This window comes from Pyrgilauda ruficollis, unplaced genomic scaffold (genome assembly GCF_017590135.1).
Source record: "Pyrgilauda ruficollis isolate IOZ18807 unplaced genomic scaffold, ASM1759013v1 scaffold3, whole genome shotgun sequence".
Taxonomy (NCBI): domain Eukaryota; kingdom Metazoa; phylum Chordata; class Aves; order Passeriformes; family Passeridae; genus Pyrgilauda; species Pyrgilauda ruficollis.
In genome coordinates, this window is record NW_024524377.1 from 3,507,045 (window position 1) to 3,579,133 (window position 72,089).

The following is a 72,089-nucleotide window of genomic DNA, read 5'->3' on the forward strand; positions in this document are numbered from 1 at the left end:
GTTACCACATGAAATAGCCTAGGTCACTGTAGCTTCAGGGGTGTGTTTCGTTACCCCATGAGTAAACCTCATTTGGTGTAACAATTACATAAATAAAAGCAGCAGTAGTCTAGCGAGGTGCAATTCTGTGATTTCACCATCATGGCCTTGAAATACTTGTGCCCTGATAGGTTATTGATGTGGCAAACCCGCCTGGCTTTAGCATGTGTTAATGTTTCTCACCCTTCAGCCATCCCCAGCCCTATACCCACATATTTCTTCTTTTCCTGTCAGAGCCTTCAGCAAGGCACCCCTGGGAAAGCAGCGCTCTGCCATCTCATCTGGTGTGAGAGCCCCCAGAAGAGACATACACTGAGCACATGGCTCAGTGTCCTCTGCATCTCCTCATAAAAGGCGAGGGGAGAAAAGCCAAAGAGCCATTGCAGGATTCCAATAAGCATTGCAGAAGACAAGTAGCCCAGGAGGATATTTGAGGGTGTTCCTGTGCCCTTGCCAGAGGACAGTCAGAGCTGGGTGGAGACACCAGCAAAAACCAGATTCCCCAGCTTCCTTTCCATATATTTCACCTCAAAATATCCAACCACTTTTCCCTCTGACTCAGTTGCTAACAGCAATGCCAGCTGTAGGTGCCCATGGTTTGAGTGGTCATTAGCATTTTAAATAGCATTTCATTTAGCCATGCAAATGAGGAAAGTTTCTGGTATTCCAGCACTGCCAGGCCCCTGGGCCCAGCTGTAATCTAGAAATGCAGCAGAAAAGCCTCTTTTTTGTGCTCCTCAAGGCCTCAGGTCAGGCTGGGGATGGGTAAACATGTGCATCACTTCTTGCTTCATGTGAGCAGACTCACTTCTCTGCAGCAGAGGAGTGATTTCCCTGGCAGTGGAGATGGCCAGCTGATCCTGGGCTGGGAGAGGCTTAAGAGTGGCTGAAGAACCACACATAAACATGACAGAGCTTCACCAGGAACTTTCCATCAAAGCAGAAGTGATGTTTCCCCCAGCATCATTATGACAGCGCTATTTGGGCTGGTACAGATCAGCATCTGTCACTGTTTCCATTAGAATCTCCTATTTCCCCAGGTTCTCAGCTCAGCCATAAAAAACATATAAGATAGAGGCAGAAAGCTGACATACAAGGTCTCGGGCTGAGAGTGATCACTGTTGTCTTTTCTTCCCCCACTTTTAATCTGAAGAAGGAAATAAGGTATTTTTGCAGAGACACACCTGGCCCACCGCATTTCCACCCAGCCGTGGATTTATTTCTAGTAAAAAATAAGTGATAGGACAAGTGGAATGGCCTTAAGCTGAAGGAGGGCAGGTTTAGATTAGTTATTAGGAAGAAATTCTTTACTATGAGGGTGATGAGGCACTGGAACAGGTTCCTGAAATTGTTCAAGGCCAGGCTGGAAAGTGTCCCTGCCCATGGCAAGGGGTTTGGAACTGAATGATCTTTAAGATCCCTTCCAGCCCAGACCATTCTTTGATTTTATGATTTAGCAATAGTGATGGTCACCTTTCAACATTCAAGCTGTGAATATTGCTGCTGTTCCACATTTCATCTTAATCACTGCATTAGGGGTGATCAGGAAGGACACGTGGTAGTGGGTTTGGGCTCTGGTTTGGAGCCTACTGCTGCAGAACAGGCCCCAGTGAAGATTAAGGGCTTTGGAGTTGCTAATCTTTGCCAGATGATTAAATGAAAAATTGCAATTTGTAGAAATAACAGCTGGATATTGTAAAAACAGAACCCTGTGAGGAACCAGACGTGTAGGAAACCCTTTGGGATCAGGAGCAGAGGGAAAAGCAAGCCCAGGATTGGTTTCCCTCATGAGACACAAAGCACAAAATTCCATCCCACACGTTCCATGTCTGTGCTCCATGTTTTGGCTGCTTTAGGCAAACTTGCACCCTGTAATGTTGCTGCTGCAGAGTGAAAGCCCCATCCCTGCATTAGTTACACTGGGATCCATCACCTGGACCCTGGCACTGTGGGATCAGTGATGAAGCAAGAGCAGCATTTTGCCAGGAGGAAGGGCCAGCAGCAGTTTGTCACTGGGGACATGGGCAGGACAACAGTGTCCTTTCTTGTTCCCATTTTAAGAATCTCTTCATTCTGTTCACACAGTTTGTAGAAAGAGATGCAGCTGAAAAAGTTTTTCTTTTGTACATTAGGACCATTGCATAAGGCAGTTCTAAATAGAACAGACCCTAAAAACGCCTTGTTCTACTCAAGATTTAAAGGACCTAAAAAGTCAGATGATCATTTCTGTCCTGTTGAAACACAGATCTTGCTTCTGACCTCTGGATCATACACTCCAGTTCTGCATTTCCAACAGGACTTCTCTGCCAGAGAGAGCAGGAAGAACACGCCTGGGAAATGTGTGTCTGCACTGAGTTGGAAACTTTACTGAGACCTGTTTGTTTGACTCTGAAATCTTAAGGCCATTCTGTCACTACCAGAAGGAGGTTTTGCTTTCTGATTGCAGACTCAGCTTGGCCTTGTCACGGATCTTAAACTGAGCTGTGCTGTGTGGCTGGGAGTGCTGAGCACTGCTGGAAGGCTGGGCCTTGCTAAGCACAGGCAGCTGTGCAGCTGAAACCAGCACACCAAAACAGGGCCATGTTCACTGTGTCAAACTAAGGGTTTGGATCAAATGCAAAAAGCATTGCATGTTCACGTGCAAACTAGGCTTGGATCAAATGGAAAAAGCAACACCAGAAAAGACAAATGTACAATAAATGGTTGAGGAGACAATTACACCAACAGAACAGGATTTTAAGCCTAAACAAGCTGGAAGGTGGGAGAAAAAGGAAGGGACTGGAAATTTGTGCTGTTCTGTTTCACTCTGTCTTTTAGCAGAGGGGCCACTTTGGGCTGCAGGGTTTCCACTTTCCCCAGTCAGGTAATCATCTAATAAATGTGCAAGCATGGGGCACCTGCCTGCCCTTGCACATCACAGCCATCAGCCTGTCCAGAGGTTTTTCCATTTGTCCCCGTGGATGGCTCCTATTGACATTTTTGCATCTTCCATAAGCTATTTTGAGTAAAATCATTGAGCTTTCATAGGGCAGTAGAAATTACTCATTACAGTGGCCCAGGTGACTGATTCAGACCCTATGGGTATAAAAATAAATATCAGTGGCTCCTTCTGTGTCTTGGCTGTTTTATTCCCCCCCTGACACTGCTCTCCCTTTCTGTTCTGGAGCAGGTGTTCTGTGACACCAGCCGGGTCGTACAAGCCGCGGACGTGCTGGACTGGGAAGACAAGGATGCTGCAGAGACACTGGTTGACAACGTGGTCCATTCCAGGATCATCAACCCCCTACGCCTCTTTGTCAAACCATCTCCAGTGCTGAAACACGGCCAGGTGTCCTACTCGGACAGCATAGAAAACTTTTGGGATTGGTTGTCCAACATCACGGAGGTTCAGGAATCTCTGGCACGAACTAAACGCAGACCTATAGTAAAAACTGGGAAATTCAAGAAAATGTTTGGGTGGGGTGACTTCCACTCCAACATCAAAACTGTAAAGCTGAACCTCCTGATCACGGGGAAAATCGTCGATCACGGCAACGGAACCTTCAGCGTTTATTTCCGGCACAACTCCACAGGCCTGGGGAATGTTTCTGTCAGCCTGGTGCCACCTTCCAAAGTGGTGGAGTTTGAACCATCCCCACAGTCCACGCTGGAGACCAAGGAGTCCAAGTCCTTCAACTGCCGCATCGAGTACGAGAAAACAGACCGCGCTAAAAAAACTGCCTTGTGCAACTTTGACCCTTCCAAGATCTGCTACCAAGAGCAGACCCAAAGCCATGTCTCCTGGTTGTGCTCCAAACCCTTCAAAGTCATCTGCATTTACATCGCTTTCTACAGCGTAGATTACAAACTGGTGCAGAAGGTCTGTCCCGACTACAACTACCACAGCGAGACGCCGTACCTGTCCTCCGGCTGACCCGGCCTGGGGCTGCAAAATCACACAAAAACGAGCATTCCCATTAACCTTTTGGAGAAGAATATGTTTTCCTATCAGGTTTAAAAGTCTCTAAAAACTGTAGCTGTGTTCGTGCTGTATCGTAACTAATCCAGCTGTTTATGTAACAATCGTTTTCGTTTGAGGCTGTTGCATTTTAGCTCTCTCATCATTCCTAAGGGAACTGCCAGGCAGGCACGTGACGAGAATCAGACAAAATTTTGTCTGTAATGAACACTGATCTTAAAAATCACTTTTTTGAACAACTCCGTGGCAGAGAGGTTGTCTTGAATTGGACATCACTTAGCAGGTCCTATTTCTCATTGGGACTTTAGGTGACAATAGAAAGAACAAATGATGAAGCAGCCTCAAAGCTGCTCATACTCAAACTTCAAATAAACAGCTCTCCCACTGATTCATAAAGAATGTTACACAGAGGGCTCAAGTAGTCAAGTCCAAATATGAAGAGGAAGTGCTAATTCTTTGATAAAAAAGGAAATAAATCTGCATTTTTATGAGTTGTAGTAGCTGTAGGTGTTCATTGAAGTGAAGAGTAAGTAGTTCTTCCTTCAGACTTCCTACCCATGGATGTGCAATGATGTAATTAGACCTCAATGAGCTTTGGTTTATTAGACCCCACAGGTGTGCATGTGTGGTATACATTCCTTCCTCCCATGCCCACCACTGGGTTAGATTCCTCTCTCACACATTCACACAAGCACACACACCCCAGGATTAGTTTTTCAGCAACAAAGAATCTATAAATACCTGGGGAAAAGATAATCTCTGTTTAAGTCAACCTGGTCTAGTGGAAGGTGCCCCTGCCCATGGCAGGGGGATTGGAACTGGATGATCTTTAAGATTTGTTCCAATCCAAACCATTCTGTGATTCTCTGAACTGTAGCAGGGGCTGGCTTCCAGGAAAAGGAAGCAATTATTTTGCTATTCAGCCCCTGAGCATTAAAGTGCAGCAAGGAAAACACATCACAGCACAAGGATGATACCAGAACAAGCAGCTTTCTCCTTCTTGGCACCATTTGTTCCCTTAGCACTGCACACCTTAAGTCAAAGTATCAGCCATGACAAAGAGAGAACAACAAAAATCTATGCACCTTCACCTCATAAAGCAGGTTTGAAACTTTTATATAACTACTCAGCACTACTCCCCTAGTGCAGAACCAGCTCCTGCACTGCAGCTGCAGCAAGGGAGGCTCCAGCTGTGGTTGTGCCTCACCAGGTGTGGTTCCACTGCACTCAGGAGTGGTTGGCTCTGGCCACGCAGGTTCCAGCATCTCCCCCTGTGCTTTCTCTGGGTATTGATCTGCTGCTGCCAATTTGCTCTCCTGCTCCTTGGTGACAGCTCGATGTCACAGGTCCTGTGGAAGGAGCTGGCTGAGGAAGTGCTGATTGCCTCCAGTCAGACTCGCACACAGGGTTCAAGAAGTTACACACAGCTTAAATAAAGCACTATTGAAATACTGTTTGGTGATGTGCACACAGGCAAGTGACTATGGCAGCTCAGAAGGACTCACTCATGAGGTTAATTCTGATTTCCTTGGTAAAGACTCACACAAAAAATTACTCTGTTAAAAATATACGAGTAACTGGGTGATTTGTTTTTCTCTTTAGGTGACAAATTTAAATGTGTGGTTTAGTTTGATCAATAATCTAAATGTTTTCCTTCATCTTATTTCATACAGAGTCTCTCCTGGTCTATAATGATGTTTTTTAATTTGCCTATTCCTGTCAATTCCTACAAGTTGGTCTACTTTGTGTTCTGTATAGCGTGTCCTCGCCCCAGCTGTACATGAGCTTGGATTTATTGCTACGAGTTCAGTGGTTGGTGCTTTTGTAACTTAGCTGTAAGCCATGATTTTATTGCCATGTATTTTTACTCAGCACTGTAGGCAATTAAAAGAAAACCCTACATGCTATTTATTGTAGAGTATGTGGAAACCATGTATGTATATACACTTAAATATGTGTACATATACAGAACATATGTGTACATGTATTTGTATGTAAATAAAGAGAGTTTATTAAATCTGGCACTTGCTTGTGGCCCATTTGATGTTTGGTTTTAAATGTTGCATGTATGAAGACACAAAGGAAAAACAGGGCACAGAAACATCTCACTGCACATTTTTGCCCAGCTGGAATTTGTTTTTCTAGGAGATATTTAAATGTGTGCTATAGTGAACAATGTACAAGCCTAGGCAGAGTAGGTTCAGCAGCATTTCTTGAAATTTGAGAAATGAAGCACATGTTTTGACAATCCTGAACTGTAATAAGTGCACTAGGTACATGAAAAGTGAAGAGGAAAGTTTAAATTGGACAACATTCCCAAGCAGGAACGTGCTGGGAAAGAGGGCAGCTCGCTGCTGATTCAGCCCTTGCTCCGTCCCTCATCAAAAGGGGAGCTGGATTCTCCTCCTCCCTGGCTCTGGCACTTCCCAGGCTGAGGTTTCCAGGCCTCAGGAAGACAAAGCATGGGAGAAACTCACCCCAGTGTCCTCCCATGCAGCCCTGGCACAGGGAAGCAGCCTGGCAGCTGGAGCAGGAGCACAGGGAGGGAGCTGTGGTACCAAACTCCATCACACCCAACTAGTCCCCACCACTCTTCTTCCAGCCACAATACTTTATTATTCAGCTTAAAAGCAGGTGGTTGCAGTTTTTCTTTCTTGATTTTTTGATCCTTTTTTTGATTTTGAAAACATAAAAAAAAGAGCAGTTACATTCTTATTGCAGTCAAAATCTGCTTAAGAAGAAATTATTTACACCCAGCAGGGTAAGCAAAATACAACGCAATGATGACAGGCTTGATTAGGTCAGATGTCATGCTGCCCATGTAAACAAAACTAAATGTGATTTCATTTCACACAGAACAGGCTGTGCATTTTCCTGAGTAGCAGGTGACTGTTTCAGACAAGTTTCAAATTGTTGCTACTATAGCTCTTATTCAAAGGATTTTGAAACAACAACTTGAATGATTAAATATGATTTTTAAAAAGAGTCTTGAGTGGGCAATCACAATTTATGATTGCAGCAACTTTATACAGCCTTTCTTTAATCCAAATCTCCACAGGACAGTTTTGTACATGTTTTTATCAGTAAAAATATCAGAGAATCATGGAATATCCTGAGGTGGAAGGGTTCCACAGGGATCATTGAGTCCAGCTCCTGGCCCTGCACAGGACACCCCAAAAATCCCACCTTGTGCCTGAAGCACTTCCTGAACTCTGGCAGGTTTGGGGCTGTGACCACTTCCCTGGGGAGTTCATAGTAAACATATAAACTTCTTGCTAAATACCTTACCCAGTGGGGATAACATTAAAAATTTCCAATAAAAAGCTCATTCCTGTCAAACATATAAAGCCTCAGCTTTTTTCTTTAGCCAGCACTCTGTGCAGAGCTGCAGGAACCATGCACATCCACGGTTTTTTAATCATTCCAACTTAAAGAAGAGAGTAACAACTCGGGGCTTTTCTTGCCTTCCCCCTGAAGAATTTTGTCCTCTGGACCTCCAGATTTCTGATTTCCCTGCAGCCCTCACCAGCGGCCACATCCTGCTGCGAGTTCTTCGGCATCACCATCAGCTCCTGGTGCCGCGGGGACCACGAGGCAGTGCCAGCCCCTCACAAGGGGCCAGCAGGGCAGAGAGCTGAGCACTGCGTGCCATGGCCTGCCTGGGGTTGCACATTTGCTTTTTAGGGTGAATTTACAAATGAGCAAACCCCTGGATGATCCTGATGCGACTGGAAAAACTCTCACAGCAACCAAGCGAGGGTGTTCCGTGCAGATCGGCATCCTGTGCTGCTTTTCTTTTTAAATTGTAATTCAAGGACATTAGAATTTGCTATTTGTTTTATGCTCTGTTGACCAGCATAATCTGGATAATGTTTTATTTATAGTATAATAATGATTTGTCATTAGCACCGTCTCTATTCAAATTTGCACAGTTGAAAAGACAATAACAAGCTGCTCTACACTAAGTAGCTCAATGAAACACACATCAATCTAGTAGATTTTTAGCTGTAGGGTGTCTAGTGTGGAAAAACAGACTTTGCCATTCCCACCTCTCCCTCGTGAGCACCTCCTGCACGTGTCCATCAGGAGCAGCATCCTTTGTTTTGGAGCTAACAAATCAAGTGGGTTTACAGAAGAGGAGCTGAATTATCATGAAATACTCTACTTGGTGTCAAACCATGCCTCCCCTGAGAGTTGTTGAGCTTGGGGCTGCAAAACCTGTTCAGATCTGCAGCCAGGAGTGATGGGAACTGAGCAGAGTCCACAGGACACGGCCAAGGCTTCTGCCACCAGCTCCATGGCACAGCTCTGCAGCCCCAAATACTGGGGGCTGTCAGCCAGAAGCAAGGCCAGAGCTGTTGGTACCCTCAAGCAAGAACCCAGCCATCCTGAATTTTGAAAGGGAAACAAAAAAAAAAAGACAAAAAAATGCTATTTCCAAAGATGTAATTCAGTCTCCAACTCAAATCCAGCACCAGCTGCAGCCCAATTAAAAAGCAATCACAGTCATGGGAAAACAGTTTAGCTGGAGAAGAAAAAATCCTACCTGCATAAACAGTGGTGAGACTCTAAAATAGACTCCAAAAGAAATATCAGCACCTTCCTATTCAACAGGAATTGAACAGCCAGCCAGGTCAGTCTCTTGCACTGCTCTCTGCTTTTGTCCTCAAGCCAGAACAGAGGGGAGAAAACTCCGCTGCTTCAGGGACTTTTTAAATGTATTTTCTTCATTTTATGGAAAATGCACTGAGATCAGCTCAGCTGGTCAGAGCAGGTGCTGATCACACCAAGGCCATGGGTTGGACCCCACCATGGGCCATGCACTCAGGAGCTGGACTCAGAGATCCTCCTGGCTCGCTTCCCACTCGGAATGTGCTGTGGCTCCTCAGCCAGACACGGGGAGCTGAGCAGTACTGAGGGCCCAGAGGTGATGAACATTCCCCTGTGCACGTCAAGGGCTCAACTGCCTTTCCCAGCTCCCAGCAAAGGAGTGAAGTGGAAGCTCAGAGCTGGTACATGGGAACACCAGGGTCTCTTCTGGCTTGTCCAGAGGCCAGACTTGGAACTGCCACCCAGAGCTGGGCCATGGGAGCAGGGCAGGGGCACCACAGGATGCAGCCTGATGGCACTGCTGCCTCAGGTTTCAGCTTTTATATTTTTCAGATTCTGTGCTGCTTTAGTGTGTGGGTCTGAGCTTCATATTAGAGGATGGTGAGCTCTCTGCACAGAGCAGGGAGACAAAGCAATTCCTTCTCCAGCTGGGGACCAAAGACAAATGATCCAGGTATCAGCCCCAAGAGCACAAACACCGTGGACTGAAGAGAGAAAAACAAGAAGGATGGGACTTCATGGGCTAAAGCTATAACTGGACACTTAACTCCAATATGCAAATGGAGCAAAACTTTATGAAAGTGACAGACCCTGTGACTGATGGCCCATTTTGTGACCATTTGGGTTCATCTTGGGTGCAGCCCTGGCTGGGCTCTTGTGCTGCCCCAGGTGGATCCATTGAGGCCTCCTATTAAAGCCCTGCTTTATTCTCTAGCTCTGCCTAGTCTCTGTTCTAGGGCAGCCTTCACAAGGGACCAGCAGGAGTCGAGCACAGCCACGACAGAGGAGCCCCTGTGCAACAGCTGCCCCTGGAACACCTTCCCAGACAGCCCAGTGCTCCCCTTGCCTCTCATGTAACCATCCTTGGAAAACAAGGCAGTTTTTTTGGCAGCCTGATCCCCGACCAGCATTCAGTCCTCACCCTGCTCACTTGCCCTTGGCAGCCCTACATTTCAGCCCCCTCGGATGCAAATCCCATTTCCTTGTTCTCTTGCCTCATTCCCAGACAGTGCGTGGCTCTTTCATCATTACAAGCCAATTAAGCCTCGGCTACCTTATCTTAACAGCTCCAAATAAGCTGGTGATCTTCCTGAAAGGTGATACATTATAATTGGTTCCAAATTGGCAGGAAAGAGAATAGTGAAACATGAGACTTGGAGGTTATTTGAATTAGCCCTGAAGTTAAAAATGGCCAAAAACTCCATCCCCACCTAAAGCTATCAAGGTGTTTGCTTTGAACTTCTAGTCAGTGTTGCTTCCCAGAAAACAAGACTTGGCATCTTTTGTGCTGGAGATCCTGCCTGGAGCAACCTGGTCTAAGGAAGGTGTCCCTGCCCATGGCAGGGGTGGAACAAGAGGGTCTTGAAGGTTCCTTCCAAGCTAAAGCATTCCATGATTGACCTGATAAACACCTAAACAGCCACGAGAGAAACATCCCAGTTATGAGGTTTTAGATGGATGGAAAGCACTTACACTCCTGCCCACGTCTCAAAAACCCCTGATGAAATGGAACTCACACTGAGCTGTTCTAGAGAATGACAAAAAAAAAGCAACAAAAACCTCAGTTCAGGTTTTCGAAACACATCAAGTTCATTTAACTTGGACAGGAGAACACGTTCTGGCTTAGCAGGAAACTGCTCTGAGAGGAGCTGTCAGTCCCTTCTAAGCCAGCAGTAGTCCTTAAAAGAAGAGGTGGTGGAAGAGTGTCTGAAGCAGGTGATGCTGAGCACTGCTAACCTGGGAGCACAGAATATTTAACACAGATTTCCGAGCAGGTAAACTAAAGGATTAAAAACTATTTCAAGTTGCCATATTGAAGATGATAAGCAAGCCTATTTATTAAATAGTATTTAGAGCTACTTAATTCCAATCCACTTCTCATGTCAGATATATTTAACTGAGGCGTTTCTGACTTCAATCGGGGAAGATTTGGATTAGCCAAAGCACCCGGGGAAAACAACACAAGCCTGCTTGAAGGCAATGCCACACAGGAAGATTGATCTGCCCCGAGGAATAACCTCTCTCTTCCACTTCCAGCACTTGGTTTTAAAGTAAAAACACTACAAATACCAGACCTACAGTCTTTTGTCACAGCCGAGCACAACCTGACTGCTCCAAGCAAAAACAGCAGCACAGATGAATGGTGTGCAAGGCTCCCACATCCTCCAGGTCAGCCAGGCTCAGCAGTGTCCAGACATTAGGAGATACTTCTATCTGGCAAAAAGAGGGGAGAGAGAAATCTATCTTGATTCACCACCCCAGTTATCTTTAAAACAAGCACAGCCCCTTATTTAAAATATGAGTATTGAATTGTGTTGCCAGAAGCAGATTAATTGCAGCTTCCAGGAAAAAACTCTGAGCTTATTTCACACTGACTTTATTCCCTCTTGAATTAAGTTCCTTATGCTACACCAACTCATTTGAATTTTTTGAATTGGTTTTGCATAGTATCATTTACTGATGTACTATCTTTAATTACATAACACACACACACTCTCCAACTGCATTATTAATGAAAGTGTTTTTAATTAAATGGCTCTCAGCATAATATTCAGTCATTAATTTCACATGCTCAGGATGTGGAGAGATTCTATTCTGATGGTCTGGGGAAGCTCTGTACTTCAGATGAGGGATACTTGCAAAGTGATAGTTTTTGAGAGAAGTTGGGATCATTATGAGCACAGAATTACCTCCTCAGCAGCTGCTGTGCAGTTCTGCTCTGCTGGGCATTAGCTGTGCTTCAGCTCAAGTGCTCCTTTTGCTCTGCCACACTTCACCACGGGTAATTTGAAAATGCCTCTCCCTGGACTCACGGAGATTCGGGGTGAATAATCTCCGGGTTATCCTTTAGGAACAATTTACACTTAGACAATGGCACTAAGGCTGCACCCACTGCAATGAAATCTTCACACCCTCCTCCCTAATTATGGTCACCCACCTGCCTCCACTCTGAACCTCTCAGTGCTCTCAGAAGTGACAAAGAACGTTCACACTCCTGGGACAGGAATTTTTTTTGCCCATGGAGACACAGACTCACTGGCTCATCATGCAGTCACTGCTGCGAGCATCCTTCACACTCACCTGCTGCAAAAGTCACCAATTATGGCCAAGAGGCACAAGAGCAGCATTTTAACTCATTTTTTTCTGCAAACTAGCACAAATTTACTATTTCTTCACACAGACGTGGCAGGAGGATCTCTTTTCCAGTCCAGCTTGGAAAAAAGGGTCACCAAGGCAGTCCTGTACAACTTTTCCCTTCCTCAAAGTCTGCAGGAAGGATTATTTTTCACCTCAGTTTATGCCTTCTATTGATTGATGAAAAAGAAATTCCATTTAAAATAAAATTAATTCCTAGGAGAGCATTTTCCAGGAAGACTTTGGAGGTCTTGGAATTAATTTTTTTTCTTTTTCTAGGAGAGCTCAAAGCGACTTGAGAGCAAAAAGACTGCACACAATAGTTAGTACCTGTTTAATCTGTGATTTACGTGGTAAATTCTGTCCATCCTCCACAAAGGCAACTGCATATAAAACTGGATTTGGATAGGACTCTTCCTGGGACTCACCATTTAATTAGCCTCTAGTCTAGATAACCCTGGACTTTTGTTTTTGACTAATAAAGTCCTTCTCTTTAAAAAATCCTCTAATTTCTTACACTTAAAGGCCTTTATCCCAGTGCTATTGCACACGGGGAGGGGAGTGGCTCTTGCCCATCCCATTGTCCCAGAGCAGAACACCCTGGGTCACATCCCACTCACCAGCCCCCTCTGCCTCAGCCCCATCTCCTGGCCCTTCCAGCCCTGCTCCTTCAAAAGAAAAATGAAAAAAAAAAAAAAACCACAAAAAACTTTACTCGGTCAAAAAGATACTAAACATGGACCTCCAGCACATTTACAGTGGATTTTTGAGAAATTACTAATATTTTTGTATGACAAGATTAATGATAATATATGCCCACATTCCCAGCACTTCATGTCTACATAAAACATTGTGCCATAATGAAGATAATTGAAAGCATGACTTCCATCAATATTTAATTAGCATTTGGTGCTAACTCATTATTTCGGTGCAATTAATTTGACATCTTGCTGTATGGCCTGCACAGATTTCCTCCTAGAGGGTTGTTTTATTGGTGGGGCATAAGTAACATAAGACACGTGCACCTTCCCCGGGGATTCAAGGGGACTGTGAAATAAGGAGAATATGACTGACATTTTAATCTACTGCAGGATACAAAAGCACATTAAAGCTCACAGTGCACACGTGCATTTGGCTCAGGTATTTCTGCAGTAAGGGCAATATTCTGCTAAACCAACATTTTCAGAAAACAAGCTGTGCCATCATCACACCAGGCTCTTCCATGTGTCTTTGGTCAAATCCCTTTTCCAGGCTGCAGGACACACGTGATGTCAGCACACAGCTCTGGGAGCAAGGACCAAAGAAAGATTCTCTTCCCTTCCAAATTATTTCTGCAGCTCTTCCCAAGAGCAGTGAGAGGAGCCCTGCCCACCCACTCAGGAAATGTCACTGAGCCCAGCACTCACAGCACAGCCAGAATCTCTCCCTCACTGTCGCTGCCCTTCACCCACTCCCAGCAGCTGACAGCCAGGAGAGGGAGACAAAATTAATTAATTAATTAAGGTGCAAATGGGAAAGAACACTTGGCCTACCATGTGAGAGGGACACCAAGTCCTTCCAGCCCAAATCCACTGGAAATAAAAGCACTCTGCTTATCCATTATTTGGTGAATCTTCTGTTGATGATGTGAAAGAAAACAACCACAGCATAAACAAAGTGCAAGTGCCCTGTGGTTCCTCTGGCTGCTCAGCTGCTCCCCCTGCCCTGGGGAGGGCACTGGGGTGGGCACTGATCCTTCATTCACCCCCAGCCTCACTATCTAAGCCAAACTTGCTGAATAAAGAGCTTTTCACAACCCCACACATGAGGATGGCTGTGGGCAGGTGAGCAGTGGCCAGCCTTTGCCTCCCTCCAGGGCAGCATTTCCCTGCCTGCTGGTTAACCCCTGGCCAGCTGCAGGAAGAGAAGCCAATTCTCACCAAGTTTAGCCCTACAAGAAGCAGGGAAAGATTACAGAACTATGGCAGCACTATTGATGGTTCTGTGGTGAGAATCTCTACATACAGCTAGATAAAGCTTATTTTTATTCCTGATGCTGTCCCAGTGGCATTGAACATTGCTGAGCCAGCCCAAGGTTCCATTCTTGCTTCGAAAGAATGAAGAAAAATACTCACACCAGGAAAAACGTCTTTCCATCTTTGTAATTCATGCAAAAACACAAACCAGGTTTATTGCTAAACGCAATCTCAGCGCAACAGCACCTTCCCCTACGTATTTTTATCCAGGGGAATCAGGAACAAATGTTTAGTTTGCTCTCTGCAAACAAGCAACAAGATTGTGGATTCTTTTGACAGCACTGACAAAGTAAATACAACAACTGTTCATAGTATGACTATGACCAAGAGTGTAACTCTGAGTATTTATTACATAAAATTGGCCCAACTTCAAAATGCTTAGTTTTATACCACATGGAGCACCCTCAACAGCTGATTATTTTTTAAAAAAACCCAAACCTGGTCTTTTAAACCTTTGTCCTCTAAAGTGATAAAATACCTGCACTTTTTACCTCTGCTTCTAACTGCCCAGAATATTCCAATACCTTATTGGAAAACTGCAGCCTCCTGCTGTGTGTGTACCTTGGTTACCAAATCAACACATTCTGAACACCTACATTATTTTTTTTCAGGATAATTCTTCCATAAAGCCTGTTTTTATACTCTGCTTAAGTACTTTAATTATGATTTGTACAGAATATTCAGAGGTGAATCTAACTGGGGCACACTGCCCCAGTAAACACCACATATTTAACTGGGTGGCAAAACAACTAGAATGAAGTATTTATTGATTTTAAAAGTAGCTGAAACTGCCAACACTCCATTTCTTTGATGAAGTGTATCTAAAGAAAAAGGACCTCTAGAGCTACCCAAAGAGATGCTGATTTCAGACATACAGGCCCTGCCACTCTTGCGGGCTCCCAGAGCTGGGGCAGGTTTTGGGTTTGTTTTAATGAGTCAAATGTTGGATAGCTGCAGAGCAGCATGGAAAGCCAGAGCTCCTGTGCAGACAAAAAAACACTGAGTTTCAAAATCTCACGGTACTGATTTCAAACACAAAATTCACATGATTATTTATTTGGATAAATCCCTCCATGTGTGCATGTCAAGGGTAAAACAAAATTAATGACAACATAAAGGAGGCATATAGAGACTCTAAAAATAAAATAAAATAAAATAAACCAAAAGCAATCTCTGAAGAGGAGATGCCCTCCAGGATTTACCCAGTTTTTCCAAATTGCAGCTGTAAATGTTTCCCAAAGCTGATGCAGGATGAGCTGAGCTCCTGACAATAACTTTGTACCCCTACATTCCCCACCTATCCACTAAAGAGAAAATATCTTTACAGAAAAGATTGAAGCCTTGGGTTATGTCCAAATTATTTATTTGGAGAGACCATATTAAACTCCCTAATGCATCCATCTTATTCTCCCTGCTCAACTGGAAATACAAAGCTGAAAATCTGAAAAACCCCAGCACACCAAAAAAAAACACAGAAAAACCAGCCTCACTCACATACACAAATCTGTATTTTTTTAGAAACACTGGAGATTGAATATGCAAATTATAGGAATGTATTAATTATCATTAATCATTCCTTCACAAAGACTAGAACTAATTGGAGAAATAATTTGAGAAAATTGAAGTACATGACAGAAAGCATTAAGATTCATTAAGTTTCAATTCTCTGGTCTGTCAGCTTGTCAGAAGTAGATGCCTGCTATTCTAGCACTACTGGTAAAATACTGAGTATTTTCCTAATCTAGTACACAATTTAACCCCTTTTATAGTTTGTTCTGAGATTAACCACATCTGACATTTTCTGCTAGAAGGCACTTTCACAAGGAAATTTGCATCTCCATTTCTTTAAATCAGCAAAATTGAACTTGCTCAAATTTCACTATAAAGCATTTGCAGGTTCACTAGGTATTTTGTATTTATTTACATTATTTAAGAGGTGCCAGTACACATTCAAAAAACCCACAAGAGATGAACAGCAAGGCATTTGAAGAAAAAGCTGCATTCAAAAAATATCCACCCTGCCCCATACCCACACCTCAAGTTCATCTTGACCAGAACAGCCAATAAATATGAAAATATTTGATGTCCCTCTATTTGTGGTCCTGCAATAATTTGAGTTGAGTTGGTACAAACCCTTGATCCAGCACAATAACCCCCAGTCCTGCTGTGAGGGAGGAATGAGGCCTTGGTAGTGCAAGAACTCCCTCATGTGTGTGTCTGCCAAGGGCAGCCCATCTGCAAGAGGTGACAGTGACAAAATGCACCATTTAATTGACATTTTTATTCCCCATTTTAAAACATGTGGTGTGGGCTTTACAAAGACCACCACAGCTCCTAATCTGGCACGGCACAAGTACCAGATTAAGTCTTTGCTGGAGGCAAACATTTTAGTTGTACACTTCAGTATCAAGTAGGTGGTTTTTTTTAAAGTTTCAAGACTCAATAAACACAGCTGGGTTAGCAAATTGTGCACATAATACACAAAATTAATTTCAAAGCTTACCGAAAAGTTGCCAACTTAAAAATGTAAAATATAAATAGTTTATGTGGCAATTAAGGTTAAAAGAGGTCAGACTGGAGCTAGAGCTTCTATGCTTTAAGATTTCATCCTATTAAAATGTTTTTTGCATACACTTCAAAATTTACCTTCTTTAACTGAAATGGCTCAGTCAACTGTGCAGGGAGAAACGTGGGAAGTCAAAAACTGTGACTGCTTAAAATGCAGCACCAGTTGTCTCCATTCTGATCAGCAGCACCAAGTCTGACATGGTGTAATTTATTTTCTGCATGACTATCACTGCCAACGCATGAAACATGCATAAGTTGGGCAAAGCAGAGATTTCCACTCATTATACACCTAGCCTTGATTGAAACACAGTACCTGCACGAAAATATTGTCATGCTCCAAACTCTGCTGAGAACGCAAGAGAAAAGTGTTGGTGTCAGGAAACATTTTCAAAGAGAGCCCTGCTCCCTGCCTGACAGGATGATGATCACCAGGTATTGCTCCTTCAGAACACTTGAACCAAGAGCTCAAAACAATCCTGGTACTTTCTCCATAAGCCAAGGCCATGCAAACTCTGCAAAGTTGTTTTTTCTTCCCGAGTCTCAAAAATCACAAGCTTTTTTCTGTTCTTTATACTTGACTCACAAGAAGCCCAAATTTACACTTGGAACACCAACTTCACATGCTGCTAAAATATAACTTATTGACACCCTCTGGAATGCCATTCCAAAGCACTGAAGAATTCTCTCAGCTGAGCCTGGGATGGGTTTTTTCTCTTGGTGCAGTGCTTATAATGGAAAAAGCAAATCCTTTGCATCTCACATCTCAAATGCTTCATTCAACTCCTTGTATTTTTTTCAACTTTCTCTGAGAGTACAAAGAAGGAATCTTCAAAACTGACAACAAGAAACAAGTTCTTGTAGTGGAAAATTGCCAAGACGTTTGCAGAAAAATAAACTGTTCAAGACTAATTTTGAGTGGCAATTAATAGCATTTCCTTTGTTAGCACACTATCACAATGTTAAGTGCAAAGTTATTTGTGTGTAATGGAAGCAGCTGCATCTTTAATTGAATTTACTTAATAAACATGGCAAGTAAAATTTGTAGTGGAACGGGTAACAATCTACCTTGAATAGTAATTGTACCTGAAGCCATCTAAAACATAGAAAACCATTAATACTATGAAGTTTGGAGTAGTGGCACAAAGACTCACTGTAATCAACTTTGATTTCTCACCTGACTGCTCAGGCTGCACTCAAATACTTCAACATCAAACCATCCCTTCAGCACAGGGCAGGCCAGGCAATTCTGTACAGCAAGATGTGGTTTTTACCCTATCAGCCTCCATCACCAACTGAGAATCAATATTTGAGCTTCCCCCTTTTAAAGAAAAAGGACATACACAGGACTGGACCAACACTGTAAAATAATTTCAATATTCAAGCAAAAGGAGAAAAAGCTTTCTTCACATGTTCAGTTTCCACACAAAAACCTGGAATTTGCCATAGGGAAAAAAACAAACAAACAAACAAACAAACAAACAAACAAACAAACAAACAAAAAAAAAAAAAAAAAGGGGTTTTTAAAATCAGTGCTCATTGAATCAACTTTGCTGAATAACAAAATTTTTATGAAGACAAGATTAACAGCAGGGAGGAAAACCATCTTCAGAAAGGATAAAAATACAGCCTTCTAAATAAAGAAATAATGAAGTTTAATATTCTTTGTTTATCTGGAATTTGAAGCTGAGGTCAGACATTTGGATTGCATAAATAATTCTGATACCACTCAGAGGTAAGCAGTCCTGTTCTCCTCAGAGGTTACTGAACTCTCTGTGGGGATGTGAGTTATGCCATTATTGATACAAACCCCACGAGGAACGTTGGACTGGATCACTGTGGAGCCAGTTAAGGGATGCATGAATTAAGCACACCAGGAGAATTTTGCATGTACCTACCCAGACACACACTTTTTAAAAAATAACTTACCTTGACTTCATTGTCAGGAGTTCAGCATGTCCAAAGCCACGTATCACTGCAAATATTTATAACCATATGAAACCCCTTACATACCACTCCTCCTGTAACAAATGCCAACAGCATTCCTGCTGGATGGGCTCATCAGCAGCCTGCTCTTTGGCAGGACAAAGGATGATGGTTTTTGATGGTGGGTGGAAGACAAAAGCAGATTTCAAACCCACCAATCCCATCTTCACTACCACAGCATCAACCCTTCTTCCCACCAGTCCTGGCAGAGTCTGTGCTAAGGGAGACACTTCTCAGGTGGGCAAGTTAAGCTGTCCAGAGCTTTAAAGTGTCAAAACAGAAAAATAACCAAGTTAATGGAGATCAGAGCAAAGCTGCAAGATGATCCTCCCCAGAAGAGGTTTCCTAAAGAGCAGCAGCATATTTGACATTAGACTGACAGTGCTGGTAAAATATCTTCCTCAAAGCAAAGGCAGGCATTGGGAACACATGCAGGTACAGACAACAAATGAAGACAGACACACTCTGTATAAGTAACAACTTTATTGTAACTTGATGTGCTGAAACGCAAAAATATTTTCAGCAACAAGGTACAAAAAGTATTTCACCATTAACATCAGCTGATAAAAAAAGGCTGGATGGTTTGATACGACTGTTTACATATCTGAATTCTCTTTATCATTTCCACCCCAAAACAGGTCCAAGTCATTTCACTGGTCTAACTTCTAAAATAGGACTCATTGATCTTAAGCCTTCAAAAACCAGGTTACAAATACAGTGAAGTTCCTTGCAAAACACTTGAAATAGTAATTCCCTTTACAAACATAGTCCATTTACTGTAAGCAGAAGCCAAGATATGAGACTAAGTGTCTTGGCTAGCTAAGCAGCTAAGCTCTGCACTAAATACACTACTGACAACAGACAGAGGACAGGTAACATTCCATTTGTCAATTACAAAAAAAAAAAGGCAATTAAGCTTAGGAATTTTGATCAACTGTAAAATTCAACAAAATTCGACATTTCAGGTAGCAGTACCTCACGTTTGCAATTCACTGCCTTCTGTGAAACACAGTCTCAAATACTGCACGTGGTTTTTATTCTCCCAAAGGAGAAGCCTTGCCGTGAGGATTTAAAAGGAACACAATCTCCGTGTAGGTCCTCTACTGATCTCCTGTGCAAAGGTGAATTTTATACTAAATACTCAATGTGTGGAAAAACATCAGAACTAGAGTAACCTTGTGTCCATGATTATCACATTTTGACATACACTTATCTTGTAACAGCAAATATTATCACAATTTCACAAAAAGATACCATTACTCAACTTGTATCTGTAATACTTATTCCACTTGTTTGTGTAGTTTGTACCTTGGTGAAATTGAATTTAGGAAGCAAGAATCAACATGCAACAGAGGTCAAATGCAACTTGAACTTTTCCATTTCAATTGTGTACCAAAGAGTATTCTTCTTCACCTTTAAAAATACATTTTACAAAGACCTTGCACCCTGTTAAATCATCCCTTCATTGCAACAGTTTCCTATAAAGGCACAATGTGTTCATACTTCTGCATGCAGTAAATGGACTAGGAAATAAGGATTATTTATTGAAGCAACTTCCACCCAAAGCATCTCCTTAGGAGAGGTTTGAATGGAGGAAAAAAAAAATATATATATAATACATAATAGCATTTTAACAGCAAATTGAGTCCTTATTTTTAGAAAGTCACCCTTGACAAAAAACACCACACAGTCACACACACACACACGCACACGGGACACATGCAGGGTTCTCCCCAGAAAAGCACAGAAGTGGTGGTTCACATCTATGAGAGAGTAGTGTTGGCAAGCCAAAACATGGCACCTTCATACGGCATATTCCTAACCTGGAGGGAAAACCAGGAAAAACCCCCAGGATTTCAGCCTGGAAAAACCTGACCAATGATTATTCCTGATCTGCTGCACTTCCTACTGAGGCTTTAAGGGCAAGTTCTTGAGATGTGGGGAATGAAACCGAGCTACAGAATCCAAAGGGGAAGGTTGTAATTATCAATGTCCCATTCCAGTGAGAACACTGCATGTAGGTAATTAAAGAGGTGAACAATTAGTGCACTCACTTAAGAATACAGCAACTGCTTTACCTTTTTCTCAAGATCTGTCAGAACTTGAAAACATAAATAAATAAGTCCAATCTGAACAGATGGATCAGCAGAGGGCTCTTTCCTGTTGGTGTAACACACTGCCTGGCTCGAGGAGGGGACACCCTATGATGCAGACAGTATCACAGCACAGTGTCTGACAATTTTTTGGTACAAAGTGTGCTATTAGGCTTGAAAAAAAAAATTCTAAAAACCCTTAAGCCTTCCATCTGATTACTGTATGTTGTTACTTTAGAACAGGCTGACCTGGGCAATCATTACAGCATTAAATATTCAAATCACTTTGCACGTGAGCACTGTGAGCTTTACAGTGATGAGGATGAGGAGCTGTAGTCCCAACACGTTACACAGTGCAGCAAAAACATGATTTTGGAATAAACACCTTCATCTCCTGTTGTGGAGAATGCTTGTGAGACCTTATCTTAGATAAATATTTAAAAATTGATAAATCTCTGTAAATATATAATTTGATGCCTTGTGTATTATTAAAATTTCTGATTTTACACTTTAGCCATCATAAAGATTTAGCTACAGGGTAAGAAAAAATTCATGTTCAGAGGTTTTAGTCTTCAAAATTGGACTGGGCATTTTTTTTTCCAATTTACCTTTGTAAGTGGTTTACTAGATGCTAAAGTATAAAATTATATATTTTTAAAAATTTAATTCAGAGCAAGTCAGATGAATCTCAGTGAAATGAGGATGGAGAAACAATCTGAAATTCTTCCTCTCTCTTCCCTGCATGACTTTTTTTAATAGGCAAACTCAAACCCTTACGCAAAGATGTTTATAAATTAGGTGAGATCTCCTCCCATTCCCCACAGCAAAACCCAAATCTTCCCCCCAAAAAAAGAAATACAGCATATTATCACTATTACAGTAAACTCAATGCAATAACTCAGGGAACATTTAGAGTGTGCACTACTGCAGACTTTTCCTCCCAATTGTAAACAAAGCTATCAAACACTGAGGATGTTGATATTAAAGCTAAGGTTCATATAGTAAAGAACTGGCCCATGACAAGCAGTTTACAAATGTTTCATCCTTTTCACATTATGCAGAATTTCAATACCATCCACATTATGCAGAATTTCAATACCATCCACAATGCTAGTACAATAACTGAAATGCAAGACTGAGCAAGTCTCTGCTTGCAGATACCATCTGACATTTCAGGGAAATACTCCTGGATGTGTGCACAGCCTCCCCAGGTGTTTGTGGGAGCCGTGCATGTACGTCAAGATGGGAAAAATCCCCTCAAAGTTTTTACCATTCACATGCCTTTTTCAAACAAGCGAAAATATTCTGTTATTAAATATGAAAGCTCGCAATAGCCACCTTCAATTGAGTCTTAAAAAGACATGCCTTTCTTTTCTAACAAAACTAAATCCCATGTGGCTGTGGGCATCTTAAAATGTATCTAAAAAGTTAAGCCACAATTACCTGTACCTCATTAATTCATCAAAAGCAAAATATATATGTACCACACAACATACAAAAGTTACACATTAAAAGTGCATATTCAAAATCCATTTGGCCCATTTCCTCAATTTACATTTGGTCATTCTATGCATCCTTGACTTTTCTATGCAACCATACATTGGGATATATTTATTCCATATACAACACTATTCCTTTTCACATTGAGCTCTTTTACCTCTCGTTCAGTTCTGCATTAAATGTAAACTAATGATGGACCGTAAAGAAACACAAGCAAAAGGTTTATTCTGTGTTTCTCTTCACCGCTGGGACAGCTTTGACACACACACAATAAGCATTACAAACTGTAATGAAAATACATTTTTGGGCCAAACCATTGCATATTTGCCCCCACCATGAAAAATAAATTATGTTCAAAGCAGTATATTGCCATAAATAGCCTGTGGGCATTTGCTGAAGGCAAACAGGCTCTCCCTATATTTAGCACTTGCCTAGGGTACACAATGTGCCTCTGGTTCAAGTGCTTTTAATGAGAGGCCAGCCAAAACCTTCCAGTTAACACAGGACCAAACTATAATCTTTTTCTTTTTTCTTCTGAAAATAATGGAAGATCCCTTTCAAAAATTAATCTTCAGTTATCAACTTTACTGCATTATGGAGCTAGTGCAATCCTGCAGAGCCTAGTCAAAAAGACAAGGCACGTTAAAAAATAATAATAAAAAAATCAAGATACATTAGACTATATGGACTAGAGAGTCATTGAAGATAATTTAAGGCCTTTCAGTGAATTAGAGTAATCAGTCTAATTTAAAGCTGAGGATTAAACCATAAATTATCCATCTGAAAAGCAAACAATAGGCTTTTTCAGCTTCTGTTCTGTGGACAAGGATAACAAAAACTCTTGTTATGGTTTGTGAAAACACCTCTGGACAAGGAGGAGTGGAGTCAGTCCAATTTCTCTAGAGTTCATGGAAGATTTCAGGACTGTTTTAGCCGTTTGCGTGGAATGCCAAACTGTGGACACTGTGCAGACGCCAGAGCGCGAAAGGCCTCGGCTACTAAGTGAGGGTGGGAGTGGATCATGGACTTCCAGCCTGCAGTTTCCATTATGTCTGTTGCTTGGCTGAAAACAGAAGCATTAAGAACAGTCACACCATTTTACAAACCAAATGCACAGTGGAGAAGAGCAGGCAAGGCAGAAGTGCTGCAGGAGGGCAGTCAAATATTGTGGGATAGACTGTGGATGTCAGGAGGGTGCCAACAGAGAGAAGCAGCAATTTGCAATTTGGGTATAGAAATGCAATCAGATGTGGGACAAAAGGTACTTGTTCTGCTCTACTCAGTACCAGCCAGACCTCAGCTAGAGAACTGCATCAGAATAACCATCTTGAAATTACTCATGAGAAACAATGAAGAGGAAAACTAGAAGAAAATGAGGTCTAGTGCAGAGACGAAAAGCAAGGGAAGACACAATAATCTCATTACATAAAAGGGCATGCTCAATTTGGGGAGAGAGAAGGATGACAAGATGAATCAGCTGAAACTGCCTCAAAAATGATGCAGTTCATCTCCTAGAAAGAGCCATGAAGGCAGATTAGCTGGCTGGCTCAGACCCCTTCACTGGGAGCCTGCAGTCTCAGTCTCATACTGAGAAAATTCACTCTTTTTCAGTGTAGATGATGGGCCACATTCAAAATAGCTTTCAATGGCCACTATTGATTTTTAACTAACGTAAAAACAACAACAGATTTCAGCAAGTATCACATTGACGCCCAGGAGATTAAAAACTATGTATTTACTCAATGTATGTATTTACTTTTTGGTGAAATAATAGAAAAAAAGCAAAAAATTCACTTTGCACATGAAGAATATTATATTGGCTGGGTAGCATGTCACACATGACACAGGATAAATTTGTAATTTGGAACTAATATGCATCAATCCCAAGTTCCCATTGCTCTACATTTTCACAAGCCATTTGTGAACACCCTCATGCTGTTTCAGGAACATTATCAAGCATGAAGTTATCAGCTGACCTCTACACCACATGATCTCTAATCTTTGGCAGATTTCTAATGCAAGCCTTTAATCTGCTGCTGCAAGTCAGTGAAGGTAAGGGCTTTGAGAAACAATACAAAAGTTCAGACTCCCTGGTGTCCAGAGCCAGTAAATTAAGCCAGGCCTCTCCTATTATTTCCCTGAATTACTGTAGATGTTTTAGCTGAAGCAAAGATGACCAGCATGTTAACTAGCAAACATTCAAGACAGAAGTCAGCTCAGGAACCTCCAAATCACTTGAGAAAAAACACATTAAGTAGTTACATAGTTATGATTCTGACTTATCTCTCTTACCGGTATTCTACTATTTACCTTTCACCACCCACTTCTATTCCACATCATGCTCAATCATTATGCCTATGAAACCTTTTCTGTTTCAAGGAGAAACAATAATTTAAACTAAGTGGTACAACACAGCCTTTAAGTTCTCTGGAGATTCTGATGGTAAGAAGTAAGTGCTTCACTGCCCTTACACTGTTTGAGCCTACTACCAGATATTCTGCAGCTGGCTGTCTTCCACTTTGTGATTCACTAGAGCTGCTGCAATCCAGAGCCTGAGCCACACAGTCTCAACCTACTTCCAGTGTAGGCAGGAGCCCTCAGAGTCAGAGGGACCTGACTGACGAGTTGTGTGGCCTCCAGAGCACTTGTGCTGGCATGTGGGAAGGTGCACAAACACGTCCCCAAAGGCAAAGAGAGCAACTGCCCTCTCTTCTGTGGAAATACTGCAGGCTCAGACTGACCCAAGCAAGTCTCAAAACCACAGTGGGGTTATCACTCTTCCAGGCACAAACCTGGGTACTCATGAGAATGGTTTTCTCTATGAAGGGTGCTTCCATCACCTCACAGCACTATGCCCCTGGGAGAGGGAATGAAAACCAGCTATTGTTAGGATCTCACACTGGAGAGCAGCTAACATTCCCTGTCATTTAAAGGGGGAGTCACAATCATAACTGGGGTAGCATCTGCTGAATCCTACTTTACTTACAGTCAGTGACAGGCCTCAGTAGTGTGGAAATGAAGCAACAGTTCTTAAGATCTGCAGTCTACTTAGCAGTGTTTGTACAGAACATCGTGGGGCAGGGAAACTTACTTGCTATTCCAGTTTTTCCCATCTTTACACCCAAGTTGTCTAAGAACACTGCACCTGCAAGGGAGAAATGTGCTAATATTGAGAAAGTACACCAAACATAAACACAAACATATTTAGAGTCTCACAAGTATTACTTGCCTGTTAATAAAGTCTATTGCTTGTGCTTTTAGCTGCTCAGCGCTGTGCAAATCTGCGAGGATAAGAATGTCAGCAACATTTTCTACCGAGAGGTTACTACAGAGTGCTTCCTCACACATCACCTTCAGCCGTTCCAGTGCATACTGGAGAGAGAGAAAAACTGCACTAATCATTCCTCAAACTCATTCCCTCTGTCCTCATCTCTTAAGTTCTTAAGACACTTCCAGGCAGGTTTGGTGGCCCCCGAGTTTAGCATCAAACTGCTTCCCCACGGGTACTGCACAGCACAATGTGCTGCAGTGAACAGTTCTCAACTGTAACACAGGCATCAGGCTGGGCAAAAACTAATTAAAGACCTTGCCGACAGAGTTTTTAATCAAACAACAAAAATAACTCATTCAGAAGTTTTCATTTCACTTCTGCTTGGTAAGGGAGGAGGAGCAAGGAGCCAAATCAGCATTGAACAGGTTCACATCTCTAAGTGAGGGGCAAGAAATGAGACAATGGAGTTTCATCAACTACATTGTTTAAAACAAATTTAACTTTATCCCCAACCCATCTCTGAATTTCCTAATTACCCTCATACCTTTGATACAGCCTATAAGAAATCTGATGGGAAAAAACTGCATTCCCGTATTATATTTTGCATTAATAAACTGCGTTTCTTTTTTGAAGGATGTCACAGTCTGAACAGGTTTCATTTTTATTTTCTGGTATTGCAGACAATCATATATATCAACCTTATAACAGTCAACTTTATAATGGTCTCTACATTTATCAGCTATGCCCTAAATCAAGGCCAGCATTCAAAAAACCCTTAATTGCTGAGCTGCTGTAAATCTCTCCATCTCAAAAATCACAGTAAAAACAGTATATAACAATTTTAAGAGTAGACATGATCCCAACAAAGAAGAGACAAAACATAAGAACTATTAGGTTTGTAGGGAAGACAATCCAATTTCTAAAAGAATTTGATACTAAATAAATACCTGAAAAACTTCTCTTTAAAAACAGATTTATTAGCCTTCTACTGCTCAAAAAAAGTCTATTCTTTCCTATCTTTCTTCATTTCTGATGAGAACTGCTTCTTCATGTTTTAATAAAGCAAAATATATATCAAACAATCTGAAAATAAGATTTTTTTTTTTTAAATCAACATTCCCCAAGCAAACACCAGATTTGGGAAGTTTGGAGTCAATTACTTACTTTGTCTGCAGCTGCCAACAAATTGTCAGCCATTTTTTCAAGGTTTGGTGCTTTTCCTGTGTAAATGAATCTCATCATTTCTTTAAAAACTTCAGGGTCTACATCATTTATTTCTACACGATTCTGGTAAAGAAGAAGAATCAATAAAAGTCTTTGGAATTTAGCTACAATTTCAAAGTGAATATTAAGTATCATGTGCATGCATTCTACAAGTTTCATTCACCATCCATCATACAAAATCCTCACAAATTTAAGGTAACATCCAACAATGTAAAGCCGAAAGCCATCAAAAAAAGCTCTTAAAACTTAGGTAGAAATCAGCTGGAAAAGCTCCAGCAATAAAAAGTAATTGCAATTTTTTTTCCTAGAAATGCATAACTCTGGAGTCTATCACACAGACTGTACATAAAGCTCAAGACAGTTTCAGGAATACTAAAAAATGCTTCTGAGCTTCCAACACAAAGACAATGTGTTTGGAATATCAGAAGTCAGAGCAGCAGACAGATCAAACTGAGCCATTCTTGCCTCAACTTAAACTGAGTCAACACAGCCCAGGTTTTGTTCTGAGCACCCAAAAAGCAAACACACTGAACTGACATCACACAGCTGAATATTGCCATAATGCAACAGTGGCATTGCAAGCTTGACCAATCCTGTAACAGTATCCCCTAGAAGCAACTAATGAAGTAGGAAATAATGTCAAAGATGTAGAAGCAAACACCAGACTTTTGAAAGGAGTATAAAAATCCCAGGCACAGGTGATGTGCATGGTCTGGTTTCCTGTCAGTATATATGAGTAGGGCTGCACAGGGGAGCCATTGCTGATGAAGGCAAAGGCCTGGCATGGCACATTACTCAAGCTGGGACATGTTTGGATTTCTTTCAGTCCAGGAACCTCCGTAAAATGCTCCCAATACTCCAATTCCAACTGTGACAGTTTCCAAACTGGAGAGATGCTGGGAAGGAAAGGGATCCTCAGCTGTACCACAGCACCACTGTCACCCAATGTATTTGTGCACACAAGTGGCATCTTGCACTTTTCAAGACCAAATGATGATCATCTATCATAACCCTTCTGTGAGGTGATCAGTTCCTCTCCTTTTTATGGATTCTGCCTATAACCAACCCACTTTTGATAATTCTTCAAGACAGACACAAACAGCTCCTCACTGTGGGAAACATCAGGTGCACAAAAGCAGAAGTAGCACTTGGCTGATTAAGAAACCATCTATCCAAAACACTTAGACAGGTCAAGTGCCTGCAGAAGCTGTGAATGAAAAGGTGTTCCACTGCCTGAGGGCTTAATTCCAGTCATAATCCACCTCTTGTTTCTTGGTTACCATAAAAAACACTTCAACACTCTACAGTAAAACCTTAGTCAAGTCAATCAGCTGACAGGAAGATACAAACTGAGGCAAAAAGGGGGCAGAGATTACCAGGTCAATTACACCAGTAGCTAATGTTTAAAAACATTATCTAGGGCAGATACAAATACCTGAAAAAATCCAAATCTCCCAGCACCTCTCTCCCCTCTTTCTACACAAATTCCCTCAGAACTCACCAGGACAGGTTCAGAAACTGTCCTTCATGCACCATAAGAACCCTCATCCTCCTCAGTCTGCTCTGCCTCAAGTTTTCTACAATGTGTTCCTCTTTCACAAGGTACAAATATTTACATGTAATACTTTCAGTGAAGCTTACCTTTTTGCTTTCCTCCATTTCGTGTTCAAACATTGCATTAAAAACTGGAGATCGTGCTGTATCAAGAAAAGTAAATATTAAATATAATCAAATTTTAAACTCATAGCGATTTAAATTACAAAATAATAGCAATACAAAAGTAGAAAGTACCTGCAAGGACAGATTTATGAGCTTTGAATTCTTGTCCTCCTACATAAAAACTGCAATCTGTAAATCTTGTTGTTTCCCAGAGATTCCCTAAATCTTCTGCTAGTCGACATTCAGGTACCTTCAAAGTGTTTGTATTAGACTGTCCTGATATATTTACTGAGTCTTGGACCACGCTTACCTAACAGAAAATCACAGCAAGACAACTCCTTCATAACTGAATGCCAACAATAATTAAATCACAGTACCTATTGCCAGAATTCCAACAATTCCAAAGCAAAGCAAAAAACAGTGAAGCTTCTGGCATTAGGCTAGAACCATAAACCAATACTTTACAGTTTACTTTTAAGTAACATAAAACAAATAGGCCTTACTTAGACTCTAATATTGTGTACTTATCCAACCAAAATCAAAACAGAGAGCACAATACAACGTGCCACCTGACAGAAATGCCAATGTAAATAAGGACAGATACAGTTCTTGGAAAACGAGTGGGAACAAGAACAAGTTAATGCTACTTCAGAGTTAAATTAACAGTTCAACACTTCACCCATCTCAGTAAAATATACACAATATACAATTCTATACAGATCATCAGGATCACGTGGCCACAGAAAAGTTTCAGGAGAACAATCTGTAGAATTTTTCAATATCCCTTATTGTACTGACAGTTAAATTTATTCATAACCTGCAGTGTGATAATGCAAACTAAGTGCAAGTAACAGTTCCTTCATTATTCCCTTTTACTTAGTCCAGATGAGGCAGGAACCACAAGTAATTGTTTTCCAAACAAGATGAAAAGCCATTACTTCCAAAATACAAGGTGTAGTAGGTAACTTCAATAATGAAATGCATTCTCACAGGATGTAACTTCTGTACAGAAGCAGTTAAGAAAACTGAAACATGTACATTTGAAGTGAATATTCTGCCATTATTCCCCACGTTTACATCTTTCATATAGGAATGGAACAGAACAGCAGCACTCCTTTCTGCTTTTTCAGTTATCTTCACATACTAAGTCCTTTTAATCAGTGTGTTGGGTAAACAGAAGAGCTCAGCAGGTTTTGCTTCTCTTGTCTGAGAGCACAGACCTGAGAATAAAACCTTTGTAACAAGCCATACTACAAGATCTTGATCACTCCATCTTCCAAACACAGAAAATCAGGATTAGATCTTAAGAGAAAATGCTGATACTGTTAGGATCAGGGCTTTGGTTGATTTCCAAAGGCATCTGGAATAAATCTGGCATAAAGCAAAAAAAGCACAGCTCAGCTTCACAGAAAGTTGGAGCACTGCAAGCCAAACTACAGACCAGAAGAGGAGGAGGATGATCCAATTATGACAGCAGCTTGGGGATTTGAATCACTGCCTAATTCCCTGTATCATCTCATACCCCCTTGTGAATACAAGAAATTCCTTTTTATTCTTCCACCTTAAAAAAAAGAGAAGAAACCCAAAGCACAACAAAATTTCCCTTTCACAGCTGGACTGTACATTTATAACACTGAATAAAATCTACAGAGCTATTTCCCAGTTTTGACACACACAGTGATTTCAGGAGATATACATACACACAAAGGAAGTTTTAGCTTAGCCAAGCTCATCTTCTGTTGCCAGAGGAGAGTTCTGCTTTTCCAGAGCCTTGACTCAAAGTCCATGGTCCCAGTTGTCCACACAGCATCATCCTGTTAGCTACAGACAAATGCCTAGGGAAAGTCATCTACACACTCTTTATGTGCACTTAAATTGATATGTGACCTTCTAAACTTCTGCTTCAGAATGGTTTCTAATACATACTGAGAGCTGTGCAACACAACAATTTGCTAAAGGTCATCTTTTTAAGATATAACCCAAGCAAAGTTTTAATTCAAATCTCCCCCACCTGAGTGACCTGGAGTGTATTGTCCTTTAAAGATCCAAAATACAAAGGATTGCAGGGGTCTGATCTTTCACATCTCATTCCAACAGGCATGCCATAAATCAAGTGCATCCTCTTATTATTTATAATTTATTTAAATAAAACTGAAATCCAATCAAGTTAATCCCATATAACTGTCAAAAACTTGTCAATGTGAACAAGTTCTGTGTGATGACAATTAACAAGCATACTGTCCATGATTTTCTTGATTTTGAATCTGTGGTAATCTAATGGTAAGGGTGATATAAATGATTCTTTGGACTACTAAGGCAGGTAAGAGATCTGTGAAAGCAGAGAACATTCTATTCCATTAGCAAATGGAACATCTGCAAGGGTTCAGTACTTTCAGATTATATGGAATGGAGATTTCAGTCAGAGATCAGTGTGCCCAAAAATCTGAAGTTGCATTTAATCACAAGTCGCTGCTGGCAGCACCTGACTTCACAAAGTATTAAACTTAACAGCCCCTCAGTCCCATCCAAGGGCACATCCAGCTGATCTTGAGAATCTTTGGCAACACAGAATGAATATCTTTGCTGCCAAGGACAACCAAATAATCTTCCTGCAAGCCAACAGTCAGTAATCAGAGACCTTCACTAAATACCTGCTACATCTGACAAGTTTTATCAAGGCAAGTGCAACAGTTAAGAAGTGGTAAGTCAGCTTTCCAAACAGGAAACAAGTAGGAAGGCAAACACGGAAATCAGAGCTTAACATAAAGTTCTAAAAGGACAAAAACTTCAGGCTTGTCTATGGAAACAGGTCCTTCAAACAACACCTGTCATTTCTAAGGACAGCTGAAGAGCTGGTATCACACATCCAAAGAAAGAAATTCTTAAAATATTTGGATTTTCAAGTTTTTCCTTCACCCTGAAACAAGCCAGAAGTTATTTTAACATGTTCACTGTTCCTGTTTTACTTCCTTCCACATTTATAATCAGGGTAGGTCCAACACTTCACAAAAGCCATTCACATTAAAACATCAAGATTTTTTCATAGGGATTATCATCAGAATTTAAATAACAGTATTTCTCTGTGGAAATACAGTATTTCTTCTACTGATATATTTTTTAAACAAACTTAATCTCTAAAATTAGAGTGATCTATTCCTAAACCAAATGCTACTTTTAAGAGCTGTTAATTTACATCAAAGTGTTCATTAGGAGGACAACTTAAGAAGAGAAAATGCTCAAAAGTATCTTTACAGAACCATAAAACACTTGTTATATCTGCTTTTATCACCCAAATAATTGTATTCATAACAAATTTATCATGCAGCTAATTTAACTTGTCTAACTGAAAATAAGATGCACTATATTTGCAATATCTAGTCTCAAGGGCCACATTTCAATTATTCTTCCTACCCAGCATAATGACATATAATTAAATTGTAATCTTGCCAAGACAATTTTACACATTTCCTGTAAATACACAGATCAAAGCAAACTTATTAGCAGTTAGAGCATCTATCATCCTCCTAAGTCACTAATCACTTTATGGCAGCCCAGATAACCAGCCAATGTATATTCAACATACACTCCACTTACACTGCTACTTTCTCTTCTTTCCATTTTTAACACCAAGTAAGCTTTTTACTGAAACTTAATATGAAAATTTAGGTTATGGACATAAATTATATTATAGAAGAAGGGACCCACAATACACCATGAAGTTAAATTTATACCACAGCTCTCAATGTTAATTTTCAGTATCAAGCACACCTTCTACAAGACACATTTTGTTTTCTGAGAGAATGCAAGTAACAATTAGTCAAAAAATAAAGTGTTTAATTTACTGGAAAGACCTGTTCATTGGTTAGAGCCATCAATTAGGATATTAAAGGAATATAGATTCTGACAATCAGTTGGGTATTCTTTTATAATGTGAACCAGTATGTGAATATTTCCATCCAGTGAAAACCAATCCTCTAATTCCAAATACAATGTCTTTAAATAAAAGTGACCTCAGTAAAACAGCATTTCTCTAGACAGCACACACCAGCCACCTCTGGCATAAATAATTTTACAGTCAATTCTGATGTAACTGTGGCAAATTCATAGAGAAGTCCAGCAGTTTACAAGTAATCAATTCAATATTCTACACGTCAGTGTACAAGCACCAAAAAATAAAATAAAATGTAATGCAGACAAAACAATGTATATTTCACCAAGTTTGTAGTTTTCAAAGACTTTCAATTTTAGAGTATGTCACTGTTTCAATCAACATAAATCTCTATTCATTAGAGCAGGAAACATTTTATTTAAAGCTTTATTACTTAAAAATTAATACCCACCTCACAAAATAATGTAAGCTTGTCATCTGGTAGAAGACCATTAGCTTCATCTAGTAAAAAATCTCTTCGGATAAATTTCTTAAACCCCCAGTCCTTGCCTTGCACAAATCGATACGCTCTTTGGCTTTCTGATAAAAAATTGTGTACAAATACAGCAAATTAAATGAAAATATTAGCAAATAGCACCTAATTCCACATCAAGACTAATATAAAAATTAATCAGTTTTTCTCATTTGGATCACATGTCAACAGAACTGATTAAAACCTTTTAAATATTGTAACAGTGTTATTTTATAAAACACTTGATAGAACTTGGAGCACAATTTGTAATTCAAACCATATCCTCTCATTAGATCTCTCAGGCACCATCCAGCACAAGGAGTTTTTCAGTGAATGTTTAAGAATGCCAATGTGTCAAAAGAGGAATTGTTCAGAGGGAAGCACCATTACAATGAATTTGTCACCACAAACCCATCCTGACAACACTCTGCAGTTGTCATAACAATCTGGTTTGACTTCTTCCTGAAATGGAAAATCTTGTTTCACAGGTTGAAATTATTTTGAGATACAGTAAAAGCATTAAAATAGCAAAACAGAAATGAAAGCTTTCAACTGCTAAGCTATCTTTGGTCATAAAATATAGTAATTATATTTATCTTTTGGCCCTAGTTATAAGAATTTTTTTTAATCCATCAGATTTGCTGTGACCACACAACTTTTTTTTTTCTAAAGCTCACAGCCAAAAAAGAACTCTCATATTCATCTCAGTGCAAACACATGTAAATTCAGCAAGACCACACATTTTACATGGCTGGTTGACTGAAAAGTGGCCACTTGTTGCCCAAATCAAACCACAGGAAAGAGCACCCTACACTTACAGTAAAATATGGGAAAGAGGTTATTTGGGAATGGCTTTGAGAATCTAAGGAGAATAAAGCACATTCTGAATTAAATTTAGCAAGATTGTTCAAAATTAAGACAGCAAGACTACTGAAATAAGAGCAGAGGGGGAAGTGGGGAGGGATCTTATGAAGAGTTCTTTAAGAAAGAACTTTTCTTTCATTCCAAAAAGCTGGGCAAGAAACACATCACCATTTCATTTGCTGTACACAGAGATACTTCAGCTAAAGAGAGCACTTTAGAAGTTTAAGTCAGAAGTTTGTAGCAAAAGCAAAGTGTTTTTCGTGACACAATCTGTTAAAATATCCTTCCTTCTAAAGCCTTCAAAATAAAGCCATCAGCAAAGCCAGACTTCCCTACACTATTGACCTTGGCAGCACCCCTGGAACACAACTGGAGCATGTACCACAGAAAACACACACGTGTCACACGCTGCCCTCACCTCCAAGAGCTGGAAAAATTATAATTCAGAACAGCTCTTCACTAGGATTACATCAAGCAAAATATCCTGTAGAGATTTTCACTGTATTTTCAGAATACACTGAGGAGCCACCCAGGAGCTGCCACTGCAGGAGGTGTGAGGTCTCTGTCCCTGTCACCTCATCACGCTCCTGTATCAACAAGCCCTTGCCCATGCAGAGCACAGCAGCAGAGGGAAATGCACTCCCTGAAGTGCAGGGTGGGCTTTGAGGGCACCACACAAACACACAACACTGCTCGCATTGGAAAATCTGTATACCAAGGAGGAAAACACGTTTTAAAACAATATTGTCTAGTTTTTTTGGCATCTGGATTAGTATTTCCACACTTTCACCAACTTTTAACCTCATTACATTTAATTAAAAGAAAAAAAAATCAGAAATTCACATTCCCAAAAGCATTCACAAATTTCTTCTCTAGATTCAGCCCAATTGTTTACTCCGCAGACTTAGATTTTACCCTTAGTAGCAACAACCAGTGTTAACTCCCCAAAATTAAGAAACAAAATAGAGCAGCACAAAAGTGCAAATGTATTTTTCTTCTAATAAAGTTAAAATGTTAGTTCATTTTCTGTTTCATACACAGCTTCATCCCTTGAAGCAGCAGCCTATGCATGAATTATCAATTTACAAGGGACACTGGAAGTGGGGCATCATTTTCCTGTCTCAGTAAATAGACAGCACCCACAGCAGCAGATAGCAAATGGCTGGAGAGTCCAAGAAATAAGACTTCTGTTGGTAACTTCCCAAAGTGAAAAGATATTTATAACCCCTGTGGTGCCAAACCCAGCACAGCTACTATTGCAGAAGCTGCAGACACACCCACTCACAGGATTTTTAGCACTGCAGTGGATGATGAACCAGCAGAGAGCTGATGGGTCAGGATCTGGGTGTTTGCTACAGACCGGTCAGGAACAAACAGGTCACTGGAGACTGGGGTCCTGGGGGACAACAAATCAACAAGAACCTACAATGATCCCCTAAGGTAAACACAGGGCCAGCAGGACCTGGCTAGAGATCAAAACAGATTGCCCAGATAAGCTGTGGAGTCTCCATCCTTGGAGATCTCAAAGCACCACAAGTCCCAGGCAAAGTGCTCAGGCTGACCCTGAGCCTCCAGAGCTGCTGTGCAAACTCAACAATTCTGTGCTTCTATGATTATTCCCAAATAGGTTTTGATGTAGTTTCACGTTTTATTACAAATACCAATCCACTCCAGGACTGTGTCAAGTCCAGATGTATACATCCTGCAAATGATTCTCCAAATTTACACAAGTGTAGCTTTCTCATATAAGCTCCAGAAGAGGAAATTGACAGGGATTGAAGAAATCATCACCATCAGTGTGAAAGGATTAGTAGAGTGAAACATGCACGTGAAACATATATATTTACCTTCCTTCCCAAGACTCCAATAATTTAATTTTTACATTTGAACTCAGTTCTCTGGATTTAGTTTGAAGACTACAAGTGGGCCCAGTTACTTAAGGAGAAATAGCAAGAACTTTGGCTATAAACACTGCAGAACTACAGATTTTTTTGTAGGAAATGCAGAGCTTGCAACAAAACAGGACCTCAAACATCTCTTAAGTCCTGGAGTAGAAGAAGGGAAGAAAAACAGATATTCTTCACAGACAGGATTTGCAGTAGAATAAATTCAGTGCAGATCACCATTAAATTATTCATTTCCACAAGAATCCCAGCTTTCCCAAAAAGCATTTCCAATGCAGGCTGTGCTCACAAGTTTGAAACTAAGTGCCTTCTATACATTTCATATCAACAAAACAATTAAATCAAATCACCAGTTATTTCAAAGTCTTCTAATTCCTTGGATACATGGCACATGTTTTCAAACTGATTAAAGTGTAAATCAGCTGAAAGACCAAAATATTGTAGAGGATGCCTAAAAAAATCCAGCCATGTCTGCTTATGCTGTTTAAAAATGGAAATCAAACACTTCCAGTGTAGCTACAAACAAGCAAATACACCTCTCCTAACAAGAAACAAGAATAATCTGCTGGAAAAAGTAAGTGACAAGGACCTGGAGTGACAGCAGTTGGCAATGTGCTGTAATTTATACTGCTCAGGATAGAATTAACATAGCTCAGTGATCAGAAACGTGTGAAACATGAACAGGATTTTATAATTATGTTTCTAAAAGGAAATTAAAAAAAAAGCTATTTTAAAAGTTTATCTCAATATTAAATTCCGCTCTCAACTGAAAAAAATAACATTGCTGATGTTCTTACAAAACCACATTAATATTCCCTTACCCATTGCTTTTGTTTCTTCTCTTTTAGCATTCAGCAAGGAAAATTTGAATTTTGCTCTGACTTCACTTTTTGGACAACTGACTAAAAGCAAATACAATGACAAGTAGTCTTTGCTTTCATCATCTAATCCCTTTGGATTCACTCTCAGGCACCTGAAAAAAATGGAGAAATTGTAATTTTTTAATGGTACCCAGAACAAATTCAGAAATACTTTTACAGGACACAATCATAAAAGCTACTGAAATAAATGTTTCCTTTGTGATTGCTAACATTTTGAAATTGGAACCAATCCATACCTACAGTAACCCTCTAAGAAATATCCAAGTCTTAATATTTCTTTTTAATTTAACTTTACAATTTTTGTGAGCAAAATAACCCCAAAACAAAACCCAAAGCACTTGCTCAAATAAAGACCTTACCACTTCATTTTGTCATTTGGCCCTGACGAAAATGTAGAACTCTTTAAAACTTCACCCATTTCTTCGCGGCAAAAACTGAAGTTATTAATGGTCCACATGTATGAAAATTTTACTACTTTAACCTGAACAAAAGATCAGAAAATGTTAAGAAAATTCAACTTACATAGCAAGTATTAACTATGAGAACTACTTAGATCGTCAGCTATATTTATTCAATATGTCAATAACTTTAGTTTAGTGTTTTTAACAATTATTATGACAATAATAGAAAATGAAGCCATTGGAATTTATGTAGATTACCTGGGTGTAACACCAGCTTTCAGCCACAGGTCCACTGGACATCTCCCCAGGAGGAGGTGGGGTGGGAACCCTTGACATTGCCACTTATTGCAGATTTATAGTATCAAGAGAGCAATCCAAGCTTCAGTAATTCTCCTAAAAAAAGGAATTCATACATTTTTTTCATCCTTTTTAGGTGTGGGAAATAGAAAAACTCGTATTACTGTGTGTACTAAATTATGCATCTGAAAATTGAACCTGAAAAGAGGACAATGGCTCTGCTGGGTGTCACACATTAACAACCACTGGTGCTCAAAACCTGCAGGCTGAGCCCTCACACAGTAATTTATAAAAATAAGCACCTCTGCATCACACACCACCACTAATGACAATATTTCGACACCCCCTTTGCAAATTAGCACTCTGGCCACTCCAGAAGTGTTATAACTTTCTTCAGGCTCTCCTCCTTTGACTTGCAGAGTACCCAGAGCACTCAGTCATTAGTACAATGCCTTAAGTTTTCACCCAGACATAATTCACAAGAACACTCAGCCACCTGGGAGCAGAACAGGTTCCTGGGATTTCTGAATGGAGGGTACAAAATCAGACCTGCCTTTCAAGCAGTATTTTCTTTCACAGATCTTTAACACCAACAGACACAGCTGAAGAACTATAATCGCACAAAGCCAGAAAACAGTTTCACTCAACTCCTAACAAGAAATAAAGCAATTTTGCTACGAACTACCATGACCTAACAGCACTGCAGCTCCTCCTGCCCATCAGAAGCTGGGTCACTCACCCAGATCCCTCACACCTGGCTACACAGCAGAAATTGGGCCTGGCCAATGAAAGAAAGTGGGCAATGAGAGGGCAGCTCTGGATTCCTGGCTGGCCCTCCTTAAGGGAGGGTTTGCTGTCAGCTGTGGGCAGATTTCTGTCACAAGCACAGCCTCTCACTTAAGCTGCTTCATTAAATTGCTAAAAAAGTGAAATGAACCCTGATCAAACCAGAAAAAAATCAATTATTTCTGCCACAAAACATTTCCTCTTAGTACAGAAAGTTTCTTTAAACATATCCTGCTATCACTTAAAAGCAACCATCTTTCTGCAACATTTGACTGCTTCACTGTACAGCTCTTTTTAGCTGTGATAGAACAGCATTAATTGTCTTCCTCAAAAGATGTGATTGCACATCACTAATCATGATGGAACTCTCCAGGGATGGAGCAACACTTAGAAACAAGGTTTTATGCAAACACTGGTAAAAAGACACTGCAAGAGCAACCTACAATTCAGTCATGATGTAACAAGTTCATTATTCCTACAGGAAGAATTCTGCTCTGTGAAATGCTGTGATCCTCACTGGATGTTTTCCCCCCTGCCTTTCTGGTACTGCTTCTCACTCATGGTATGAAGCAGCTCTTCCACATCAAAGCCTGCTGACAGGTGATTGCTCTGAATCACAGAAGTGGAAGAGCTTGAAAAGAAAGCTAATTCTCAATTTTTACCAGATGAGGAAGCAGATGCTTTATAATAATATGCCTTAATCAATCTCTACCAACAGATCTGCTATGACAAGGTGAAAACAAATACTGAATAGGTCTCCTGTAAGATATGGATCCCTGAGACATTGAAAACTAATCATAAACACAAGTCAGATGTCTTTAACAAATGAGTTTTCCCCAAATAAAACTTGTATTTGTGGCAACATTCAGTACTTCATTAGTACTTACAATAAATGAAAAACCAACATCATCCCTAAATTTAAGATAACCAAACTTGTTTACTTCATGTTTTTTTAAGCAGGAAACACATCTATTATGCATGTTGTGTTTACATAGTTTTTGCTTACATGTTTACAATTGATTTTGATTCTCTGTACAGAGCCACCCAGAGTAAAATTCCTGGGAAGGATACATATGAACTTCTGCTTTCAAAAAGCAAATATTAGCACGTATATTACCATTATTTCAGGAAGCACATCCTACTCAGGGGTGACAATTGAAGCTATTGCCCCAATGCAATGGATTCTGACACAGAACCATATCCTGAAAGGGTTAGAAGAGCTTATCTCAGCCTTACTGACCCTGCTTGCAGCTCCTCGATGCTCCAAAGGTAAAAGAAAGAAGAATATAGCCCATTCCTTATTCTGTCATTTGCATGAGATGCACAGGACTGCCTAGTCTCTCATCTGTACCTCAATTCTTCAGCCCATTAGACCAGTCAGCTCCCAGTAATCATGAAGGAGCAGCAGATCTGAGCCAAATTTGCTCTGAAGAGGTTTCTAAATTGGAAAAATCTGAAAATAACTGCTACACACAATCTCTTTTAAGAAAGTGTTCAGTGACCTTGGGCCGTCTACCAGTAGTTATCTGCCCACTCCCATCTCACAGCTAAATCAGCTTGATTCACTGAGAATTTTACTCTAAGCAAAGGTAGTTATTTGCAATTACTTTCAGGTTGATGTGTTGCCTTGTCTCTGTACCTGCTCTACCCATGGCAGCTGTGCTTCAGAGGCTGCTTCCACCTGCTGCATGGCCTTTACTTAAGGAAGGCCTGATTTTACCTAAGAAGGACCTGAGAAATGTGATTTTACCTAAGCACATTTCTCAGGTCCTTCTGAACAGCCTCAGCTTTTTGTAAAGTTTCCCCTTTACAGCACTAGCACCAGACAAGTGATTTTCATGACCTCCTGATACACCTATGAAGAACACATTAACACTTCACATTTTTGCATGGATTTACTAAGCCAAACACATTTTTAGACTGAGAAAACTGGCAGAAACTCTAAATCCTTGATACTGGGAGTCTGTGTTGAGGAGCTGTCTGTATTTTTTAGTATGCCTGAGCACACAACCAAAACAAAACAAGGACCAACCAAGACAAACTGAATAATGGGAGAATGAATAAACAGAGCTTCTGATGCTCTGTTAACATGTACCAAAAGAAGGATGGAAATGGTTTAGCAGTACTGCAGATCTGCCCTTCACTTTACTTAATCAATTAACTGGGATTTGGGGGCAGTCATGAGGATATTTACCAGAGCTACAAGGTGAGAGAAAACACAAGCTTTCACGATGCTGTCCTGAAATCAGAGGATTTTGAGGTGTTTATAGAGAGGGCTTCTTGCAGTCTTTAGACTGACAGCCAGCCAGACCACACTGAGCAGCCACCAATGGTCACCAGGGCAAAGTGGACCCTGCACAGGCAGCCTGAAGGTGAGAACAGAGATGCAACTACACACCCTTTGTTCTACTGTGCTCTACATGGGGAGGAGACTAAATACTACTCTGAAGAAATTGTTTATGAATCATTGATCAGCCACTGTCATCAGCTCTGACAAAATGGTTTTCCAAGTACCAACCCCTCATCACAGCCTATTAGACCAAATGGTTGGGAACAGAGAGAGCTGCAGTTCCCAAAACCAGTCAAGGAACAACTGGGTGGAATTAAATCAGTGAAGTGCAGGAAGACAGGTCTGCTATCTGCAGGATGAAACAACTTAGAGGGACAATTTTCATGCTAGAACCTGCATTTATTACTCTGCAGGCTATCATGAACAAAACAGCAGAAATGAGGGAACATTATCAGACAACAGGTCCAAGAATTTTTAGGCAATGCTGTGCCTGTCTGGACACAGCCCAACAAACCAGTCTGTGTGGCCATTCTGCCAGGCAGAAATGTCTGACCATCAGGGCAAACATGCACTGGGAACAGGAAAACAAGCTTTAATGGATGGGGTAAAAGAAGTTTCTGGTTTTCAAAAGGAAAATGAGACGTATTTCTAAATGGTGTCAAGTTCCTTTGTTTGAAGTTTTTTCTAATGAACTAATATACTGAATATTGTACAGCAGCCAGTGCTGATTTAATTCAGAGTTTGTGTTCATTGTCTTTATTGAACACTTTGTGTTAAAAAAAAAAAAAGAAAAGGTCAAAGGTTGTCTGCTTGTACTTCCAGACCCCAAACATGATGGGCTTAACACTTCTTCTACTGGTCTATTAAGGAAGGTACTGGCTTCACCTGATAATCACTCTGCAAACAGACCAGATTCTGTTAAATTTGGATCTTCCAGGAGCTCATCCTCCTACAGTGAGCAAGTAGGCAGATATAACATTAAAAAAGGAGATTTCTCAAAGCACTTTATTTAGGAATTAACTGAAGTGCCCTCCTAGTCAAATACTTATGCTAAATTTAAAGCCATGTGAAATTGATTATTGTTAATTAATTACCTGCACACACAGAGTAAAGAAAGCACTGGCTACCTTCCAAAAAATGTATTTGCACAGATTTTCATCAAAAGCTGTATCAGATCTCCATTTCCCCAACTTTTAAGATTAAAAGCTACTTCCTGCATCCATAGCATAACTTTCAAAAATATTACCTTTTTTCCCCGGTCTGAAATTGAGTATTCATCAACATTATTCTAAACAAAGTTACTTTTGAACCTCTCAGAGCTAGACAAGAGCACATTCCCAGTCTCTTACATCTTGTGCTGGAATTATCTCAACTTTTTCACTGAAAAAGTGATTAGCTTGTTAAGAAAGCACCACATACATAGGAACACATAGAGAAGAATTTTCTACGCCCCCAATAATAAAACACAAAACACTTGATAAAGGTGTTTGAAGAGCTGCCCTGTTGGGAGGATGCTGCCAGCTCTGTCCTTAGGAGCAGCTCAGTGCAGGAAGCAGATGCCAGGAGCTCTCCCAGGGCAGGCACAGTGCAGCAGGTGCACAGGAGGTGCTGCACATTGAACCATTAACAGCAATGGTTTACCTCAGCACTGCTGGTAGGATGGCTGAACAAATTGTCTTCTGCAGGGTACCCAGCACACCCCAAAAGTCAAATCCAGCCTGCCAGAATCAAACCCAAGGATGGTTCTCCAAGCAAATCTGTGACCCTGTCCTGCTCCCCCAAGAATGAGAAGAAAAGCACGTTGTGAACTCAGTGATCAGGTCCTGCTGAGCCTCTTCCTTCCAGCATCCCTTCTTCCCAGGGCTCAGACCTTCAGGCTCAAAGTGGTTCCCTCCAGGATCACACCAACAAATTCCAAGTGCAAGTACTGCATATTCCACTCAGATGGTGACAGTCTTTTCCTGAGCAGGGCTCAACACTGCACAAAATGCAAAGCTGTTGTGAATTAACTTCTTGTCCCCTCTCTGGAAATTCTGATGTTTCATCACTGGCTGAAATAAAGATCACCCTCTGAAGTTTAACTGGAAAATAACATTCTGTCCATCCAACTTTTTATTCCTAGTAAATACATAATTCAGAACCCAAATATAGTTTGTGAAATTTTGAGGGTTTGGCTTTAAAAAAAAATCCAAAATAAGTCCTCCTTCATTCAGTAACATCACCTCCCAAAAACCCATTCAAAATAAACATGGTGTAGTTACAGAGACACTTATTTAATTTCCTCTCGTTAAATTATCACCAGTGAACAAAGTATTACATAGTATTATATAATTAATATGTAAGTGTTTTACATAAAACTATCAATATTTATTCAAGGAATCAGTTTCATTTTTCAAATTACAAAGAAGGCAAATTCTTGGGATAAACACCATCTTCTCACTTCTTGGCTGAGGAAGATTATATTTATGAATATAAAAATGAAAAAAACAAACAAACCAAATCAAAATAGTTAGGTCTGAAGTGAAAGACATTCTACGGCCAAAGTTATTTCTGCACTGCCCCACCTGGACCCAGCTGGATCACACAGTTGTAGGCAGCATCAGCTTATGAAGGCCAAACTATTTAAGAGTGAAAAAAGCCATGTCCCCTTCTCACTGATCACAGGATTTGTGGAACAGCCACCCACCACCTGGGTCACACTTATTTGGTGGCATGAAACGCCTATGGCTTGAAATTATTTTTTTAAGAGTTTGTCTTATAAGCTAATTAAGCTTACATAAATTCCTACAGTTTTTACTAGTACATAGGAAAAAAATGAACTTTGCAAAAAATAGGATTGCTTTCTTAATTAGAAGGATTTGCATCCCTTCACAATTGATCTTTTTGAAAGAACTGCTGTTGTATTTCCTAAACAGCTAACTATTAAACTAAGTTTCCTGCTGGATGATCCACAACACAATAACAGATGCCTGAAAGGTCTATTAAGCTCAGGCAGTTTTCCAATTTGTTCAGTTATTATCTCCTCTGAAAACACACTTAAGATATACCTACGAAAATTTAAATACAGTGCTCAGCATTTATTGATTTTAATCCCCATCTATCACTGCATCATTTGAGTGAACAGAATGTCTCATACTTACACAATTGCAATAACATATATCCATCCCCTGAGTTAGAAAACTTATAGGTAAGTTAAGAAGGTACTACACTTTATGTTATCTGTAGTACTTCTAACATGAAAAATTTCTCCTTTTTGGGGCAAAAGGAGGGAACAGCAGTTGGGCTACACACAGGAAAACCCTATGACACTTACTGAAGAGGCAGCCTATAACACTTAAAAAGGTTTGAGGCTTTTTTAGAACATGATATTTAAAAATGCTTATTTAAGTATATGTTTGCTCTGGAACCACGCAATAGCAACTAAGTTTACACAAACCCAAGTTTTGGGGCTTAAATCAGAAGCTCTGGCTGCTCCTGTGTGCTTCAAGCTTACCATGTCACCCTTGCCACCCCGCAGCTCTGCTGGAAGCCTGTGCCCTGCCAGGAGACACAATCAGCAGCCACACCACGAGCCAATTCATGACTCTCTGCACACTTTTCCAGTGAGAAAAAAATACTGTCATGGACTGGGCTGTGACAGCTGAGAAACTCCATGTACACCCTGTCACCCCTGCCCGGGGACAGTAAACTCCAGCAGAGAGAGGGCAGGCAGCTGGGCTCACAGACATCTCAAAATAGCTGCAACTAAGACTCCAGAATTTAAAAGCACATCCTCATGGTGCTCCCAGCAAAAAGGCCCCAGCAAGGCATAACCCAGCACGTGGGAAATGCCCAACTTTTCAGAAGGATGATGGTGTACCTATGACTGATGACACTGAAGTCAGCAGCTCAAAATTAGCAAGGTAATAGTATTAGTTGTAAAAACTGTGAAGTTGCTTACATGCTATTTTCAGGCTTTTCTCTTAATTTTCTTTCCTATCCTAAGGCTTTGAAAATAAAGTTGAATTTTACCTCAGCTATGAGGAAGCCCAAGTGCTCAGCAGAGCTGGAGCTAAAACTGTCTGGTTTACATCAGCCAAGCTCACAGATAAAAATCCCTCAGCATTAGCCTTGCATTATTGTTCTGTAATACAGAAAACCCACTGTGCTCTGTATTAGATATCCCAGACCACCCCCTCCAGCAGTCATCTATGCATTTCCCTGGAGAAGAAATGCAAGATTATTTCTTACAGCATTTTTCATTTTCATTGCCCAGTCTAGTTTTACAGGACCCAAAAGAGGTGTATTTCCACCACGATTCCTCTTGGGAAAATATTCTATTCAAATAATCTATTGCTGTCGGGGTTTGTTTCCTGGTATACAGCCAAAGTGATCTTTTCCCCTCCTTAGTTTCACTCCATTACTCTTACTCCAACAAATCATTGACATGTGAAAAGTATATTAAATGAAGACATTTTTTCTCTAAATGCTTCAGTTACACACAATCAAGAGTTCACCAAATCAAAAATGCTAATCTCAACTTTCTTCTTTGCACTTGGAACAGGAGTTTGTACAAGCCAACACAAAGCTGATTCCAATCGTAACAAAAAAATATTTTTCTTTAGCAGATTCACAGCTAGTCTGGGGTGGTTTGGGTTGTTTTGGTTTTCTTTTCTTTTAAAATCCATAAGATTTGTGGAAAGCACTGGCCTGCACTCTCTGGAGACAGTGCTGTGTTGTCATTTGCTGCAAAGGAGCTGTACAGGGCAGCAGAATGTTCTCCTCATTAACTTTTGCAGACTGGCATCACCCGCAAAGCTCACACTGAATTGATACAACTGCTTTCAGCAGGCAAAAGCTCATACTCACAGATGCTCTCAGGAGGGGGCTGATCAGTCATTTGCTGTCCTGTTACCTCTCATGGCAAAGCAGTGGTCACATTTGTGCACACAGCTGCATCTTGGAGATTTCTGAGAGCCACAGCTCATTTCAGGCCTCCTCTATGCCCGAGCATCAGACTTTGTGCAAAAAACAAAAACATCAGACTTTGTGCAAAAAATTAACAACTGATACTTTAAAGCTAGGAAATTGAGAAAAAAGGCCTAAAACTCAATTCTGCCATGAGCATCAGACTTTGTGCAAAAAACAAGTGAAACTTTAAAGCTAGGAAATTGAGAAAAAAGGCCTAAAACTCAATTCTGCCAGAGGACCAAACTGCATTTGATGTTAATTTGCCCCAACAGTCTTGAAATTGAACTAATCCACAAGAGCTGATTATACACATCCTAGGAAAGACAGGCAGGCCAAGAGGTAGAGCTGCACACACACTTGCTTTGGTGAATATGAAGCAGTAATCTCTAAAAGCCAACAATGCAAGTAAAACTTAACACCTCAGGACTGGACTGCAGCTAAACTGGTTTAGACCCACAGATCTAGAAGTTCATAGAATCAGAATATCCTGAGTTGGAAGGATGATTCAGTCCAGCTCACAAAATAGTCCAACAGAAACTGGCTCATGAATTTCAAAGACTAGTAAACAACTTCTATCATTCTACTGCTCAAAAAACATCCAGGTACTGTTCTGCTTATACTTCAGAATTTAATAACCATTCTGATATAATCTGTTTGAGATCCTTTTTTCCACTACAAAAACAATCAAAAGCATGGCAGTTTCCTGTAAGTTTCCCCACTTACACACTCTCAGTTGCTCAAGACAGAAGAATATTTCCCAAGTAAGCAGCAAGGCAAAGAGGCTGGCACAGGCCTGTCGGGGTGGCCTGGCTGTGCAGTAAATAGATTTGGTTTCATCTTGGGTGCTGTCAAACAAGGCAGACCAGAAGCAGATCTGAGTCTACTGCTTTCTGCCTCCATGCACACACAGGAGACACAACCCCGCAGTGAATCATCCCACCCCGCACACGCAGTGCTGCCACGGAAAAATGCTCTCCCAGAGCAGAGAAACAAACAGCAGGAAAAAAAAAAAATATTTACTACCAGGAAATCAAGAAGTCAGCCAACACCAAGCGCCGAGCCCCTCTTTACAAGTGACTCTGGAAACCTCTGAAGGCTCAGACACTGTAATTTATTAGTAACCCAGACTAACACTTGATGATGTTACTGCCATATATCTTTCCCTCAGCACTCAGTGAGCAGAGTCTCACACTTGTTGGAGGGGATGGCACCTTTCCAAACACAACTGCTATTTAATCATTAAAAATTATGCCTGGCCTGTAAAACAATATTCAAAACCACTGACTACAGAATAAAAGTGGATTTTGCTTGATGATCTTATTAATATAACTAATCATAGAAACTAAGTCTGGGTGTAAAGTTTGCCACACACTAATTCTGAGCCTGTGGAAGCTTTTCTTTCACTTCTAGTTATATCATGCTTTCCTTCTCTCTTCCCCTCTCCCCTTTTTTTAAAGGGAAAACCCCCACTTCACCAGAATGTTACTAAAATGCTTTTTTTCTGCTGTAAGCAAGACAGGACCTCCCCTAATCACAAGCCTCTCATGAAATGCAACAGTATTAATTCAAATCTTTCAGACTTATTTACTGTATTTTTTACCCTGGATCAACCACCTGCCCAGTGGATTTTGCAAAACTCGCATAAAATGCATTTATGCAAACTTCTTCAGTATAAGTTTCAGTTTCTTAGAAACTGTATCACCCACCACAACACAAATATTATTCTCTGCTGCCATTTTTAATTTAAATTTGCTCACTATATGCACATAAATAAACAAAAAAAAATCTACCTTGACATATTCTGCAGAGATCATAAAAACCCACTGAATATAGATTTCATACATTTTACTCCTCTGAAACCACCATGTGCCAAGTGCAGTGCCAGATCCAAGCATGAGATCACACCCACTTGGACAGTCAGTACAGCAATGCATTACATTAACCTGCAATCACACAAATCAGCCAGAGATTTCAGACAGCTTCGTCTTCAGAATAATATTTTCAGAACTGAAATAATATGACTTTAAATAAGTTCAGGTAGTCACTATGCAGAACTTTCAAAATGCATGAAAAAAACAGCTAAAAAGAGGTATAAATCCAGATGTACACAAATAATTGCTGCAAGTAACTTTTCACACACCACAAACATGTTAGTTAAAATGACTGTTTTGTCCTGTTACAAGAACAGTTACTCAACTTGATATGTCAATATCAGTGTGCCCACCAGTACATCTGATACTCACAAAGAGGAGCTAAAATTTAATATCTTCATTACATATTGCTCCATCCCTAAGCTGAACAAACTATATTAACCACTCATTATATAAATTCATTACAAACAAGTTCTGGTTTTATCTTCAAGAGTTTTGATTACAAACAAGTAACTCTGAAATTAATCTCAGTTAACAAGGAATCTGTTTTAAAATTAAGAAAAACTGCCACTAAAGAGTGATAGTTTTGTTGCTGAGGTAATGTCTACATATGAAGTAATTCAGAGCCCTATTGTGAAGATAGCAAACGTGTCTCCTCTACAGAATTTAGAGGAATTACTGAATCACTAGATTAATTAAGTGCTTGAAACAACAAATAACTTGTGTTCAGATTTTACTTTGACTTTATCCAGTGATTTTTAACTTAAACTCTGTGTACTGAAATCATCTGTCCCTCAAAGGCTACAGGCCACACTAATGGAGAAAGCAGATTCATCAATTAGAAACCAAATATGAATAAAGAAAGCCAGGAAAATGAAAGCTTTTGTGAACTTTTCCAAAGAAAAAGTCAGCATGGAGCAGAGAGCTAGAAAGTGGAACACCAGAGGAGAAAGTTATACCAGCCATTCCTCAGGCCAGAGGAGCTCAATTCCAGTTGTTCAGGAAGCATCTGCCGATGCAACTCCCCAAACCCTTTTAGAGACACCCAAGTCTAATTATTTTGCTGAACATTCAGCACACAAGAAAACAAAGCATTTGAAAGAAATCAAGTGCAAGTCATCACCCCTCCCCCCCATTTCCTTCATTTCCATTCGCAGCCCTACTCACAAATCGATTTTGCAAAGGACTTGACCAACTGGTAAGTGAGCTCTTGGGAGGGGACCAACATTAAAGGAACTGCCAGGAAGGAGGCCAAGAGAAAGCTTGGCTCCCAAGTTTCACCCAGTGATCCTTTCCACTGCACAACAATAAGAGGTTCCCACCCCATGAACTTTGGAAGTTTCCCAACTGCTGGAGACATTTACTCCACCAGCAGCAGCACTGCCTATGCCAAGAGCTACTCTGTTGCATTCTCCCTGGCACACAATTGCTTTTTCTTAAAGCACACAGGTAAATTACACATCAAATGATACTTCACCCTTGAACTACTTAAGAACTGAAGTCACAATACAGTGCAAGGAGCAAATGCCACATGAACCATGGTGGATGAGCTGATGCAGATTGTTACAATTAAAAACAGCATATTTTTCACCAAATAAATATTTTTCACCAAAAAAAATGAAGCAATAAATGGCTTCTGGGAGATACAAGGCAGTATCAAGGATAAGTAATCTAATTCAGGGAATTTGGACATATGAGCTCTCTGGATTATTCCATGCCAATAACTTTGTGAATCAGCTGAAAGAGTATCTGACTTTCCACCACATTTCCCAAATGCTATATGCAAACACTCATCACAACAACATTGACAGATACACGCATGGTTGCAAAGTGATTCCTTGTACAAAACATAAAAAACCTTGTAGCTGATAAAGAATAATTTTAAGCCAGGCTACCAAAAAACACACTGGAAAGCTATTAAATTTGGATAAAATGGAACCAACAGAGTTGAGGTTTATAGCTGAGGGTTTTTAGGTTAAACTCCTTCCAATACTGAACATACACTCCTGCCAAAATTCCACCACACAAGTTGAATAGCTTAAACATTACCAAAACCCCACATTTATGCAAAACACTCACTCTGTAACACAATTACACACACTTCTTAAGAAACCCACTGAACTAAAGCAAGCGACCATCTTCTATCAGTTAAGAACTACAATATCTAAATTACCACCACTAAAACACCGCCACCTCTCATAGAGCTGCAACAAATCTCCATTAAGTACCAAGCACAAGCTGAATGAGAGATCTCCTACTTTCACGTGAAGGGACAATTCCAATAGGAAGCCCTTTGATATGAGTGAGACAAGAAGCAACAGAATCTCACAGGAACATGAACTGGAAATTTTTTTCAAGAAATCAAAGGAAGGAAGGCCTCTTATGAATATGTACATATTTTGAAGAGGGGAAAGGGAATCATGGAATGGTCTGGGTTTGAAGGAAACTTGAAGATCATTTCATTCCAACCCCCCTGCCATGGGCAGGGACACCTTCCACCATCCCAGGCTGCTCCAAGCCCCGTCCAACCTGGCCTTGGACACTGCCAGGGATGGGGCAGCCACAGCTCCTCTGGGCACCCTGTGCCAGTGCCAAGGTACAAGAGGCTCTTGGAGACCACAGACATTAGTCAAGCACTGAGGCAAGTGCCTTCTATTTCATCCCAAAAATGCAGGGCCCAGGACATACAGGACAAAATGCACAGCGTTCATGCTTTGATTGGGAGCACAGTATTTTGAAGATCCCAGGATTTTATGGCTACAGGCATCAGGTTGCTGCTTCTGGGAAGCATAACCATCTCACTTAAGACTACTTTAGTCTCCACCAGGTTTTGCTAAATACACAGGAAGCAGACTGCTTTTGACAAGGAGACAGAAACGCCCATAAGGAGCATATGAACCTGTCACAAAAACTGTGAGAAAAAAAACCCACCAAAAATATCCACTTGTCATCAACACGAAAATATAACAAAAAAAGAAAAAAGCAGGTTGAGGTGGTTTTGCAAGGCAAGACACAAAGAAGCGTATGCCTGGGCACACCAAAGCACCTGGAACCATTCAACAGGACAAATTTCTAATTACCACCACCTCTACAACAGCATGGGAGGCAAAGAGGAAAAAAAAAAGTGAACAGATGTGAAGAGATTGTATATGAAAGGCTGGAAAAACAATGCAGACAGAAAACTTGGGCAGAATGAATGAAGCGAGAAGTTAATGAGATTTAAGTGCAAGTCAACTGTTTCCTGTTGCTGTCCTCAGCTACTTCTTCTCCACTCTAACTTATGTTGATAATGACAACTGGTTTTATTCTTCTCTCCTGTATATTTATGTTTATAGGCACAAAAGGCACAAAGGCACAAAAATCAACAGAGAAACACAACCTAAAGGGGGGGAAGAAAAAAAAAAAAGAGGAAAAACAAGTAGTTTAATGTAATTTCAACTGAACATGCAAAACTGTACACAGCAAGCAGTGACGGCTGAAATCAGTGATTAGGGCCAGAAAGAAAACTTGGTAGCTTTTCAAATTCATTTTATACTTGTCTATAGCATATACAAGTTTTTAATAGCAACAAGTAGCTTGCACCGCCTATGCAAGTACAGAATGTAATTCTTTATTTTCACTGACAGTTTAAAAGCAGGCTGCAAAGTACCAAAGTTAAAAGTTTGGCAGAAAGCTGTTTCAAGGGACTATAACACCAAGGATATTTCTGGATATTTAAAATCTCAGATTTCCAGAAGAGAGTTAAACGCAGTTTCTGCTGATGTACCAAAGCCTGACAAGTTTGCAGCTTTATACACAAAAGGCATATTGTTTAAAAATTATTTTCCCTTTCCTGAGTAAATATCCCCTTACAGAGTGAGGGGGAAATAACCATGCAATAGACACACACTGGAAATCCTTCACAAACATTTATGGTTGTCCTGGCCACACATCCCAGAAGGCCCAGAGAGAAGCCAGGTAAAATACTTTCAGAAGTGACAGTAACTGCTAAGTACCGCTCTAAAAAGGGATATTTATTTCCAGAAATAATACAACTTCTAGTAAAAAACAGAAAAGGAGTAATTTTTTGTTAAGCTTTTTTTCTTATGGTTAAAACAAAATGCCTTGGCAGCCATACAAATGGTTTAGCTCAGAACCACTGTGGTAAAAATTCCTGTAACCATATGGGATATCTATCAAAATAAAGCTTTCTGCAGAGCTGATAAGAATAAGGAAGGACCCTGCTTGACTCTGTCACAGGGTTCTTCCTGGCAGCAGGCTCGAGACAATCCTTTCTGTCCAAATACTATTTTTATAACTCTTAACACCTATTTAGAAAAGAAATTAAGAATACAGTCACAAAGCAAAGCTACATTTTAAAACAGATTGCCGATTTCAGTACCCCACAGTTAAAAAAACACCGACACCTCATCGATATCGCTCATCCTTTGTTTTGCCGTTTTCCATTCTTTACGGTCTTCCTCACCTACTTCTGCCCTCCAACAGCCTCAGTGTGATGCAGATTTTCCCCGGACTCCCGGGAATTTCAGCAGACGACATCATCAGGTGAAACCAGCCTGAGTCAACTCCACTTCCTGACCGCGGCTAAGATGGTGCGCGCAGCCGGCGAACCGAGGGGAGCTCTCCTCACACACCATCCACTGAACCCTGCTACAAACTTCGCCGCAGCCCAAAGACGGCGAACAACCTCCCAGCCAACACACACAACACACACCCGCCCCCGCCGCCTTCTTCTGCTTTCTCACACGGCGCGAACTTCCCAAGCCAAACCGCACTCGGGGGTATTGAGGGCACGGGCGGAGAACACCGCGCTGCCCGCTCCGCGTGAGGGGCTGTCCGCGGCCGAGCGGCGGGCAGCGCTCACCAGGGCCTGCAGCAGCCCGAGGGGGATCGCTGGATGCGGGGACCGCCGGATCCCGGGACCGCGGAGAGCCGACACCGCCCGCCCCGGCTCTCGGCGGCCCGGCCCGGCCCGGCCCTCCCGCAGCACCTCCCGGCGCTGCCCCGGGCCCGAGGCCACAACAAAGGCTTTTCACCCCTCACCCCGCACCCCCGGCCCGGCACGTACCGGATCGCGGCGCTGGCGGGGCGGCGCGGCGGGGCTCATTCCGCCGGGGCGGGGACGCTGTGACGGTCACCGGCGCCCGGCGGGAGGCGAAGGCGGCGAGCCCGGGCGGCGGCGGAGCCGCATCGCTGCCCGCGCCGAGTCCCGCTGCTCCCGGCCGTGCCCGCCCCGCGCTCGGCACCTCCCGGCTCCCGCACGGCCCCGCTCCCGCCGCACTTCCGGGAGGGAGCGGTCACGCGGCCGTGGGACGCGCCGCTTCCATCCGGGAACGCGCGCGGGGAGGGGCGGGAGTGGAGTGGGCCGAGCCGAGCCGAGCCGAGCCGAGCCGAGCGCTGTGGGTGAATGCTCCCAGGGGCACAGCGGCTCATCGCGGCTCACAGAGTTATCCCAGAGCACATGGCGCAGGACTGCGTCCCGATGGTTCTGGAATATCTCCGCTGAGGGAGACTCCGCACCCTCTCCGGGCAGTCTGTTCCAGAAAGGAGCTCTTCCCCGTGCTCCGGTGGAATTTCCTGTGCCTTCCCGTGGCCTCGTGTTCTCTTGCCCATCCAGAAGGATGGGGCGCCTCTCCTGAGGGGCTGGGACAAAGGGATTGTTCAGCCTGGAAAAGAGAAGCTTTGCGGTGACCCAGTTGTGGCCTTGCAGTACTTGAAGGGAACTTACTGGGAAGATGAGGCAAGGCTATTTACATAGCACCTAGTGACTGGACGAGGGGGAATGGGTTCAGATGGAAAGAGCAGGTTTAGATCAGATATTAAGGAAAAAACAAACCAACAAACCCAACAGAAGAAGGTGGTGAGGCCCTGGCACAGGGTGCCCAGAGAAACTGTAGCTGCCCATCCCTGGCAGTGTTCAAGGCCTTGGAGCTGCCTGGGATAGCAAAGGTGTCCGTGCCATGACTGGAGGTGGAACAAGACGACAATCTCCTTCTAACCCAAGCCATTTTATGCTTCCATTGCTTGGCACCACCAAGAAGACCCTGGTATCACCTTCTTGTAATACCCTTTAGGTATTTGTACACATTAATGAGGTTCTCTCTCAGCTCTCTCTTCTCAAGGCTTAACAGGCCAGGCCCAGCCCCCTCAGCCTTTCCTCATAAGATGAATGTTCCAGTCCCCCAATTATCCTCATTGCCTCCTCCAGACCTCTGCTCAAAACCATCAGCAGGGCTCCCTGAGGACTCCTTATTTACTTATTTTTTATTTTGTTTTGTTTTTCAGATGATGTTGACCTGAAATTGATCTGAAATTGACACTCGCAAGCTGCATCTGCTCCCCAGTAATGGGGCTGAAGAAGAGCCAGTCCTCAGTGACTGTTCCCCCACCTACAGGGCTGGTGTTGGGCTCTCGGATTCTCACCCTGCCCACAGATCTGCTCCAGGCTGGCACAGACATGGGCTTCAGTATCTTCAGTCCACAGCCCCTGACCAGGACTCTTCTCCACAAATGTTCACCACCCAGCAGTTCTGAGACCTGTTGGTCAGATCTGTTTCCTTTAGAACCAGGTGAATTTCTCTACATCGTTGAAGTGGTTGCTTCTAAAAATAAATGGTGTGATAATTTGTAAATTACATGCACAGTACTGCAAAATTCCCCGTGGAGGTCTGAAAATAAAACTTAAGCAATATGTTTTGCTTTGTTTTTCAAACAAACAGGGCTTTAAAGAAAACATCCTCTATGGAGACAATTAAGACCCAGTGACACCTTAATTGCTTCTCTTGAGAATGAGCACTAAGAATACACACACACAGCATTGTGCTGTGTAAGGATACCCAGGCTAGCAAGGTCTCAAAATCGATACAACTGCATTAGTGAGGCTCAGAGCCCTGGATAATTCATCCTGCAGAGAAAAACTGCACTGACAGGGCCATAGTGCCTTTGGTAGTACTAGTTCTCTCAGAACTATTTCATGAACCTGTTCAGCACTGCACTCTATTTTCAGATGTCTCAGCGGTTTTTGTTTATTTGGAGTCTTTTTCACCAGCCCTTTCAGAAAATAACTTTACATCCACAGCCAGTGCTTACTCCATTTAGTGAGCAGGGGAACCAGGCTGCTTTTATGTTGCCCACTACTTAGGAGAAAACACAATAAACATTTGTCATTTGTGAGAAACACTAAGAGAATGCAGAGTATCAGAATGTTTGGTCTCGTGAGCTGAACAGTTGAGTGACTGGAGACACTGTTGCTGCTGGGAAGTGAATGATGACCATTCTTTCACAGGGCAGAATTCAGTCACTCTTAGTGAAAATCAGGGGTGCATTCCTAGTTGTGACTGAAGAGTCTGCAAGGGGAATCTTAAGATTTAAATAGAGTAACTTGGCACATAAGAAAATCAGTAAGTGAATCTTTGTGTCTAGTAACCATCACCTCCCTTAAATCCCACTCTAGAGAAAGTCTGCAGAGATGAATCATTAACAGAAGTTGTGGAAAACATGCATATTTGCCAGCAGTCAAAAGGTGAGATTACAGCTCATGCATCCCTTGGGCTGAGAAGTTCCTTTGCTCACCCTCAGATACTGTGGGGGGTGTGGGCACATGCCACGGCAGGGTGTGTAAATGGGGGCCAAGCAGAGCAGCTGCCACCTTCCAGATCTGGAGTCTCCACTTGGTTTTAGCAGAAGTTTAACTTATTTTCCTGTACTTCTCATCCACTGCTTAGTCCTGTTTCCTGCTATTCCCCCTCAGATTCCCATTTTTGCACCCTCTCAATGCTGAATGAAAGTGCCCCGTGTAGTGTTGGTCTGTTGTGTAACACTAAGGTGAAATTCTGTCACATCAGGGGGCATCTGTGTGATTTGCATTTTGGCAGCACTTAGTGGGTCAATTGACATAAGTGACCCTTTGTGCCAAATGCTTTACCAAACACAGAGTTTGTAATCTAGTTATGACAGAAATGGTAGAGAAAAACAAGGCAGGGTGAAGTGATTAAGCAGACTTCCAGAGCAAAGATTTTGGCAGAGATCAGAGGAAGGACAAAACTTTCCTGGGTCCAGAGTGAAAGCCCTGGGTCATGCTTCCTCAGACCAGGCAGGACGACTCACAGAAATATGCTCTTACAATATGCACCATTTTCTGGCAGGACCTTGGTAGTATTTATACTTCTCAAAACATTTTCACAGAAAGAGGCTATGCTAGTTTATTTTCTTAAATAAAACCCAGTACTAAATGTATTCAATTTCCAAATTCCATCCTGGGAAGCTGTATTTCTAAAGACACCTGAAGAAAGCACCTGTTGTAGTTGTTTTTAATTGTACACACAGCCAGCAGTACTGACTCCTCTATTTAGACTGCCCATCACTTCTCATTAGGAAAAAGCTCTCAATGCACACATTTCTGTGTGGGGAAGGGTTGTTTAATGTGAAAGACCTCTAAAATAATTTTACTTATTGCTCCTAGAAAGATTAAGAGAGCATATTAACATATAGCTGTAAAAGGATTAGTGTGTGGAGATTTTAAGTGCTCTAGTCTGGGCAGGCAATACAGTCTGATCAAGTTTCAGGCTGTTGGGAGTTTCATCTTAGATAAACCCCTCAAAACACAAATTCTGTCTGCTGTAGTTTTAAACATGGTATTTCCTGTGCTTCTATGTGAAATACAATTTATTCGAGGTTGTAGATGAGATTTCTTCACCCTTGTTTTGTGATATGAGGTGAGATGTTAACTCCCAGGGTCCCCTCTCAGGGTAAATGGATTGGTTGTAGTATTACTCCCACAGATTTAAGGGAAGTACTTGCATATGTAAACATGAATTTAAATTATTTGCAAAGTGCAGTTGTGAGTGAAAGCCATTCTCTAGCCAATAAGTAGTCACATTTCAGTGGTGAAATTATATATCCTCATTACAGGTTCATCATAAATCTCTGAGATATTTCTGCTGAAAGGAGCCATTTATATACATGTGTGTAAGCACATTGCTGCAATAAGTTTTCAAGATCCACAACAGGATTATGTCACTAAAATAACACTTTTGAAAGAAATGAAATACAGGAATATTAATTTAATCTGTTTTCTTAATCAGTGTAATAATTTCATTAACATATTCTAGAGAAATCCATTGCAAGCAACCCAAGAGAGGGCAAGTATTACACGATTTCTGTTTTCTTTTCCTGTCTGTTGTCCAAATGTGAGCACTTTCTGGAGGAATCATGATAAATCTGTAGCATCTTATTTCATTCAACCCTATTTACTTTTAACAGAGCCAGCAGACAACACTGCAAATGTGCTGCCAAGATGTATGGGTGACTTTGCATTAAGTAAATGCAAAGGCAAATCTAGCTGATATAAATCACTATTATATTGGCAGTTTTAAAAGAGTGAAAAATTCCAGTAGGAAAGTTTTTTGTCTTTTTATAATAGAGGAACTTCAGAATTTGAATTGCTTTTTGGAATGTAAAGTACCAGGGCATTAAGATATTATTCAATTTAGAGTGACTTTATCACCTTAAATTATTTTTATATTTTCCTGGACTTCCTTTCTGAAAATAAAAGAAAAGAATAAAACTGTTAAGCCATGACAAACAACTAATTTCCTATGAGGTGGTGATACAGCCCTGAAATTATTTAGTAGTGTTTCAACAGAATGAGTATGCAATTGAAAAGGTCAGTGTTTTGAAGCCAGCACTCTTCACTCTGAAATATGTGCTAGTTTTTCAGGAAGGTTTCAGCGAAGATGCAGTTTCTCCTGAGAGAGGAGGGTGACACTGGAGGAGTGAAGTGTTCCTGCCAGTGGCTGCAGCACCGAGCCTGACAGTGGGGGTGAGTCACAGCCAAGTCTGTTTTTCCTGATTCAGTGTGAGTTTTGATCTTCTCTCTTTCACCACAGATAAAAACCACCAAGCTACTGTAACCACCAAGTCTTCTCTGTTTATACTTTGTATAAACAAACACTAGTTTTAGCAGAGGCTTGAACTTGGGACTTCCAAACTTTGCCTGAGCTCAGCAGCTGCTGGGTGTGAGCTTCCCTTTCTTCTTCCATTAAAACAAATAAATAAACACTTGAGAGATTTTCATGCAAAATATGAAAACATTTCAGTTTTCTAACTTTCACAAGATAGGCACATGTTTCCCAAATAGTTTCAGTCAGTTTTTCAACACACTTTATTTTAAGAGGTGCTTATATATTATCGTTGAAAAAGAATTATTAAAAAGAATTTGCTTTGTATTGTCATGTTCCTTTCCAGCAGTTTCTGTGTTTGTGCTATTAAGTGTTATGCCTTAAAATAGAGAGTAAGGACTTCAAAGCAGGTATCCTATCTTCCTGTGGGTATTTCTTTAATTCATAATGGCAGAAAACTTCCTGGAAACTGGTTGCAGCACTGCATGACAATAATTTTTCTGCATAATGATGAGTTGCAAATCACTGACCATCTTTGTTTTATTCCTCTCCAGTATTTTCTTATGTAGTATCACCAGTTTCTTGTTAAAAAAAAAAAAAAACAAAACAAAAAAACAAAAACAAACCCATATGCACCCCAAAAAAATCTTCTGATTTTGTACTTAGTTTTTCTTCATTCATATTTGCCAGAACTCCAGAACCATGATGGCTGTGTAACCATCTGCTCTGTCCCAGGTTGTTTCTCCTTTAACTTCACTGCCACTCCTGGGTCACTGAGGGTCACAAGTGACATGGCAAACCAGGGGTATTGTTTGGTGTGCTCAGTAAGTCACAAACCTGACAGCCACAACTGGATGTGGTAAACTGGATTTTTTATAATAGTTTCTTCAAGGAAAGATTTTTAAAAAAATATTTATTTGTCAATTTAATAGATTCTTTTCAGAACTTGCGAAAGGATGAGAAAACCTCTTTAAAGTTCTTTGCAAATAAGCATTCCTCTACTTTCAAAAAAAAAAAAGGGTAAAATCAAACCCTGTGTTTTTAAATGTTATGCCAGATTTGTCCTTCTCTACTTCCTTCTGCGCTCCAAACAGCACTGAAACACAAAGGGACTTCCCTTCTGCAGACTTCAGAGAGTGTGGAAACTTCTTTTTGTACCAGAAAGCAAAAAGGAGCAAATGTTGCTTTGTGGCTTATACTCATAAATTTGCTAATGAAGCCAAATGCACTGTCTTCCTCATTTCAATACCAAGTTGCTTTTAAAATGTCTTTAAGAGTAACTTTCATAGAGAGAAGAACAAGCATGAAATTCTGAATTTTATGGAAGCCCCAAACAACATTATTTATAAATATGAGATATGCCCAGCATCTGAACACAATTCAGTTGGCTCAGAGAGCCTGTGAACAGACTCTCAGAAGAATCCAGATTCTTCAGTGAATGAAGATCAAGCTGCTAAGGCACATTTAGAGGAAAAACCACACCTCAGCTCAGTTCTGTCAGAAAGATAAGTTGTTTTGAACTTTATTACCCTTTTTGGTTGAGAGATTCTGTGGTGTTGCCTCTTGAAACAGCCTCCTGCTTCCCAGGTGATAAAAAAAATTCCTTAGTTATGCTGCTCACAGGAGTACATTTCAGTATTAATATTCCTCAAATTCTCAAGTTTCATGACAGGCTTGGTATAATTGTCTCTATGCATGGTAAAAACCCCCATATTCCTTCTAACAAAGCATTTTATAGGACTGAGCTCTTCTGCCATTCTTTACAAACCAGAATTTTTTAGCATGGAGCACTAAATATAAAATACATATGTATAAAATACATAACTTTTAATAAGGACTAAAATAAAGCAGCATTGTCGTTCCAGTAAATGCCTATTTTTATTCCTGCCAAATATGCATAACAGACAATTGGATATTTACTGATTGTTGCACAATAATTTACCCATGGATTTATGAGTTACACATGAAATTGCCTATTTTGTTCAGTTCTGCATATTCCATGAAAACATCCTGTATTTTCTTATTCTTTTTTTCCCTATTGTGCAATTTTTTGGGTAGGAAATCATACACTGGGAAAAAAATGGATTGGGGGGAAATATTAAATTTAAAGCTTATGCCTTCATGTTTTACACGTGACTTGGCCTCTGTTAATTCAGAAAGTTAATTAATCCCTAATGAAACATGCTTTTACTGTGTATCAAACAGCATTTTTGTTTGACCATAAATTGTTTTTCCTAATTTTTTAAATGGACAATGAAAGCATTCTACTGGCTGTTTTTTCTAATTTTTCGATTCCACCATCCCCACAAAAGACATAATTTGCACAGCTTTATTCACCATTGCTATCTATAATTAATCTGGTCATATGGTTTTACTAAAATTTAAGTACTTAAAGTATAAGACTATCTTTCAAGTTAATTTTAAAGTGTGTTGAACCATGTAGACTAGATAATAAGAAATATTAGATATATATGTAAATAACAATATCTTCAGCAGTAAAAATAATAAAACCTGTGCAACAAGTTTGACTTTTTGTAAGAAAACTTCATCTTCTCCTAAGCAGAATGATTCCTGAATGTTACTGAAGAGATATGGGCTTACTGAATTTCATCTCTAAGTAATATTGGAGACTTGCATACAAGTTTCCCCATTCCTTGTGAATAGATGTAAAGTGCATATTCTGAATACCAGAAAAAAGCACCAAACAACAGTCAGGATTATTGGAAGGATCCCAATGCAAATGCTAAATACCAGGCTGGAAACACAGAACAGTCCTGTGGTAATTTCTAACAGAATTGTGCCAGATATTTGAAATTTTGATGAAGGCAGCCTTTTCATTTTAAGACAATATAGGTGTTTCTTACATATTTTTTATCTCTTTTGGCATCTACTTAGACTTAACACCTTTTTACCTATCAATGTGTGCTGTAAGTGCTGTAGTTCTCCTTAGCAAAGACTTTGCACTGTTGATGTTTTCATCCACTTCATTTCTCCTTGCTGGCAAGCATTTAATGTCTCTAGACATATTATGATTCATAAGATGAATAGCTTCCCCTTGCTCTGGGATTCAAGAAACCAGCATGGACGTATCCTATTCCTAGAGCAGAATTTCGGATGAATAATGTAGTATGACAAGTGTACCACTCACTGATGGAGATCTGCTGGAGTCCCTTCAGCAGCTTAAAACTGCTGGTCAGGAAGAGGTGGATTAAGGCAGATAGAGGGCTTCTGAGTCAGACTGTGTAGTGGTAAAACATAGTTAGAATCATTTTGCAATACTGTAATTGGATGCAAACTTCATTTGAGATTTCAGCTTTCAACTGCTTCACCATATTTACATAACACAAAAGCTAATTAGTGACAAATATTATGCAGAAAACTCCTGTGCACATTATGCTTAGGTCAACATTCCACTTATATCAAAAGGTGAAAGTAGCTTCATTTTAAAAAAAAAGAGTCTGTTGACAACATTGATTTGGAAAGATGTGACATTATAATATTTATATGTGGGTTCATTCTGTATCTCTTCATTTAAAAAGAATTTGCCATAGTTATCACAAGCAAATCTTAAAATAACAACTTTATAGTTACCCAAAATTCAGGTGCCTAATTGCTTTCAACTCTTTCTTGTTTTATACTTTGAATACTTAAAATTAAATACTTGATATTTAGAATCAGATATTTTAATGTGTCTGTTTTATGCCTCAGTATGTCTATTAAATTCAACAGAATCATTCATAGTGGTAGAGAAGGTGACTCAGCAATGGTCCTATCCAAAAAGGGAATTCACTGTGGAACAACTGCAAGATATTGTATTTAAATTCAGAAAACATAAATAATAGCTCCCTAATGAGTCTCAGTGAAAAAGACCAGATAGGTACAAATCCAAAAAGATATCTTGCATTTCAGTTGTTCAATAATCAAAAACTGGAATGTCCTTTGGATTTTAGTACTTCAGGGTATTTACACAAGCATACAAGCTAGGTAATTAAAAAGGAATGAGTTAAATATGATCATCCTGGATAACTACCTTGAACTCTCTTTAAGTGCCAACAAAACTTGAAGTGTGTTATCTCAAAGTCATTGACAGTCATGGCTGCAACTCTAAAAAATGTATTCTAAGAACACAAGGATCAGATTTGTCATCTGAACCACCTGTTTGGCCCTGCAAGTTTTAAGATCAGAGGAGGTGACAGCATCATCTCCTCAAAATGAAGAGATTCACAGGAAGATGTGATATAATGGAATACCTTGAGGCTTTTCTCTGAGTCATCTCTCCCTGATGGCAATTTTAAGGTCACTCTTGAATATGGACAATTTATTCTGGAGACAAGAAACAATACTTGCCAAGAAAGAAACAGAGATCAATTGGTACAACACATGACTGTAGTGCAGTTAATCAAAGTGCCTTTGAAATACTTTTGATTTGAAGCTTTGGTATTCTGTTGTTCTAGAAATCAGTTCTAATTTTTCATCCAGTACTTCAGGAAGGAGTCTGAATTCCATAATATCTGGATGCAGAATGATTTCATTTTAGTGCTTTGATTGGTTGTTGTTGACAAAACTTCTTCAACCATTACTGAGATTGATTTTTTTAGTTTTTATTTCAAAAATTTTATGCAAGACCTTTCACAAATGCTAATTTCTTGGAGTTGCAGGCTAGCTCAGAACCCAAAACAGAGAGGGAAATGTCCAACTGTTGATCTCAGTTAATATCACCTCCACTTGCTTCTAGTTCCTTGGCTGCTCATGTGCAAGGAGGTGGATAACTCTTGTCTCTTAACTGTGTGCACCTTTTCTCAAATGCTTTTACCAAAGCTTGGGAGTTTGGCTCTTTTCTACCTAAATGAACCATCACAGGAGGAGCTTAAAAAACTGATTTATGAGAGTTTCTCATCAGTGGCATATTTACTTATGAGAACCATGGATGGTGGTATTGTGTTTCTGTTTTATTTAAAAAGATAAGTCTATCAATATTTTTCTTTGAAATAAATGGAAAGCTGGTTTTCATTCAGCTGGTCTCTTTATCAGAGAATTAGTTATTGAATGGTCACTATTACTTGTTCTTCTCTCTGCACACTGGATAATAGAGTGCAGATACACAGAAGGGCTTTCAGAACAATGCAAGAAGAGAGGAATTTGTGCAAACTCATTTGTACAGATAAGAGAAACCTCTGAGGACTTGAGCAGGTCTTCATAGTACAGAACTGCCAGAATGGGTCCTGGGAGCAGTTAGAGACAATGCTGGAAAAGAAAAAACTTCTGCTCCTGACCTTACAACATTTTATTTATAGAGTATGGCATGCTGGTTTAAAAAGCCTTAATTAGCTCTTTTGAGTCTCAAACAACTTCAGAAGTGCAGGCCCTGTTTGTAACTATTGCTGACCATGGTGACCCACCTGAAAGAAAGAAATTACCATGGTGTAAGTGCTACCCATGAAGATAAGGCCGAAGTTGTGCAGCAATTCTGGCTGAAAACCTGCAGCATTTGAAACCTTTTCAATTCCTATGCTGTAAGGAGTCTTTCATGCAAGTAATAAATTGGATGGCACTTAGATGAGGAGTACAAGTTGAAAGACAGAAGAGTGTAGACCAGACAGTACAAATCTATATGCATGGCTCAGGCGTTTGCCACAGTTCTGGGATTTCTGTAAGCAGCAGATAAAGAACAATTTGATTGTAAAGCTCGAGCTGTTACTGTTCAGCATTCCCAAGATGAAATTTGATGTCACTGAGCAGATTTATGGCATCCACAACACGGCAGGAAATGCAATTAACAAGGCAACACTGCAACACCTACAGAAGATGGTGATGAAGAAAAAAATGAAGATAAAATTGGTTTTATTTTTCATTTTTCTTATTCTTTTATTTCTGTACTTTCCCATTATGAAGCAAGGACATAAAATGATTGACACTGTTACTAGGAATAATGCCTGAAATACTGGAATAAGTATTTAGTGTCTGGTGAGAACTGTGACCTGGGACAGAAAAAGGCTTTAGAGTGAAAAGGATCAAAACCTTAATAGCCATTAATGCACAACAATTACAAAAGCTCAGGGTAAGGGAATGGGGAAGCAGAGCATGCAGGCACTATCTGAGAGAGCAGACATTGCCTCTCAAGGCAGAGAAAATGCACAAAAACAAGGAACTAAAACACTTAGCCCAAAATATTACTGAGTGTTTTGTGGGCAGAGGAAATATCCCAGTGTTTGTTCCCTAAAGAAAATGGAAACTGGAGCACATGCAAGCACCCACAGAAGCTACCAAGAAACACAAGTCGTGTGACAAGACTCTCAAAAAGACACTTCTTATGCAGAAAATAAATCGTGGATGTTATTTTGCCAGTGTGCTGTAAGTCCAGTAACAAGCTGAGTTCTGGCTGACCAGCAGAGCTGCAATCTTCCTCCAGCAACACTGATAAGCAACTGGTACGCGACCATGAGAGAACTTCAGCACTGCAGGAACAGTGACTGGCCACCAAAACATTCATCACAAGTTGATGCATTGTTGCCTGAATTTTTAAACAACTGGCACAGAAATACCCTATCTTCCAAGAAAACTGCCTCCCAAAACAGCTGAGTAAATCTCAGATGAGCCATTAACCTGATCTACCGTGGAAATGTTTCACTTTTCTTTCTAAAATCAAATTGAGTTAAATTTTTTCTACTTTTTTCTCTTACATTAAAGTGACTTCTAAAAGGTTTCCTAATGAAAAACCAAAATGAAATAATTGTATAACCTAGACACAATATTTATTCTAAAATGTATTGACTTCTCTCATTACCTGCCATTTTTGACACTTACCCAGAAAAAAATGTAATTCAAAATCACAAAAAACTTGGGCTCTCTTCAGTATTTTGGCAAATAAAAAAATGTTTGGCCAAGGGAATCGAGGAACTTGTGCCACAAAAATGAAAAAGTGTGCCTTGATATTGAGTAGCAGGCAGAACTCACTGCTCTGGAATAAGGAACTGGTTCCATTTTCCACATGAGAGACAGGACAAAGCCTGACTTGACAAATCTGCCCAGGAGTACCAGAGAGTTTGCACGTCCTCTGTTTGGGAATTTTGTGAATACAAAGCTCTCTGTGAATTCCTGTGTTATGTTCACACCTCACATTTTCACAAACCCGGTCTTTGTTCTAACAGAATCTCAAAAGTGACACAATTATAGAAGTAGACTAGCAAACATTAAAACTGACAGAACATAAAATGTTCTCAGTTCAGTGGCTTGGATATAAGCTAAAAGCAAAGAACACAGCACATGTTTCTACACTTGAAAAGCTTCCCCCAGAATCTTCTTTCAGGGACAGCTTGAAAAGACAAATTGTACTGGAGTTTTCCAATCTGTCACAGTAGAGGAAAGCTTCTGAGCTGTAGAGAGATGCCTGAGAATTAAAAATGTATAATTTCATCTGAGAATTTATAAACCTTTCTAGTTCAGTTGGGTTTTTTCTCTCCATTTGATTATCAGAAATACACCTTCCAACTCTTATCCAGATACAAACTACCAAAACAACTGTAGCAATCCAAGCCAAGTGTTGCAGTGTTGATCTTTTTTGGTGTATTTTTAATGATAATTCTTTCTTCAAAATTTAAATATCAATCTAGAGCAAAATGAGGAAGTGTTTTAATGGGAACTCCAGGCTGAAGATGATCATCCATACTGTAGGAAGCTGGAATCCATGCTCAGTGATCTCACTGAAAAAGCAAAACAGTGCAAATGAGAAGTTAGTGTCTCTCATGCAAGAAAAGAGATTTTTTTAAGACCCTAAAAACAGGCTTAATTTTAATGCTAATGAAAAACTCAGCCAATCTCTGACTTAAAATATGTGGATTTAGCCTGGGAGATTTTCCTCTTTATGAAAAATCTGCATCAGTGCACAAGAATTGGTGGAATCTCATCATGCTCCGACGTGATGGACATAAAACTGAAAAAGAACATTGTTTTGTGATCAAGTGATTCCTATAAACACAACTTCCTTGGTGGCTGCCTGTTCAGTGCTCATCAATGGTCATCTGTAGAGTCGTATTTTCATATGAACTCTGTTGTAGTTTGATGTCATGGGTCATAACCTTTACAGTTTGGTAAAGTTCTTAAAAAGGATGATTTGCAGTTCTTTTTCTTATTGAGATTCTTTTTGTTGGGATGTATTTTCATATGAACTCTGTTGTAGCTTGATGTCATGGGTCATAGCCTTTACAGTTAAAAAGGATGATTTGCAGTTCTTTTTCTTATTGAGATTCTTTTTGTTGGGAACTACATCAGCTGCAGGTTTTATTTTCTTTTCCTCAATGGAGGTTCATATATCCTTTTCAGTTAAGCATTTTGATTAAGTGAATCATGGAGGCTTTCTGTGAAGTCAGTCACGATATTCATGTTTTACAAATGGGGAAGATGAGGAACAGAGAAGGAAAGTGACTTTCGTGGTGATACTGTGAGTGGCAAGGCTGGGAATAGAAACTGGAGATCTTTACTGCCAGATCCATTCTAATGGATGACAACTATTCCCTACTACTCCTTTTTTTTCCCATAATTTGCTTTTTAAATGTCATTGTCCTTGTGGGTTTGGAGATAGTATGATAGGTGATGTATTAAGTCACCTTTATCAATATTGTGCAAAATAGTATAAGACGATACTCTGGCAGTGTTTTGGAACTTTTTTTTTTTTAAAGCAGATCTTAATTCTGACTCTTTAGAATTTTCAAAAATTAGAAGAGAGTTCAAGGAATGAACTTGTAAATTTCAGGAAATTATAAAAGACATTCAAAGAAATTGTTGTAAAAGTGAGAGTGTAGAAAGCCTGCAATACCTCAAGGAAAAAGAAATGTGTACTGGATTTGAGGGTGTAGTAAATTAGGATTTTGAACTCCAGCTGCCCAAACAGAAAAATCTTGTGTTCCATCTGCAAACCATCATCTCACATAAATTTAATTTGCCAGTTAAGATGCTCTGTAGAAAACCTTTCTCAGCATCATCATTGTCCTGGATAATTCAACAGGAGTGCAGCGTGCATCTGTGGCTGGTGGAACAGATTTACATGGCAGAGTGGTTTGATACTGCACAGATCTGGTTTTGATGTTTGCAGCCACAGCCTGAGCCAGAGCAAACAGTAATGACCAATCTGGAAGGAATCCCAAAGTCATCACTTCTTTTGCTGTGGTGAAAGTCTCTCCAGACATGATTCTGTTTCCATTGGCTGTCTGGCTCATTTCTTTGACCTGTCCCTGAGCAGGGTCATTCTCTGAATGTGTTTAAAGATTTAGATAGAAGAACCACTTTCTGAGCTCTTACCCCACCTGCTCTTGGACAGTCCCAGCTGTTTCTTTTAAAAATACACTTTTTCAAATTTTACACCTGAGCTGGTTGACCTCTTACCAGCAGGGTATGTTGAGGAACCTCACATCTGTTACTCTTGGGGTGTGGGAGGTGAGCTGGGTTGTGCAGAAAAGCTGCATGAAATGGGTTCAGACACTAAATAATAACAAGTTTCAGCCTAGAGTAAGATTTTTATGCCTGAATTATGAGCCTCCTGTAATAGAAACTGTAAGGAAAATTCAAAGAGGCTATTAATTGCAGCAGTGCCAATATATTAAGATTTAACATTAAGATGAGTAATTTTCTAAAGGTATATACTAAGCAGTTTCAGTTCTTTTTGCTTGCTTCATTAAGAGGAAATTCTTTGCAGATGTATTTCCAATAAATGTGTGTGCTGATTTAAGAGCTCCTGTATTGGAGTCAGTCACCCCTGCCAAGGCTCAGAAAACACCACGTTCCTAAAGCCATCAGGGCTGTACTGAGGTTACATGCTCCTCTCTGCCTTTGGCTTGCTCTAATCTTCATCTGACCTGTGGTAAATTCATGCTGACTGTTCTCACCCTCAAGGAAATGAAGTAAGATTAAGGTTTCTAAGAGTATAAAGTTCTGAAAATTAATATCATGGTCCTGAAGCCTCTTGGCTGTTTTAGAAAATGGTACAAGTCCACCAGTCATGATATTTTGTTCAGTTGACAGAACTGTTTTGTGGAAAGGCTGAAACTTCTCCTTTGAGAAGGGCAGTGATTCTTAGCCAGTGAAGATTCCCTGAAATTCTGCCTGAAATTTCAAACACAGAGGGAGAGAATCAATCCAGAATTATCCATGGCATGGTGTCTCTGTCACACAGCAAGAGAAGAAATCTGGCTCAAGTCCCTTCTCTGTCTGACTCAGGTCAAGGATTTGAGTCTCAGTTGAGATCTTTTGTCATAGCACTCTCTTCACCTGGTCCAATTATTTTAAAATATTTATATGCACTAGAATGGTTCTTTGGAAAGACAGTGAAAAAAAGGAAATAAGGATTGCCTTCTAATAAAAAAAAAAAAAAAATCTGGGTCAGAACCCTATTATCCAGGTCTCATTCTTCAGGAGTGGATTTTGTGAAGTTCACAATATATGTGCATAAATATGTTAGCCACAAATCAATGTGATAACCAGAGAAGCTTTGACATAAAAGTGATAACTCTAGGCACATTTACAAAGGACACACAGCAGAGTTCTATACTGAAACAAGAACTGCATCTACAAAAGTAATTCTTGTCACTGAAAGAAGAGAACAATTTTGTTTCCATGAAGAATCATCTGCATTGGGCTCCTTCTAGCTGTGCATGAGATAGTAAGGTTATTTTACTCCATTACTGGTTCTCTGCTCTTCCTGTGCCAAACCTCTGTGTACGCTGTGAGCACAAATTTGTGTTGTATCACTGTAGAAGTGTTCACCACTGTGTATCTGGATGCTGATGTGTATCTGGGGAACAGGCACCTCTGCTAGAAACAACTGAGTAAAAAATATCTATCACCATAAATGGTCTCCTATTTTTCCTGAATATTCATATTCTCATGGGAAGTATTTCCACATACTTCCTTTAAAGGAATGAAGTGTTTGGAAAGCCTAAAGGGACAAAAAAACCCCAAAACATTTCCTCTAACTAAGCATCCCTAAAATGTTAAACATAATTTTCAGAATACACAAAAATATCTGTTACTTCATTTGACTTGCTCAAAAAACCAAAAATTGGTTTTCTGCCAGCCTCATCTTTCCATAGCTTCTCTTGAAAAGATATTTCTATTTTGAGACCAGTTGCAAAAGAAATTAAGGAATCTCATCAAGGGAATAGAATCAACTTTATAACAGATGAAACTGGACTGTCACAAAAGAAAGAAAATTATTTCTTTTTCATGTTCTTCAGCACTTAATGTCTACTGTTATTGAGGTAAATCCAGAAAATTCTTCTTTCTGTCTGTCCAGGAGCACATGCAAGATGATAACTTCTCACTGTTTTCAGCTGCAAAGTACCTGCAATAGCACCTTGAGCTCCAGGTGGCTTTTCCCGAAATATCTGAGTACTGGGAAATAAAAACTGTGCTCTGCAGAGACCAGGCTGCAGGATCAGTGAAACTGTTCCAAAACACACAAGCTGAGGCTCTGGCCTGTGAGAGGCAGTGGTGTCCATCTGTACCAGAGCACTGTCAGGAGGGTTTTACACTGGCACCAGCATAAAGCACCTCTGCTTTCTTTTCTCTGCCTGAAACTCTTTTTCTTAACTGCTTTTCATTACAGCTCTCTCTGGAAAAATACCAGTAATTTAAAGGTTAATAGCATGCTGATGTCACTGTAATTAGAGCAGAGGAAAAACATTTCTGTAATTACTGCTAATGCTTTCCTGCTGTTCAGCCAATAAGATATGGCCCCCAGTCTGAGATGGAAGGTGGGTGTAGAGATCTGTGTGAGCGAGAACTTGTGACAGAGTGATCAGACTAGTGCAGAAATGATGCCTGAGTCACTGGGAGCATGCTGGAAATTGGTCATTAAGCAACCCACCTGGAAGAAATAGAAGTCAAAATGTCAAGGATGAAGATGTCATAAAAATGCGGTTTATGGCACTGGCTAGCTAAAAAAATTCAGGACATGCACTTAATCAAAATTCATGTTTTGGTTTCACTACACAGCATTACAAGTAATCCTATTAGTGTAGGAGTTCTACATTTTCAAAAATAGCTGTGATGCTGCAGAGCTGACCACACACAGGAGCCTGTGGGAGTGACCCCTGGGACAGGGCTGGCAGCGGTCACACCCGGACCATTGTCCCTAAAGCTGCTTTGTTCTGTGCCTGCTCACTGCCCATGGAGTGAGCTGGTGCCTTGAGGTGCACGGTGAGGTCTCTGCTCTGCCTCCCGAGGTGGGGAATGGCATTTCAGAGCTCGCTGGAATAGCTGTGAGCAAACAGAGCAGCTCAGCTTGGGAGGTTTTCTGTTCCACTGATAGGAGACCTCTCAAAATTAAATTTATAGTTATTCAAATTTCTGTGTTGTCAGAAGACCATAAAAAGAGAATAATTGCTGTGTTGTAGTTGTTTCAAGAAATGTCAAGGAATTCCTTTCCCTATTTTCCAACAGAAGTTCAAAATTGGTGGGTTTTTACTAGAAGAAGCATTTGTTTGCCTGCACATAAGACCTTAAGAAAAAAAAAAAAAAAAAAACTCTCTACAAATAAGGCATCATGTGAGTTTAGCTAACTTTAATGGAATTGCACTTCCTCAACTGCTAATGAAATTCTACATTCTGATGGATGCTCTGATGAAGACACACTAACCTAACCCTCCTTCTTTAACCCTCCTGGCACAGCACTGTGCTCAGACTGATTAACTCTGTCCTGCAGAGCTGCTCCATCCAGTAGCAGCTCAGACATCCTGTGTCCTGTAGTATTTTACAGTGCAGAAATGCCCTAAAAAAACTCATCAATGAAGAATAAATTTTGCTTTTGCTCTTTCTGCTATCACGCATTCCCCAGATTCCCTTTGGCAGACCTGTCATTAGTCACCTCATTGTTTCCATGTGTCACAATGGATTTTAAGGAAAAAAAAAAAAAAAGAGAGTTTACAAAAAAGTAGCCACATGTTTCAGAGCAGAGCTGGCATCCCCCAGAGGAGTTTGGGATGAGAGAAGCAGCACGTGCAGGTGAAGGTCAGAAACACCAGAGGGGAGTTGGAGAATGTGATAATAGACAGGAGCAGATAACAGGAGGAGTTTCACTGCACAGGAGCAAGCAGGGCAGATTAAGAGGAAGATAAATAGGCCTTTGAAACGTCAATTTTTCCCCTTTCCAATTTAATATATGAAAGTGAATTATATCTGAATGCTTATGGGGATCTAAAACTGAGAAATAGCCAAGGCTCTTTTCTGACTTCTTTTCAGTGTTCCAGCAGCTCCATTTTCACTTTGAAACACAAGTGGAAGCAAAATGTTCTGAATGGGATCTGTACAGTTCCAAAAGGCATGGCCTCCAGAGATAATCATTACAGCAGCAAGTGTTCCTTTCTTGTACCATCTCTGCAGTGATCAGAACTCTTGTACAGGCTCTGAATGTTGTACCAAACTGTCCCTAAGTGATTTTAGTGATTTGGAATTGCAAATAAGTTATAGTTCAGCTGAAGTACTTCAAGTGTAATACTGAAACTGCATCCTAGAGTATATATATCTGTATTCCTTTTAGGTGGGCTAAACTATTTGAGTTTTACCTGGTACTGTGTATGTAGTCTGCATTAAAATGTGATCATGATTTAAAAGCTGAGACCTGAGACCTTCATGGTCTCAGACTTAGGACAGGCTTTTTCATATAAGCCAAATTGATTAGTAAGAATTAACACCTGAAGGCTTAGCATAAATTTATTATCTCTAATTCTTTTCAAGCTGTTTTTACTGAGCATGACATGAAGTCTGGACCAAATAGGTTAGAAATTTCAAACTAAAACAGAAATTGGAGGAATGGTATCTTTTATAGAGCAAGGAGTTCTTGAAAGTTTGCGTAATAAATACGTAGGAGAATGAAAGATATAATTTATATCTTGGATCTTCAGAAAACAGGAATCCTCCCCTTCAGTTAACTGTAATTGCTGTGATTCAATGCAAATATTAAATTAATTACTTTAATACAGTGGGAAGATCACTGTTTGAGCAGTGGTTCATCCCCTCAGTTTTAGATTCAGTTTTCAGTATTTTCTAGCTGTCACTTCTATTTAGGCTACATCAGCCTAAATTCAGTCACAGACATGTGGTGTGGCAAATCTGCTTGACCAGAAATTTCTCTTCACTCTTCTGGCAGGATTAGATCCTAACACTGTGTTGATTCAGCCAGGCTTTTCCTCTGATCAACAGAGTGACTAATAGCCCTGACTGTGGTGTTTGTCTCAAGGGCAAAGCAGACTCAGGCAGCATGGACTGTCATGTTGGACAGTCAGCAGTGTTTGCATTGCTGGAACACTTAGGGAGGCTGTGGCCATGCAGAGATGCTGCTGCAGGGAAGCATTTCCAGAGGACCTGTGTGTAAGCACACACTTTGTGGTGATTGAGAGTGGGGCTGGGGTGAGCTCATCCCCAGTGGGTACAGCTGTGAGCAGCAGCTGAGCAGCACTGACAGCAATGAGCCATGGAGTGCCCAGGGGCACTGACCAACCACAAAGGGAACAGAGGGCACACGGGTGCAGTGCATCAACATGAGGGGAATAAAAGATTGGGCTAAAGAACAAGAAAAAGTAGCCACTTGCAGTCTTCTGAAATGATATGGTGTTAATCTGTGTGGGCAGATGCTTGAAGCCTTCTGATGAGGTATGGTGCTAGTCTGCTTGGGGGAATGCTGAAAACCTTTTGAAGTTGTATGGTGATACTCTGTTATGGCTGTCTCAGTTGTGATATATGCTCTGACACCTCTGGTTTTCTCAGGCTCATAGAAAGGAGTTGGCTTCTTCGTGCTCCAGGGGAGCACCCCTTGAATGTGGAGAAAGCTTATTTGGGTTGTAGGAATATTCTGCCAGTGAGGTAGAAGCTGTATTATGTGTGTCAAAGAGCTCTCAGGCCTCTTTCAATCATTTTATAACATGTATTCTTTTTTCTCTTCTTATTTCTGTTGTCCTCCGTGCCTTTTCCTCCTTGCTTCCATGACCTGAGTTTGGTGAAGACATGGTGATAATATACAGTAAACAGTTTTTTGTCAGAAAAGCCTGCATATGTCTTGTCCTTTTCACCAGTTAGTTAATTTTAATTTGTTACAGTATGGAAAACAGTGGTATGCAGAAAACATATTAACTGACATAAGCTTCTCAAAGGAAAATCTGATATGAATTTCATGCACATATTGATGAAAAAGAATATTGCATTTTCTCAGATAGCTAATGGCAGGGAACTCTCAAGGACATCTAAAACAATGAGGTAGTTTTGTAAAAAAAAAAAAAGTGTTGGT

The 72,089-nt window shown here is 40.4% G+C and overlaps 2 protein-coding genes across 2 annotated transcripts in view; one reads left to right on the plus strand and one right to left on the minus strand.

Annotated features, from left to right (window-relative positions):
* The window catches only part of NXPH2 (neurexophilin 2), a 35,364-nt gene extending 29,346 nt beyond the window's left edge, over positions 1–6,018 (plus strand). Inside the window, exon 2 of the mRNA XM_041473522.1 lies at positions 3,209–6,018. Coding sequence (XP_041329456.1) covers positions 3,209–3,952 — 744 coding nt within the window. The 3' untranslated portion in view covers positions 3,953–6,018. The remainder of the gene's footprint in view (positions 1–3,208) is intronic.
* A 12,978-nt stretch (positions 6,019–18,996) lies between these two features.
* Positions 18,997–52,236, minus strand: SPOPL (speckle type BTB/POZ protein like). The gene is made up of 11 exons (XM_041472955.1): positions 51,988–52,236; positions 36,984–37,118; positions 36,684–36,805; positions 36,265–36,416; positions 32,616–32,743; positions 28,408–28,585; positions 28,258–28,313; positions 26,557–26,679; positions 25,351–25,493; positions 25,213–25,266; positions 18,997–23,184 (listed from the first exon to the last, which is right to left on the minus strand). Exons 2-11 carry the CDS (start codon positions 37,059–37,061, stop codon positions 23,040–23,042), a joined length of 1,179 nt encoding a protein of 392 aa, XP_041328889.1. The 5' UTR covers positions 37,062–37,118; positions 51,988–52,236; the 3' UTR covers positions 18,997–23,039.
* Positions 52,237–72,089: the final 19,853 nt, after the last annotated feature.

Coding starts and splice junctions, on each gene's coding strand:
- SPOPL (XM_041472955.1), bottom strand. CDS start 37,061: ATGTCAAGGGTTCCCACCCCACCTCCTCCTGGGGAGATGTCCAGTGGA. Junction 28,314..28,407: donor TCATAAATCTGTCCTTGCAG/GTACTTTCTACT, acceptor TTCTTGATACAG/CACGATCTCCAGTTTTTAAT. Junction 25,267..25,350: donor GCAATAGACTTTATTAACAG/GCAAGTAATACT, acceptor TCTCCCTTGCAG/GTGCAGTGTTCTTAGACAAC.